Here is a 72,089-nt window from a genome sequence, read left to right as displayed (position 1 = left end):
GGGTTGTGTATATTGTAGTCTGGTGCTATGTATACTGGGTGTAGTATGGGGGGCTGTGTATATTGTAGTATGGTGCTATATATACTGGGTGTAGTATGGGGGGCTGTGTATATTGTAGTCTGGTGCTATGTATACTGGGTGTAGTATGGGGGTGGGGCTGTGTATATTGTAGTCTGGTGCTATGTATACCGGGTGTAGTATGGGAGGTCTGTGTATATTGTAGTATGGTGCTATGTATACTGGGTGTAGTATGGGGGAGTTGTGTATATTGTAGTCTGGTGCTATGTATACTGGTTGTAAAATTGGGGGGCTGAGTATATTGTAGTCTGGTGCTATGTATAATGGGTGTAGTATGGGGGGGGGGCTGTGTATATTGCAGTATGGTGCTATGTATACTGGGTGTAGTATGGGGGGGCTGTGTATAATGTAGTATGCTGCTATGTATACTGGGTGTAGTATGGGGGGCTGTGTATATTGCAGTATGGTGCTATGTATACTGGGTGTAATATGGGGGGGGGTGTATATTGTAGTATGGTGCTATGTATACCGGGTGTAGTATGGGGGGGCTGAGTATATTGTAGTCTGGTGCTATGTATACCGGGTGTAGTATGGGGGGGCTGTGTATATTGTAGTCTGGTGCTATGTATACTGGGTGTAGTATGGGGGGGCTGTGTATATTGTAGTCTGGTGCTATGTATACCGGGTGTAGTATGGGGGGTGGGGCTGTGTATATTTTAGTCTGGTGCTATGTATACCGGGTATAGTATGGGAGGTCTGTGTATATTGTAGTATGGTGCTATGTATACTGGGTGTAGTATGGGGGGGTTGTGTATATTGTAGTCTGGTGCTATGTATACTGGGTGTAGTATGGGGGGCTGTGTATATTGTAGTATGGTGCTATGTAAACTGGGTGTAGTATGGGGGGCTGTGTATATTGTAGTCTGGTGCTATGTATACTGGGTGTAGTATGGGGTTGGGGCTGTGTATATTGTAGTCTGGTGCTATGTATACCGGGTGTAGTATGGGAGGTCTGTGTATATTGTAGTATGGTGCTATATATACTGGGTGTAGTATGGGGGGCTGTGTATATTGTAGTCTGGTGCTATGTATACTGGGTGTAATATGGGGGGGGGGTTGTGTATATTGTAGTCTGGTGCTATGTATACTGGGTGTAGTATGGGGGGCTGTGTATATTGTAGTATGGTGCTATATATACTGGGTGTAGTATGGGGGGCTGTGTATATTGTAGTCTGGTGCTATGTATACTGGGTGTAGTATGGGGGTGGGGCTTTGTATATTGTAGTCTGGTGCTATGTATACCGGGTGTAGTATGGGAGGTCTGTGTATATTGTAGTATGGTGCTATGTATACTGGGTGTAGTATGGGGGGGCTGTGTATATTGTAGTCTGGTGCTATGTATACCGGGTGTAGTATGGGGGTGGGGCTGTGTATATTGTAGTCTGGTGCTATGTATACTGGGTATAGTATGGGAGGTCTGTGTATATTGTAGTATGGTGCTATGTTTACTGGGTGTAGTATGGGGGGGTTGTGTATATTGTAGTCTGGTGCTATGTATACTGGGTGTAGTATGGGGGGCTGTGTATATTGTAGTATGGTGCTATGTATACTGGGTGTAGTATGGGGGGCTGTGTATATTGTAGTCTGGTGCTATGTATACTGGGTGTAGTATGGGGTGGGGCAGTGTATATTGTAGTCTGGTGCTATGTATACCGGGTGTAGTATGGGAGGTCTGTGTATATTGTAGTATGGTGCTATGTATACTGGGTGTAATATGGGGGGGGGGGGGTGTGAATATTGTAGTATGGTGCTATGTATACTGGGTGTAGTATGGGGGCTGTGTATATTGTAGTATGGTGCTATGTATACCGGGTGTAGTATGGGGGTGGGGCTGAGTATATTGTAGTCTGGTGCTATGTATACTGGGTGTAGTATGGGGGGCTGTGTATATTATAGTAAGGTGCTAAGTATACTGGGTGTAGTATGGGGGTGGGACTGTGTATATTGTAGTGTAGTGCTATGTATACCGGGTGTAATATGGGAGGTCTGTGTATATTGTAGTATGGTGCCATGTATACTTGGTGTAGTATGGGGGGGTTGTGTATATTGTAGTCTGGTGCTATGTATACTGGGTGTAGTATGGGGGGCTGTGTATATTGTAGTATGGTGCTATGTATACTGGGTGTAGTATGGGGGTGGGGCTGTGTATATTGTAGTCTGGTGCTATGTATACCGGGTGTAGTATGGGAGGTCTGTGTATATTGTAGTATGGTGCTATGTATACTGGGTGTAATATGGGGGGGGGGTGTGAACATTGTAGTATGGTGCTATGTATACTGGGTGTAGTATGGGGGGCTGTGTATATTGTAGTCTGGTGCTATGTATACCGGGTGTAGTATAGGAGGTCTGTGTATATTGTAGTATGGTGCTATGTATACTGGGTGTAATATGGGGGGGGGGTGTGATTATTGTAGTATGGTGCTATGTATACTGGGTGTAGTATGGGGGGCTGTGTATATTGTAGTATGGTGCCATGTATACTGGGTGTAGTATGGGGGGGTTGTGTATATTGTAGTCTGGTGCTATGTATACTGGGTGTAGTATGGGGGGCTGTGTATATTGTAGTCTGGTGCTATGTATACTGGGTGTAGTATGGGGGTGGGGCTGTGTTTATTGTAGTCTGGTGCTATGTATACCGGGTGTAGTATGGGAGGTCTGTGTATATTGTAGTATGGTGCTATGTATACTGGGTGTAATATGGGGGGGGGTGTGTGAATATTGTAGTATGGTGCTATGTATACTGGGTGTAGTATGGGGGGCTGTGTATATTGTAGTATGGTGCTATGTATACTGGGTGTAGTATGGGGGTCTGTGTATATTGTAGTATGGTGCTATGTATACCGGGTGTAGTATGGGGGTGGGGCTGAGTATATTGTAGTATGGTGCTATGTATACTAGGTGTAGTATGGGGGGGTGTATATTGTAGTATGGTGCTATGTATACCGGGTGTAGTATGGAGAGCTGTGTATATTGTAGTCTGATGCTATGTATACCGGGTGTAGTATGGGGGGGCTGTGTATATTGTAGTCTGGTGCTATGTATACCGGATGTAGTATGGGGGTGGGGCTGAGTATATTGTAGTCTGGTGCTATGTATACTGGGTGTAATATTGGGGGGCTGAGTATATTGTAGTCTGGTGCTATGTATACCGGGTGTAGTATGGGGGGCTGTGTATATTGTAGTCTGATGCTATGTATACCGGGTGTAGTATGGGGTGGGGCTGTGTATATTGTAGTATGGTGCTATGTATACCGGGTGTAGTATGGGGGTGGGGCTGAGTATATTGTAGTCTGGTGCTATGTATACTGGGTGTAATATTGGGGGGCTGAGTATATTGTAGTCTGGTGCTATGTATACCGGGTGTAGTATGGGGGGGGGGGGGGCTGTGTATATTGCAGTATGGTGCTATGTATACTGGGTGTAGTATGGGGGGCTGTGTATAATGTAGTATGGTGCTATGTATACTGGGTGTAATATGGGGGAGGGCTGTGTATATTGCAGTATGGTGCTATGTATACTGGGTGTAATATGGGGGGGGGGTGTATATTGTAGTATGGTGCTATGTATACCGGGTGTAGTATGGGGGGGCTGAGTATATTGTAGTCTGGTGCTATGTATACCGGGTGTAGTATGGGGGGGCTGTGTATATTGTAGTATGGTGCTATGTATACCGGGGGTAGTATGGGGGGGCTGTGTATATTGTAGTCTGGTGCTATGTATACTGGGTGTGGTATGGGGGGGTTGTGTATATTGTAGTCTGGTGCTATGTATACTGGGTGTAGTATGGGGGGCTGTGTATATTGTAGTATGGTGCTATATATACTGGGTGTAGTACGGGGGGCTGTGTATATTGTAGTCTGGTGCTATGTATACTGGGTGTAGTATGGGGGTGGGGCTGTGTATATTGTAGTCTGGTGCTATGTATACCGGGTGTAGTATGGGAGGTCTGGGTATATTGTAGTATGGTGCTATGTATACTGGGTGTAGTATGGGGGGGCTGTGTATATTGTAGTCTGGTGCTATGTATACCGGGTGTAGTATGGGGGTGGGGCTGTGTATATTGTAGTCTGGTGCTATGTATACCGGGTATAGTATGGGAGGTCTGTGTATATTGTAGTATGGTGCTATGTATACTGGGTGTAGTATGGGGGGTTGTGCATATTGTAGTCTGGTGCTATGTATACTGGGTGTAGTATGGGGGGCTGTGTATATTGTAGTATGGTGCTATGTATACTGGGTGTAGTATGGGGGGCTGTGTATATTGTAGTCTGGTGCTATGTATACTGGGTGTAGTATGGGGGTGGGGCAGTCATACCACCCAACTTTTAACCTGAAGAAATAGGGACACTCGCGCGGCGAAGCCGTGCGAGCGTACGAAAAGGGGCGGGGCGTATGCAAATGAGGGCGCGGCTTATGCTAATTAGCCGCGACCTCATTTTCATACGAGAATAGACGCTGTGCGCATGCGCACAGCGTCTATTCTACTAGTTTGGGCGGTCTCCCAACTGCCACCCCCCGCAGCGGGACAATGCCTGCCGCGGGTGGGACAGCGGGACAGGACCCGAAAATCGGGACTGTCCCTCTAAAATCGTGACAGTTGGGAGGTATGCGGCAGTGTATATTGTAGTCTGGTGCTATGTATACCGGGTGTAGTATGGGAGGTCTGTGTATATTGTAGTATGGTGCTATGTATACTGGGTGTAATATGGGGGGGGGTGTGAATATTGTAGTATGGTGCTATGTATACTGGGTGTAGTATGGGGGGCTGTGTATATTGTAGTATGGTGCTATGTATACCGGGTGTAGTATGGGGGTGGGGCTGAGTATATTGTAGTCTGATGCTATGTATACCGGGGGTAGTATGGGGGGGCTGTGTATATTGTAGTCTGGTGCTATGTATACCGGGTATAGTATGGGGGTGGGGCTGAGTATAATGTAGTATGGTGCTATGTATACCGGGTGTAGTATGGGGGTGGGGCTGAATATATTGTAGTATGGTGCTATGTATACCGGGTGTAGTATGGGGGGGTTGTGTATAATGTAATATGGTGCTATGTATACTAGGTGTAGTATGGGGGGCTGTGTATATTGTAGTCTGGTGCTATGTATACTGGGTGTAATATGGGGGGGGGGGTGTATATTGTAGTATGGTGCTATGTATACTGGGTGTAATATGGGGGGGGTGTATATTGTAGTATGGTGCTATGTATACCGGGTGTAGTATAGGGGGGCTGAGTATATTGTAGTCTGGTGCTATGTATACCGGGTGTAGTATGGGGGGGCTGTGTATATTGTAGTATGGTGCTATGTATACTGGGTGTAGTATGGGGGGGCTGTGTATATTGTAGTCTGGTGCTATGTATACTGGGTGTAGTATGGGGGTGGGGCTGTGTATATTGTAGTCTGGTGCTATGTATACCGGGTGTAGTATGGGAGGTCTGTGTATATTGTAGTATGGTGCTATGTATACTGGGTGTAGTATGGGGGGGTTGTGTATATTGTAGTCTGGTGCTATGTATACTGGGTGTAGTATGGGGGGCTGTGTATATTGTAGTATGGTGCTATGTATACTGGGTGTAGTATGGGAGGTCTGTGTATATTGTAGTATGGTGCTATGTATACCGGGTGTAGTATGGGGGGGGGGGCTTTGTATATTGTAGTATGGTGCTATGTATACTAGGTGTAGTATGGGAGGTCTGTGCATATTGTAGTATGGTGCTATGTATACTGGGTGTAATATGGGGGGGCTGTGTATATTGTAGTATGGTGCTATGTATACTGGGTGTAGTATGGGAGGGGGGGGGCTGTGTATATTGTAGTATGGTGCTATGTATACCAGGTGTAGTATGGGAGGGCTGTGTATATTGTAGTATGGTGCTATGTATACCGGGTGTAGTATGGGGGTGGGGCTGTGTATATTGTAGTCTGGTGCTATGTATACCGGGTGTAGTATGGGAGGTCTGTGTATATTGCAGTATGGTGCTATGAATACTGGGTGTAGTATGGGGGGGCTGTGTATAATGTAGTATGGTGCTATGTATACTGGGTGTAGTATGGGGGGGGCTGTGTATATTGCAGTATGGTGCTATGTATACTGGGTGTAATATGGGGGGGTTGTATATTGTAGTATGGTGCTATGTATACCGGGTATAGTATGGGAGGTCTGTGTATATTGTAGTATGGTGCTATGTATACTGGGTGTGGTATGGGGGGGTTGTGTATATTGTAGTCTGGTGCTATGTATACCGGGTGTAGTATGGGAGGTCTGTGTATATTGTAGTATGGTGCTATGTATACTGGGTGTAATATGGGGGGGGGGTGTGAATATTGTAGTATGGTGCTATGTATACTGGGTGTAGTATGGGGGGCTGTGTATATTGTAGTATGGTGCTATGTATACTGGGTGTAGTATGGGGGTGGGGCTGAGTATATTGTAGTCTGATGCTATGTATACCGGGGGTAGTATGGGGGGGCTGTGTATATTGTAGTCTGGTGCTATGTATACCGGGTATAGTATGGGGGTGGGGCTGAGTATAATGTAGTATGGTGCTATGTATACCGGGTGTAGTATGGGGGTGGGGCTGAATATATTGTAGTATGGTGCTATGTATACCGGGTGTAGTATGGGGGGGTTGTGTATAATGTAGTATGGTGCTATGTATACTAGGTGTAGTATGGGGGGCTGTGTATATTGTAGTCTGGTGCTATGTATACTGGGTGTAATATGGGGGGGGGTGTATATTGTAGTATGGTGCTATGTATACTGGGTGTAATATGGGGGGGGTGTATATTGTAGTATGGTGCTATGTATACCGGGTGTAGTATGGGGGTGGGGCTGAGTATAATGTAGTATGGTGCTATGTATACCGGGTGTAGTATGGGGGTGGGGCTGAATATATTGTAGTATGGTGCTATGTATACCGGGTGTAGTATGGGGGGGTTGTGTATAATGTAGTATGGTGCTATGTATACTAGGTGTAGTATGGGGGGCTGTGTATATTGTAGTCTGGTGCTATGTATACTGGGTGTAATATGGGGGGGGGGTGTATATTGTAGTATGGTGCTATGTATACTGGGTGTAATATGGGGGGGGTGTATATTGTAGTATGGTGCTATGTATACCGGGTGTAGTATGGGGGGGCTGAGTATATTGTAGTCTGGTGCTATGTATACCGGGTGTAGTATGGGGGGGCTGTGTATATTGTAGTATGGTGCTATGTATACTGGGTGTAGTATGGGGGGGCTGTGTATATTGTAGTCTGGTGCTATGTATACTGGGTGTAGTATGGGGGTGGGGCTGTGTATATTGTAGTCTGGTGCTATGTATACCGGGTGTAGTATGGGAGGTCTGTGTATATTGTAGTATGGTGCTATGTATACTGGGTGTAGTATGGGGGGGTTGTGTATATTGTAGTCTGGTGCTATGTATACTGGGTGTAGTATGGGGGGCTGTGTATATTGTAGTATGGTGCTATGTATACTGGGTGTAGTATGGGAGGTCTGTGTATATTGTAGTATGGTGCTATGTATACCGGGTGTAGTATGGGGGGGGGGGGGCTTTGTATATTGTAGTATGGTGCTATGTATACTAGGTGTAGTATGGGAGGTCTGTGCATATTGTAGTATGGTGCTATGTATACTGGGTGTAATATGGGGGGGCTGTGTATATTGTAGTATGGTGCTATGTATACTGGGTGTAGTATGGGGGGGGGGCTGTGTATATTGTAGTATGGTGCTATGTATACCAGGTGTAGTATGGGAGGGCTGTGTATATTAGAGTATGGTGCTATGTATACCGGGTGTAGTATGGGGGTGGGGCTGTGTATATTGTAGTCTGGTGCTATGTATACCGGGTGTAGTATGGGAGGTCTGTGTATATTGTAGTATGGTGCTATGTATACTGGGTGTAATATGGGGGGGGGGGGTGTGAATATTGTAGTATGGTGCTATGTATCCTGGGTGTACGATGGGGGGCTGTGTATATTGTAGTATGGTGCTATGTATACCGGGTGTAGTATGGGGGTGGGGCTGAGTATATTGTAGTCTGACGCTATGTATACCAGGTGTAGTATGGGGGGGCTGTGTATATTGTAGTCTGGTGCTATGTATACCGGATGTAGTATGGGGTGGGGCTGTGTATATTGTAGTATGGTGCTATGTATACCGGGTGTAGTATGAGGATGGGGCTGAGTATATTGTAGTCTGGTGCTATGTATAATGGGTGTAGTATGGGGGGGGCTGTGTATATTGCAGTATGGTGCTATGAATACTGGGTGTAGTATGGGGGGGCTGTGTATAATGTAGTATGGTGCTATGTATACTGGGTGTAGTATGGGGGGGGCTGTGTATATTGCAGTATGGTGCTATGTATACTGGGTGTAATATGGGGGGGTTGTATATTGTAGTATGGTGCTATGTATACCGGGTGTAGTATGGGGGGGCTGAGTATATTGTAGTCTGGTGCTATGAATACCGGGTGTAGTATGGGGGGGCGGTGTATATTGTAGTATGGTGCTATGTATACTGGGTGTAGAATGGGGGGGCTGTGTATATTGTAGTCTGGTGCTATGTATACCGGGTGTAGTATGGGGGTGGGGCTGTGTATATTGTAGTCTGGTGCTATGTATACCGGGTATAGTATGGGAGGTCTGTGTATATTGTAGTATGGTGCTATGTATACTGGGTGTGGTATGGGGGGGTTGTGTATATTGTAGTCTGGTGCTATGTATACTGGGTGTAGTATGGGGGGGCTGAGTATATTGTAGTCTGGTGCTATGTATACTGGGTGTAGTATGGGGGGCTGTGTATATTGTAGTATGGTGCTATATATACTGGGTGTAGTATGGGGGGCTGTGTATATTGTAGTCTGGTGCTATGTATACTGGGTGTAGTATGGGGGTGGGGCTGTGTATATTGTAGTCTGGTGCTATGTATACCGGGTGTAGTATGGGAGGTCTGTGTATATTGTAGTATGGTGCTATGTATACTGGGTGTAGTATGGGGGGGTTGTGTATATTGTAGTCTGGTGCTATGTATACTGGGTGTAATATTCGGGGGCTGAGTATATTGTAGTCTGGTGCTATGTATAATGGGTGTAGTATGGGGGGGGGGGGCTGTGTATATTGCAGTATGGTGCTATGTATACTAGGTGTAGTATGGGGGGGGCTGTGTATAATGTAGTATGGTGCTATGTATACTGGGTGTAGTATGGGGGGGGCTGTGTATATTGCAGTATGGTGCTATGTATACTGGGTGTAGTATGGGGGGGCTGTGCATATTGTAGTATGGTGCTATATATACTGGGTGTAGTATGGGGGGCTGTGTATATTGTAGTCTGGTGCTATGTATACTGGGTGTAGTATGGGGGTGGGGCTGTGTATATTGTAGTCTGGTGCTATGTATACCGGGTGTAGTATGGGAGGTCTGTGTATATTGTAGTATGGTGCTATGTATACTGGGTGTAGTATGGGGGGGTTGTGTATATTGTAGTCTGGTGCTATGTATACTGGGTGTAGTATGGGGGGCTGTGTATATTGTAGTATGGTGCTATGTATACTGGGTGTAGTATGGGGGGCTGTGTATATTGTAGTCTGGTGCAATGTATACTGGGTGTAATATGGGGGGGGGTGAATATTGTAGTATGGTGCTATGTATACCGGATGTAGTATGGGGTGGGGCTGTGTATATTGTAGTATGGTGCTATGTATACCAGGTGTAGTATGGGGGTGGGGCTGAGTATATTGTAATCTGGTGCTATGTATACCGGGTGTAGTATGGGGGTGGGGCTGTGTATATTGTAGTCTGGTGCTATGTATACCGGGTGTAATATTGGGGGGCTGAGTATATTGTAGTCTGGTGCTATGTATACCGGGTGTAGTATGGGGGTGGGGCTGAGTATATTGTAATCTGGTGCTATGTATACCGGGTGTAGTATGGGGGTGGGGCTTTGTATATTGTAGTATGGTGCTATGTATACTGGGTGTAGTATGGGGGGCTGTGTATATTGTAGTATGGTGCTATGTATACTGGGTGTAGTATGGGGGGCTGTGTATAATGTAGTATGGTGCTATGTATACTGGGTGTAGTATGGGGGGGCTGTGTATATTTCAGTATGGTACTATGTATACTGGGTGTAGTATGGGGGGGCTGTGTATAGTGCAGTATGGTGCTATGTATACTGGGTGTAATATGGGGGGCTGTGTATATTGTAGTATGGTGCTATGTATACTGGGTGTAGTATGGGGGGCTGTGTAGATTGTAGTTTGGTGCTATGTATACTGGGTGTACTATGGGAGGGCTGTGTATATTGTAGTATGGTGCTATGTATATAGGGTGTAGTATGGGGGGGCTGTGTATATTGTAGTATGGTGCTATGTATACTGGGTGTAGTATGGGGGGGCTGTGTAGATTGTAGTATGGTACTATGTATACTGGGTGTAGTATGGGGGGGGCTGTGTATATTGTAGTATGGTGCTGTGTATATAGGGTGTAGTATGGGAGGGCTTTGTAGATTGTAGTATGGTGCTATGTATACTGGGTGTAATATGGGGGGGGGCTGTGTATATTGTAGTATGGTGCCATGTATACTGGGTGTAATATGGGGGGGCTGTGTATATTATAGTATGGTGCTATGTATACTAGTTGAAGTATGGGGGGGCTGTGTCTATTGTAGTATGGTGCTATGTATACTGGGTGTAATATGGGGGGGCTGTGTATATTGTAGTATGGTACTATGTATACTGGGTGTACTATGGGGGGGCTGTGTATATTGTAGTATGGTGCTATGTATATAGGGTGTAGTATGGGGGGGCTGTGTATATTGTAGTATGGTGCTATGTATACTGGGTGTAGTATGGGGGTGGGGCTGTGTATATTGTAGTCTGGTGCTATGTATACCGGGTGTAGTATGGGAGGTCTGTGTATATTGTAGTATGGTGCTATGTATACTGGGTGTAGTATGGGGGGGTTGTGTATATTGTAGTCTGGTGCTATGTATACTGGGTGTAGTATGGGGGGCTGTGTATATTGTAGTATGGTGCTATGTATACTGGGTGTAGTATGGGGGGCTGTGTATATTGTAGTCTGGTGCAATGTATACTGGGTGTAATATGGGGGGGGGTGAATATTGTAGTATGGTGCTATGTATACCGGATGTAGTATGGGGTGGGGCTGTGTATATTGTAGTATGGTGCTATGTATACCAGGTGTAGTATGGGGGTGGGGCTGAGTATATTGTAGTCTGGTGCTATGTATACTGGGTGTAATATTGGGGGGCTGAGTATATTGTAGTCTGGTGCTATGTATACCGGGTGTAGTATGGGGGTGGGGCTAAGTATATTGTAATCTGGTGCTATGTATACCGGGTGTAGTATGGGGGTGGGGCTGTGTATATTGTAGTATGGTGCTATGTATACTGGGTGTAGTATGGGGGGCTGTGTATATTGTAGTATGGTGCTATGTATACTGGGTGTAGTATGGGGGGCTGTGTATAATGTAGTATGGTGCTATGTATACTGGGTGTAGTATGGGGGGGCTGTGTATATTTCAGTATGGTACTATGTATACTGGGTGTAGTATGGGGGGGCTGTGTATAGTGCAGTATGGTGCTATGTATACTGGGTGTAATATGGGGGGCTGTGTATATTGTAGTATGGTGCTATGTATACTGGGTGTAGTATGGGGGGCTGTGTAGATTGCAGTTTGGTGCTATGTATACTGGGTGTACTATGGGAGGGCTGTGTATATTGTAGTATGGTGCTATGTATATAGGGTGTAGTATGGGGGGGCTGTGTATATTGTAGTATGGTGCTATGTATACTGGGTGTAGTATGGGGGGGCTGTGTAGATTGTAGTATGGTACTATGTATACTGGGTGTAGTATGGGGGGGCTGTGTATATTGTAGTATGGTGCTGTGTATATAGGGTGTAGTATGGGAGGGCTTTGTAGATTGTAGTATGGTGCTATGTATACTGGGTGTAATATGGGGGGGAGGCTGTGTATATTGTAGTATGGTGCCGTGTATACTGGGTGTAATATGGGGGGGGGGGCTGTGTATATTGTAGTATGGTGCTATGTATACTAGGTGAAGTATGGGGGGGCTGTGTCTATTGTAGTATGGTGCTATGTATACTGGGTGTAATATGGGGGGGGCTGTGTATATTGTAGTATGGTACTATGTATACTGGGTGTACTATGGGGGGGCTGTGTATATTGTAGTATGGTGCTATGTATATAGGGTGTAGTATGGGGGGGCTGTGTATATTGTAGTATGGTGCTATGTATACTGGGTGTAATATGTGGATGGGGGCTGTGTATATTGTAGTATGGTGCTATGTATACTAGGTGTAGTATGGGGGGGCTGTGTATATTGTAGTATGGTGCTATGTATACTGGGTGTAATATGGGGGGGCTGTGTATATTGTAGTATGGTGCTATGTATACTAGGTATAGTATGGGGGTCTGTGTATATTGTAGTATGGTGCTATGTATACTGGGTGTAATATGGGGGTCTGTGTATATTGTAGTATGGTGCTATGTATACTGGGTGTAATATGGGGGGGATGTGTAGATTGTAGTATGGTACTATGTATACCGGGTGTAGTATGGGGGTCTGTGTATATTGTAGTATGGTGCTATGTATACTGGGTGTAATATGGGGGGGCTGTGTATATTGTAGTATGGTGCTATGTATACTGGGTGTACTATGGGGGGGCTGTGTATATTGTAGTATGGTGCTGTGTATATAGGGTGTAGTATGGGGGGGCTGTGTATATTGTAGTATGGTGCTATGTATACCGGGTGTAGTATGGGGGGGCTGTGTATATTGTAGTAGGGTGCTATGTATACTGGGTGTAATATGTGGGAGGGGCTGTGAATATTGTAGTATGGTGCTATGTATACTGGGTGTAATATGTGGGAGGGGCTGTGTATATTGTAGTATGGTACTATGTATACTGGGTGTACTATGGGGGGGCTGTGTATATTGTAGTATGGTGCTGTGTATATAGGGTGTAGTATGGGGGGGGCTGTGTATATTGTAGTATGGTGCTATGTATACTGGGTGTAGTATGGGGGGGCTGTGTATAATGTAGTCTGGTGCTATGTATATAGGGTGTACTATGGGGGGGCTGTGTATAATGTAGTATGGTGCTATGTATATAGGGTGTAGTATGGGGGGGCTGTGTATATTGTAGTATGGTGCTATGTATCCTGGGTGTACTATGGGGGGCTGTGTATAATGTAGTATGGTGCTATGTATATAGGGTGTAGTATGGTGCTATGTATACTAGGTATAGTATGGGGTCTGTGTATATTGTAGTATGGTGCTATGTATACTGGGTGTAATATGGGGGTCTGTGTATATTGTAGTATGGTGCTATGTATACTGGGTGTAATATGGGGGGGCTGTGTAGATTGTAGTATGGTACTATGTATACCGGGTGTAGTATGGGGGTCTGTGTATATTGTAGTATGGTGCTATGTATACTGGGTGTAATATGGGGGGCTGTGTATATTGTAGTATGGTGCTATGTATACTGGGAGTACTATGGGGGGGCTGTGTATATTGTAGTATGGTGCTGTGTATATAGGGTGTAATATGTGGGAGGGGCTGTGTATATTGTAGTTTGGTGCTATGTATATAGGGTGTAATATGTGAGGGGGCTGTGTATATTGTAGTATGGTGCTATGTATACTGGGTGTAGTATGGGGGGGCTGTGTAGATTGTAGTATGGTACTATGTATACCGGGTGTAGTATGGGGGTCTGTGTATATTGTAGTATGGTGCTATGTATACTGGGTGTAATATGGGGGGGCTGTGTATATTGTAGTATGGTGCTATGTATACTGGGTGTACTATGGGGGGGCTGTGTATATTGTAGTATGGTGCTGTGTATATAGGGTGTAGTATGGGGGGGCTGTGTATATTGTAGTATGGTGCTATGTATACCGGGTGTAGTATGGGGGGGCTGTGTATATTGTAGTAGGGTGCTATGTATACTGGGTGTAATATGTGGGAGGGGCTGTGAATATTGTAGTATGGTGCTATGTATACTGGGTGTAATATGTGGGAGGGGCTGTGTATATTGTAGTATGGTACTATGTATACTGGGTGTACTATGGGGGGGCTGTGTATATTGTAGTATGGTGCTGTGTATATAGGGTGTAGTATGGGGGGGCTGTGTATATTGTAGTATGGTGCTATGTATACTGGGTGTAGTATGGGGGGGCTGTGTATAATGTAGTCTGGTGCTATGTATATAGGGTGTACTATGGGGGGGCTGTGTATAATGTAGTATGGTGCTATGTATATAGGGTGTAGTATGGGGGGGCTGTGTATATTGTAGTATGGTGCTATGTATCCTGGGTGTACTATGGGGGGCTGTGTATAATGTAGTATGGTGCTATGTATATAGGGTGTAGTATGGTGCTATGTATACTAGGTATAGTATGGGGTCTGTGTATATTGTAGTATGGTGCTATGTATACTGGGTGTAATATGGGGGTCTGTGTATATTGTAGTATGGTGCTATGTATACTGGGTGTAATATGGGGGGGCTGTGTAGATTGTAGTATGGTACTATGTATACCGGGTGTAGTATGGGGGTCTGTGTATATTGTAGTATGGTGCTATGTATACTGGGTGTAATATGGGGGGCTGTGTATATTGTAGTATGGTGCTATGTATACTGGGAGTACTATGGGGGGGCTGTGTATATTGTAGTATGGTGCTGTGTATATAGGGTGTAATATGTGGGAGGGGCTGTGTATATTGTAGTTTGGTGCTATGTATATAGGGTGTAATATGTGAGGGGGCTGTGTATATTGTAGTATGGTGCTATGTATACTGGGTGTAGTATGGGGGGGCTGTGTAGATTGTAGTATGGTACTATGTATACTGGGTGTAGTATGGGGGGGCTGTGTATATTGTAGTATGGTGCTGTGTATATAGGGTGTAGTATGGGAGGGCTTTGTAGATTGTAGTATGGTGCTATGTATACTGGGTGTAATATGGGGGGGGGCTGTGTATATTGTAGTATGGTGCCATGTATACTGGGTGTAATATGGGGGGGCTGTGTATATTATAGTATGGTGCTATGTATACTAGTTGAAGTATGGGGGGGCTGTGTCTATTGTAGTATGGTGCTATGTATACTGGGTGTAATATGGGGGGGCTGTGTATATTGTAGTATGGTACTATGTATACTGGGTGTACTATGGGGGGGCTGTGTATATTGTAGTATGGTGCTATGTATATAGGGTGTAGTATGGGGGGGCTGTGTATATTGTAGTATGGTGCTATGTATACTGGGTGTAGTATGGGGGTGGGGCTGTGTATATTGTAGTCTGGTGCTATGTATACCGGGTGTAGTATGGGAGGTCTGTGTATATTGTAGTATGGTGCTATGTATACTGGGTGTAGTATGGGGGGGTTGTGTATATTGTAGTCTGGTGCTATGTATACTGGGTGTAGTATGGGGGGCTGTGTATATTGTAGTATGGTGCTATGTATACTGGGTGTAGTATGGGGGGCTGTGTATATTGTAGTCTGGTGCAATGTATACTGGGTGTAATATGGGGGGGGGTGAATATTGTAGTATGGTGCTATGTATACCGGATGTAGTATGGGGTGGGGCTGTGTATATTGTAGTATGGTGCTATGTATACCAGGTGTAGTATGGGGGTGGGGCTGAGTATATTGTAGTCTGGTGCTATGTATACTGGGTGTAATATTGGGGGGCTGAGTATATTGTAGTCTGGTGCTATGTATACCGGGTGTAGTATGGGGGTGGGGCTAAGTATATTGTAATCTGGTGCTATGTATACCGGGTGTAGTATGGGGGTGGGGCTGTGTATATTGTAGTATGGTGCTATGTATACTGGGTGTAGTATGGGGGGCTGTGTATATTGTAGTATGGTGCTATGTATACTGGGTGTAGTATGGGGGGCTGTGTATAATGTAGTATGGTGCTATGTATACTGGGTGTAGTATGGGGGGGCTGTGTATATTTCAGTATGGTACTATGTATACTGGGTGTAGTATGGGGGGGCTGTGTATAGTGCAGTATGGTGCTATGTATACTGGGTGTAATATGGGGGGCTGTGTATATTGTAGTATGGTGCTATGTATACTGGGTGTAGTATGGGGGGCTGTGTAGATTGCAGTTTGGTGCTATGTATACTGGGTGTACTATGGGAGGGCTGTGTATATTGTAGTATGGTGCTATGTATATAGGGTGTAGTATGGGGGGGCTGTGTATATTGTAGTATGGTGCTATGTATACTGGGTGTAGTATGGGGGGGCTGTGTAGATTGTAGTATGGTACTATGTATACTGGGTGTAGTATGGGGGGGCTGTGTATATTGTAGTATGGTGCTGTGTATATAGGGTGTAGTATGGGAGGGCTTTGTAGATTGTAGTATGGTGCTATGTATACTGGGTGTAATATGGGGGGGAGGCTGTGTATATTGTAGTATGGTGCCGTGTATACTGGGTGTAATATGGGGGGGGGGGCTGTGTATATTGTAGTATGGTGCTATGTATACTAGGTGAAGTATGGGGGGGCTGTGTCTATTGTAGTATGGTGCTATGTATACTGGGTGTAATATGGGGGGGGCTGTGTATATTGTAGTATGGTACTATGTATACTGGGTGTACTATGGGGGGGCTGTGTATATTGTAGTATGGTGCTATGTATATAGGGTGTAGTATGGGGGGGCTGTGTATATTGTAGTATGGTGCTATGTATACTGGGTGTAATATGTGGATGGGGGCTGTGTATATTGTAGTATGGTGCTATGTATACTAGGTGTAGTATGGGGGGGCTGTGTATATTGTAGTATGGTGCTATGTATACTGGGTGTAATATGGGGGGGCTGTGTATATTGTAGTATGGTGCTATGTATACTAGGTATAGTATGGGGGTCTGTGTATATTGTAGTATGGTGCTATGTATACTGGGTGTAATATGGGGGTCTGTGTATATTGTAGTATGGTGCTATGTATACTGGGTGTAATATGGGGGGGATGTGTAGATTGTAGTATGGTACTATGTATACCGGGTGTAGTATGGGGGTCTGTGTATATTGTAGTATGGTGCTATGTATACTGGGTGTAATATGGGGGGGCTGTGTATATTGTAGTATGGTGCTATGTATACTGGGTGTACTATGGGGGGGCTGTGTATATTGTAGTATGGTGCTGTGTATATAGGGTGTAGTATGGGGGGGCTGTGTATATTGTAGTATGGTGCTATGTATACCGGGTGTAGTATGGGGGGGCTGTGTATATTGTAGTAGGGTGCTATGTATACTGGGTGTAATATGTGGGAGGGGCTGTGAATATTGTAGTATGGTGCTATGTATACTGGGTGTAATATGTGGGAGGGGCTGTGTATATTGTAGTATGGTACTATGTATACTGGGTGTACTATGGGGGGGCTGTGTATATTGTAGTATGGTGCTGTGTATATAGGGTGTAGTATGGGGGGGCTGTGTATATTGTAGTATGGTGCTATGTATACTGGGTGTAGTATGGGGGGGCTGTGTATAATGTAGTCTGGTGCTATGTATATAGGGTGTACTATGGGGGGGCTGTGTATAATGTAGTATGGTGCTATGTATATAGGGTGTAGTATGGGGGGGCTGTGTATATTGTAGTATGGTGCTATGTATCCTGGGTGTACTATGGGGGGCTGTGTATAATGTAGTATGGTGCTATGTATATAGGGTGTAGTATGGTGCTATGTATACTAGGTATAGTATGGGGTCTGTGTATATTGTAGTATGGTGCTATGTATACTGGGTGTAATATGGGGGTCTGTGTATATTGTAGTATGGTGCTATGTATACTGGGTGTAATATGGGGGGGCTGTGTAGATTGTAGTATGGTACTATGTATACCGGGTGTAGTATGGGGGTCTGTGTATATTGTAGTATGGTGCTATGTATACTGGGTGTAATATGGGGGGCTGTGTATATTGTAGTATGGTGCTATGTATACTGGGAGTACTATGGGGGGGCTGTGTATATTGTAGTATGGTGCTGTGTATATAGGGTGTAATATGTGGGAGGGGCTGTGTATATTGTAGTTTGGTGCTATGTATATAGGGTGTAATATGTGAGGGGGCTGTGTATATTGTAGTATGGTGCTATGTATACTGGGTGTAGTATGGGGGGGCTGTGTATATTGTAGTATGGTGCTATGTATACTGGGTGTAGTATGGGGGGGCTGTGTATATTGTAGTATGGTGCTATGTATACTGGGTGTAGTATGGGGGGGGCTGTGTATATTGTAGTATGGTGCTATGTATACTGGGTGTAGTATGGGGGGGGTTGTCTATATTGTAGTATGGTGCTATGTATACTGGGTGTAGTATGGGGGGGGGGCCGTGTATATTGTAGTATGGTGCTATGTATACTGGGTGTAATATGTGAGGGGGCTGTGTATATTGTAGTATGGTGCTATGTATACCGGGTGTAGTATGGGGGGGCTGTGTATATTGTAGTATGGTGCTATGTATACCGGGTGTAGTATGGGGGGGGGGGGGCTGTGTATATTGTAGTATGGTGCTATGTATACTGGGTGTAGTATGGGGGGGGGCTGTGTATATTGTAGTATTTTGCTGTGTATATAGGGTGTAATATGTGGGAGGGGGCTGTGTATATTGTAGTATGGTGCTGTGTATACTGGGTGTAGTATGGGGGAGGGGTCTGTGTATATTGTAGTATGGTGCTATGTATACTGGGTGTAATATGTGGGAGGGGGCTGTGTATATTGTAGTATGGTGCTATGTATACTGGGTGTAATATGTGGGAGGGGGCTGTGTATATTGTAGTATGGTGCTATGTACATAGGGCAGGGCTGGGCAATTGCGGCCCTCCAGATGTTGATGAACTACACATCCCAGGATGCTTTGCATTAGTTTTGCTATGTGACCATGCTGAAACTGATGCAAGGCATGCTGGGATCTGTAGTTCATCAACATCTGGAGGGCCGCAATTGCCCAGCCCTGACATAGGGTGTAGTATGGGGGTGCTGTGTATATTGTAGTATGGTGCTATGTATATACGGTGTAGTATGGGGGGGCTGTGTATATTGTAGTATGGTGCTATGTATACTGGGTGTAGTATGGGGGGGCTGTGTATATTGTAGTATGGTGCTGTTTACTGGGTGTAATATGTGGGAGGGGGCTGTGTATATGGTAGTATGGTGCTATGTATACTGGGTGTAGTATGGGGGGGCTGTGTATATTGTAGTATGGTGCTATGTACATAGGGTGTAGTATGGGGGGCTGTGTATATTGTAGTATGGTGCTATGTATACTAGGTGTAGTATGGGGGGGCTGTGTATACTGGGTGTAATATGTGGGAGGGGGCTGTGTATATTGTAGTATGGTGCTATGTATACTAGGTGTAGTATGGGGGGGCTGTGTATATTGTAGTATGGTGCTGTTTACTGGGTATAATATGAGAAACGGTGGCTATGTATAATGTATATGGGCTATGTATACTGGGTGTAATATGTGGGAGGGGGCTGTGTATATTGTAGTATGGTGCTATGTATACTGGGTGTAATATGTGGGAGGGGGCTGTGTATAATGTAGTATGGTGCTATGTACATAGGGTGTAGTATGGGGGGGCTGTGTATATTGTAGTATGGTGCTATGTATATAGGGTGTAGTATGGGGGGGCTGTGTATATTGTAGTATGGTGCTATGTATACTGGGTGTAGTATGGGGGGGGGGGCTGTGTATATTTTAGTATGGTGCTATGTATACTGGGTGTAGTATGGGGGGGCTGTGTATATTGTAGTATGGTGCTGTGTATATAGGGTGTAATATGTGGGAGGGGGCTGTGTATATTGTAGTATGGTGCTGTGTATACTGGGTGTAATATGTGGAAGGGGGCTGTGTATATTGTAGTATGGTGCTATGTATACTGGGTGTAATATGTGGGAGGGGGCTGTGTATAATGTAGTATGGTGCTATGTACATAGGGTGTAGTATGGGGGGGCTGTGTATATTGTAGTATGGTGCTATGTATACTGGGTGTAGTATGGGGGGCTGTGTATATTGTAGTATGGTGCTATGTATACTGGGTGTAGTATGGGGGGGCTGTGTATATTGTAGTATGGTGCTATGTATACTAGGTGTAGTATGGGGGGGCTGTGTATATTGTAGTATGGTGCTATGTATACTAGGTGTAGTATGGGGGGGCTGTGTATATTGTAGTATGGTGCTATGTATACTGGGTGTAGTATGGGGGGCTGTGTATATAGTAGTATGGTGCTATGTATACCGGGTGTAGTATGGGGGGGCTGTGTATATAGTAGTATGGTGCTATGTATACTGGGTGTAGTATGGGGGGGCTGTGTATATTGTAGTATGGTGCTATGTATACTGGGTGTAGTATGGGGGGCTGTATATATAATAGTATGGTGCTATGTATACTGGGTGTAGTATGGGGGGGCTGTGTATATTGCAGTATGGTGCTATGTATACTGGGTGTAGTATGGGGGGGCTGTGTATATTGTAGTATGGTGCTATGTATACTGGGTGTAGTATGGGGGGGCTGTGTATATTGTAGTATGGTGCTATGTATACTGGGTGTAATATGTGGGAGGGGGCTGTGTATATTGTAGTATGGTGCTATGTATACTGGGTGTAGTATGGGGGGCTGTGTATATTGTAGTATGGTGCTGTTTACTGGGTATAATATGAGAAACGGTGGCTATGTGTATGGGCTATGTTTACTGGGTGTAATATGTGGGAGGGGGCTGTGTATATGGTAGTATGGTGCTATGTATACTGGGTGTAGTATGGGGGGGCTGTGTATATTGTAGTATGGTGCTATGTACATAGGGTGTAGTATGGGGGGGCTGTGTATATTGTAGTATGGTGCTATGTATACTAGGTGTAGTATGGGGGGGCTGTGTATACTGGGTGTAATATGTGGGAGGGGGCTGTGTATATTGTAGTATGGTGCTATGTATACTAGGTGTAGTATGGGGGGGCTGTGTATATTGTAGTATGGTGCTGTTTACTGGGTATAATATGAGAAACGGTGGCTATGTATAATGTATATGGGCTATGTATACTGGGTGTAATATGTGGGAGGGGGCTGTGTATATTGTAGTATGGTGCTATGTATACTGGGTGTAATATGTGGGAGGCGGCTGTGTATAATGTAGTATGGTGCTATGTACATAGGGTGTAGTATGGGGGGGCTGTGTATATTGTAGTATGGTGCTATGTATATAGGGTGTAGTATGGGGGGGCTGTGTATATTGTAGTATGGTGCTATGTATACTGGGTGTAGTATGGGGGGGGGGGGGGCTGTGTATATTTTAGTATGGTGCTATGTATACTGGGTGTAGTATGGGGGGGCTGTGTATATTGTAGTATGGTGCTGTGTATATAGGGTGTAATATGTGGGAGGGGGCTGTGTATATTGTAGTATGGTGCTGTGTATACTGGGTGTAATATGTGGAAGGGGGCTGTGTATATTGTAGTATGGTGCTATGTATACTGGGTGTAATATGTGGGAGGGGGCTGTGTATAATGTAGTATGGTGCTATGTACATAGGGTGTAGTATGGGGGGGCTGTGTATATTGTAGTATGGTGCTATGTATACTGGGTGTAGTATGGGGGGCTGTGTATATTGTAGTATGGTGCTATGTATACTGGGTGTAGTATGGGGGGGCTGTGTATATTGTAGTATGGTGCTATGTATACTAGGTGTAGTATGGGGGGGCTGTGTATATTGTAGTATGGTGCTATGTATACTAGGTGTAGTATGGGGGGGCTGTGTATATTGTAGTATGGTGCTATGTATACTGGGTGTAATATGGGGGGGCTGTGTATATTGTAGTCTGGTGCTATGTATACTGGGTGTAGTATGGGGGGCTGTGTATATAGTAGTATGGTGCTATGTATACCGGGTGTAGTATGGGGGGGCTGTGTATATAGTAGTATGGTGCTATGTATACTGGGTGTAGTATGGGGGGGCTGTGTATATTGTAGTATGGTGCTATGTATACTGGGTGTAGTATGGGGGGCTGTGTATATAGTAGTATGGTGCTATGTATACTGGGTGTAGTATGGGGGGGCTGTGCATATTGCAGTATGGTGCTATGTATACTGGGTGTAGTATGGGGGGGCTGTGTATATTGTAGTATGGTGCTATGTATACTGGGTGTAGTATGGGGGGGCTGTGTATATTGTAGTATGGTGCTATGTATACTGGGTGTAATATGGGGGGGGGGGGCTGTGTATATTGTAGTATGGTGCTATGTATACTGGGTGTAGTATGGGGGGCTGTGTATATTGTAGTATGGTGCTATGTATACTGGGTGTAGTATGGGGGGGCTGTGTATATTGTAGTATGGTGCTATGTATACTAGGTGTAGTATGGGGGGGCTGTGTATATTGTAGTATGGTGCTATGTATACTAGGTGTAGTATGGGGGGGCTGTGTATATTGTAGTATGGTGCTATGTATACTGGGTGTAATATGGGGGGGCTGTGTATATTGTAGTCTGGTGCTATGTATACTGGGTGTAGTATGGGGGGCTGTGTATATAGTAGTATGGTGCTATGTATACCGGGTGTAGTATGGGGGGGCTGTGTATATAGTAGTATGGTGCTATGTATACTGGGTGTAGTATGGGGGGGCTGTGTATATTGTAGTATGGTGCTATGTATACTGGGTGTAGTATGGGGGGCTGTGTATATAGTAGTATGGTGCTATGTATACTGGGTGTAGTATGGGGGGGCTGTGTATATTGTAGTATGGTGCTATGTATACTGGGTGTAGTATGGGGGGGCTGTGTATATTGTAGTATGGTGCTATGTATACTGGGTGTAGTATGGGGGGCTGTGTATATAGTAGTATGGTGCTATGTACATAGGGTGTAGTATGGGGGGGCTGTGTATATTGTAGTATGGTGCTATGTATATAGGGTGTAGTATGGGGGGGCTGTGTATATTGTAGTATGGTGCTATGTATACTTAGTGTAATATGGGGGGGCTGTGTATATTGTAGTATGGTGCTATGTATACTGGGTGTAGTATGGGGGGGCTGTGTATATTGTAGTATGGTGCTATGTATATAGGGTGTAGTATGGGGGGGCTGTGTATATTGTAGTATGGTGCTATGTATACTGGGTGTAGTATGGGGGGGGCTGTGTATATTGTAGTATGGTGCTATGTATACTAGGTGTAGTATGGGGGGCCTGTGTATATTGTAGTATGGTGCTATGTATACTAGGTGTAGTATGGGGGGGCTGTGTATATTGTAGTATGGTGCTATGTATACTGGGTGTAGTATGGGGGGGCTGTGTATATTGTAGTATGGTGCTATGTATACTGGGTGTAATATGGGGGGGGGGCTGTGTATATTGTAGTATGGTGCTATGTATACTGGGTGTAGTATGGGGGGCTGTGTATATTGTAGTATGGTGCTATGTATACTGGGTGTAGTATGGGGGGGCTGTGTATATTGTAGTATGGTGCTATGTATACTAGGTGTAGTATGGGGGGGCTGTGTATATTGTAGTATGGTGCTATGTATACTAGGTGTAGTATGGGGGGGCTGTGTATATTGTAGTATGGTGCTATGTATACTGGGTGTAATATGGGGGGGCTGTGTATATTGTAGTCTGGTGCTATGTATACTGGGTGTAGTATGGGGGGCTGTGTATATAGTAGTATGGTGCTATGTATACCGGGTGTAGTATGGGGGGGCTGTGTATATAGTAGTATGGTGCTATGTATACTGGGTGTAGTATGGGGGGGCTGTGTATATTGTAGTATGGTGCTATGTATACTGGGTGTAGTATGGGGGGCTGTGTATATAGTAGTATGGTGCTATGTATACTGGGTGTAGTATGGGGGGGCTGTGTATATTGTAGTATGGTGCTATGTATACTGGGTGTAGTATGGGGGGGCTGTGTATATTGTAGTATGGTGCTATGTATACTGGGTGTAGTATGGGGGGCTGTGTATATAGTAGTATGGTGCTATGTACATAGGGTGTAGTATGGGGGGGCTGTGTATATTGTAGTATGGTGCTATGTATATAGGGTGTAGTATGGGGGGGGCTGTGTATATTGTAGTATGGTGCTATGTATACTTAGTGTAATATGGGGGGGCTGTGTATATTGTAGTATGGTGCTATGTATACTGGGTGTAGTATGGGGGGGCTGTGTATATTGTAGTATGGTGCTATGTATATAGGGTGTAGTATGGGGGGGCTGTGTATATTGTAGTATGGTGCTATGTATACTGGGTGTAGTATGGGGGGGGCTGTGTATATTGTAGTATGGTGCTATGTATACTAGGTGTAGTATGGGGGGGCTGTGTATATTGTAGTATGGTGCTATGTATACTAGGTGTAGTATGGGGGGGCTGTGTATATTGTAGTATGGTGCTATGTATACTTAGTGTAATATGGGGGGGCTGTGTATATTGTAGTATGGTGCTATGTATACTAGGTGTAGTATGGGGGGGCTGTGTATATTGTAGTATGGTGCTATGTATACTTAGTGTAATATGGGGGGGCTGTGTATATTGTAGTATGGTGCTATGTATACTAGGTGTAGTATGGGGGGGCTGTGTATATTGTAGTATGGTGCTATGTATACCGGGTGTAGTATGGGGGGGGCTGTGTATATTGTAGTATGGTGCTATGTATACTAGGTGTAGTATGGGGGGGCTGTGTATATTGTAGTATGGTGCTATGTATACTAGGTGTAGTATGGGGGGGCTGTGTATATTGTAGTATGGTGCTATGTATACTAGGTGTAGTATGGGGGGCTGTGTATATTGTAGTATGGTGCTATGTATACCGGGTGTAGTATGGGGGGGGCTGTGTATATTGTAGTATGGTGCTATGTATACTGGGTGTAGTATGGGGGGGCTGTGTATATTGTAGTATGGTGCTATGTATACTAGGTGTAGTATGGGGGGGCTGTGTATATTGTAGTATGGTGCTATGTATACTAGGTGTAGTATGGGGGGCTGTGTATATTGTAGTATGGTGCTATGTATACTAGGTGTAGTATGGGGGGCTGTGTATATTGTAGTATGGTGCTATGTATACTGGGTGTAGTATGGGGGTGGGGCAGTGTATATTGTAGTATGGTGCTATGTATACTAGGTGTAATATGGGGGGGGGCTGTGTATATTGTAGTATGGTGCTATGTATACTAGGTGTAGTATGGGGGGCTGTGTATATTGTAGTATGGTGCTATGTATACTTAGTGTAATATGGGGGGGCTGTGTATATTGTAGTATGGTGCTATGTATACTAGGTGTAGTATGGGGGGGCTGTGTATATTGTAGTATGGTGCTATGTATACTTAGTGTAATATGGGGGGGCTGTGTATATTGTAGTATGGTGCTATGTATACTAGGTGTAGTATGGGGGGGCTGTGTATATTGTAGTATGGTGCTATGTATACCGGGTGTAGTATGGGGGGGGCTGTGTATATTGTAGTATGGTGCTATGTATACTAGGTGTAGTATGGGGGGGCTGTGTATATTGTAGTATGGTGCTATGTATACTAGGTGTAGTATGGGGGGGCTGTGTATATTGTAGTATGGTGCTATGTATACTAGGTGTAGTATGGGGGGCTGTGTATATTGTAGTATGGTGCTATGTATACCGGGTGTAGTATGGGGGGGGCTGTGTATATTGTAGTATGGTGCTATGTATACTGGGTGTAGTATGGGGGGGCTGTGTATATTGTAGTATGGTGCTATGTATACTAGGTGTAGTATGGGGGGGCTGTGTATATTGTAGTATGGTGCTATGTATACTAGGTGTAGTATGGGGGGCTGTGTATATTGTAGTATGGTGCTATGTATACTAGGTGTAGTATGGGGGGCTGTGTATATTGTAGTATGGTGCTATGTATACTGGGTGTAGTATGGGGGTGGGGCAGTGTATATTGTAGTATGGTGCTATGTATACTAGGTGTAATATGGGGGGGGGCTGTGTATATTGTAGTATGGTGCTATGTATACTAGGTGTAGTATGGGGGGCTGTGTATATTGTAGTATGGTGCTATGTATACTGGGTGTAGTATGGGGGGGGGGGGCTGTGTATAATGCAATATGGGGCTGTGGGGGGAAGCTGTCAAAATCCCAGCTCTGTTATCCTGACCGGCAGCCGGGACACCAGGGCTGGAATCCAGTCCCCAGCAAAGAGACCGGGCCGGAATATCAACATCCAGTATCCTGATGGTAAGTGTCAGGGATGGCTGTGACATGGGGAAAGGGGGCTGTGTCTGGCAATCAGGGTTTAAAGCCTAATGAACCTGCTCCGGTGCCCCCATGGGGAAACTGACATGTAGCCAACAGCCCCCCCCCCCCCACCCCGAGTGGCAATAAAAAGGTGGAGCTAGACACGCCCTTTTGGCGGAGCTAGACACGCCCTTTTGGCGGAGCTAGACACCCCCGCTCAACTACACGCAGCACCTGGAATCTCCCTTCAATAGTAGGCAAGTATGGCCATATCGGAGAATGTCGCCTCAAAGAAAATGTGAAGAACCCATGTCGCCCTTCCCAATGTTGACCTAATACGTGTGTCGACCTTCAGTCGTTGACCTGATGCACGTGTACCGGTGAGAGGACCGCTGCCCCAGCCAACAAGCCCCTGACCAACATCACACCAGCACATTGTCCATAGACAGACGACGGACAGGTACGACCAGCTTTATTGTACACCACACAAAGGAACATACAGTAATCCTGTATAACACCTAATGGGCTGTGCGGGAACCGGGCTGGGGATCTGACCCCAACTGGCATCGCCCACCTTTTATCACAACTTTCTCTGCCCGCTCATTGTAGTAAAGGAAATGGGCCTAGTGCAGATTGTACACAATATACACAGAGACAGCAATAAATAAGTTCTGCTGGTAAAGATATTCCGGGGACCCAACACTTAGGGCCACTCTCAGAGGCAAATTCCTTCTCAAATGGATAAAACCATGTGCACTGCAGGTGGGGCAGATGTAACATGTGCAGAGAGAATTAGATTTGGGTGGGGTTTTACTTCAAAGTGAGATCTATATTGCAGTGTAAAAATAAAGCAGCCAGTATTTACCCTGCACAGAAACAAAATAAGTCACCCAAATCTAATTCTCTCTGCACATGTTACATCTGCCCCCCCTGCAGTGCACATGGTTTGCACCATTTGAGAAGGAATTTGCCTCTGAGAGTGAACCAGAATAAGGGCCTTAGACCACCTGGATGAATGATGTGAGGACATAATATCTATGGGGCAGTACAGATGCACAAGGAGGTGCCTTATTATCATATAAGGCTTATTCCATGATCACTGAGCTGAGAACATCGGGATCTCTGGGTACTATACACACCACCATCTCTTCTAATAATAATAGTGCTGAATTCTCAGGGAGATTACTGGCTCTGTGCACCGACCATAGGAAGCTACTTCTGGGCTACTTCTGGGCTTGCACATCCACAGAACCAGGACATGTGTATTATGGAACCTCGGACTGGATGGGAACTAACCACTGAAGTTTCAGAAGCCGAATACAGCCATACAGACCCCTTATTGAACCCTCCCTCTGGCCTTGTGGTTGTATGGGCTGCATCGGAGCTCATATTGTTAGGTGGACATACTGTAAGTCTTTGTGAGGTATTGCACATCGCATGTTTTGGAGAAAGAGGTTGTAAGACTGGGCCCAAAGTCCCAGAACCCTCAACGTCACTTCCCTACAGAATCAAATATAATGCGGTTCTGTTCAGCCTGTTGTTTCTGGTTCTGGGTCTTGGCGATCTCAATCATCTGCCTGAGTATGTGAAAAGTCAAGTCAATGGAGATAGGAGGGTCTTCCCGCTTTAGCCGGTCAGAGAAGACTTCTAGGAAGGCTTTGGATGGTTCTTCCGGCCTGTTCTCCTGAAACAGAGCTTGAAGGATGCTGAGGACGGAAGCGGTGTCCTGAAGGTCAGAGGGCAAGGTGCCCTTGGTGAGCCTCAGCTGCACTCGGGGATCACCTCCTTCTAAAACACTCTGGAATTGTTCCTTTAGAAAGTAAATTAGGGCACTCTCATCGCTTACAAGCCCATTTACAGTGAGTCTTGGTCCCTCAAAAATACTCCTGTCCATGGGCCGGGCCCCGACATGGGCCGTAAGAATCAGGTAACAGAAGAGTCTTGTCAGTGGCACGGCCTTCATGGTGCGATCTTCTCAGAGACCTATGGAAGTATGGATGACAGGAGAAGATTAGATTGTACAGCGCGTACATTGTCAACGATCAGCCATAATGTTCAATCACATCTAGAAATTCATTTTTATGGAATCTTCTAATGAAAGGTTTATTTGAAGCTGAATGAGTTGGAAACAATATTAATGAATGAGTCAATAGAGAAAAGCCAAATAACCAGTTTTACATGTAGGTCCTCAGCGCGTTTCTCCACTCGTAGAACTTTCCTCCCTCGGTTTTCTGTTCTTTAACTATATACCATCCACCCTTTCCATGCTCATAGTTATTTATTATATGTCGGGAAATGTTGGGCTGCGGGAATTACAGTTATTGTGTTGTTGCCCCAGGACTCACAGAAAAGCGATTCCAAGAGGTGGGACATTTGTAGCCCCTCAGCTCCTTCCGGGACTGTTCATCCAATCCCTATTACTAAGACCTGCCTTACGGGGCACATAGCTGTGTCGATGATGAAGATGATACGTGTGCATCTGCCTTGGGGTAAATGGCTGTCTCTATCTCTATGCAAGAGAAAGTCTGTGTGTTCCATCAATATAGTTATAACTTTGGAATATTCCCAGAACAGGCGGTCTCCTGCGGGGACTTTCTGTAGTTGTATAATGCCACCATCGCACCTTGTTCAATGGTAAGTGCAAATAATACAGTACAACACCCAGCTCCTATATATAATACAGTACAACACCCAGCACCTATATATAATACAGTATCCCACCAAACTCCTATATATAATACAGTACAACACCCAGCACCTATATATAATACCGTACAACACCCAGCACCTATATATATATATAATACAGTACAACACCCAGCACCTATATATAATACAGTACAACACCCAGCACATATATATGATACAGTACGACACCCAGCACCTATATATATATATATATATATATATATAAAATACAGTACAACACCCAGCACCTATATATAATACAGTACAACACCCAGCACATATATATGATACAGTACGACACCCAGCACCTATATATATATATATATATATAAAATACAGTACAACACCCAGCTCCTATATATATAATACAGTACAACACCCAGCTCCTATATATAATACAGTACAACACCCAGCTCCTATATATAATACAGTACAACACCCAGCACCTATATATAATACAGTACAACACCCAGCTCCTATATATAATACAGTACAACACCCAGCTCCTATATGTAATACAGTACAACACCCAGCACCTATATATAAAACAGTACAACACCCAGCTCCTATATATAATACAGTACAACACCCAGCACCTATATATAATACAGTACAACACCCAGCACCTATATATAATACAGTACAACACCCAGCACCTATATATAATACAGTACAACACCCAGCTCCTATATATAATACAGTACAACACCCAGCACCTATATATAATACAGTACAACACCCAGCTCCTGTATATAATACAGTACAACACCCAGCTCCTATATATAATACAGTACAACACCCAGCTCCTGTATATAATACAGTACAACACCCAGCTCCTATATATAATACAGTACAACACCCAGCACCTATATATAATACAGTACAACACCCAGCTCCTGTATATAATACAGTACAACACCCAGCTCCTATATATAATACAGTACAACACCCAGCACCTATATATAATACAGTACAACACCCAGCACCTATATATAATACAGTACAACACCCAGCTCCTATATATAATACAGTACAACACCCAGCACCTATATATAATACAGTACAACACCCAGCACCTATATATAATACAGTACAACACCCAGCTCCTATATATAATACAGTACAACACCCAGCACCTATATATAATACAGTACAACACCCAGCTCCTGTATATAATACAGTACAACACCCAGCTCCTATATATAATACAGTACAACACCCAGCACCTATATATAATACAGTACAACAACTATATATAATACAGTATAACACCCAGCACCTATATATAATACAGTACAACACCCAGCACCTTATATATAATACAGTACAACACCCAGCACCTATATATAAAACAGTACAACACCCAGCACCTATATATAATACAGTACAACACCCAGCACCTATATATAATACAGTACAACACCCAGCTCCTATATATAATACAGTACAACACCCAGCACCTATATATAATACAGTACAACACCCAGCACCTATATATAATACAGTACAACACCCAGCTCCTATAATACAGTACAACACCCAGCACCTATATATAATACAGTACAACAACTATATATAATACAGTACAACACCCAGCACCTATATATAATACAGTACAACACCCAGCACCTATATATAATACAGTACAACAACTATATATAATACAGTATAACACCCAGCACCTATATATAATACAGTACAACACCCAGCACCTATATATAATACAGTACAACACCCAGCACCTATATATAATACAGTACAACACCCAGCTCCTATATATAATACAGTACAACACCCAGCACCTATATATAATACAGTACAACACCCAGCTCCTATATATTATACAGTACAACACCCAGCTCCTATATATAATACAGTACAACACCAGCACCTATATATAATACAGTACAACACCTATATATAATACAGTACAACACCCAGCACCTATATATAATACAGTACAACACCCAGCACCTATATATAATACAGTACAACACCCAGCACCTATATATAATACAGTACAACACCCAGCACCTATATATAATACAGTACAACACCCAGCACCAATATATAATACAGTACAACACCCAGCACCTATATATAATACAGTACAACACCCAGCACCTATATATAATACAGTACAACACCCAGCACCTATATATAATACAGTACAACACCCAGCACCTATATATAATACAGTACAACACCCAGCACCAATATATAATACAGTACAACACCCAGCACCTATATATAATACAGTACAACACCCAGCACCTATATATAATACAGTACAACACCTATATATAATACAGTACAACACCCAGCACCTATATATAATACAGTACAACACCCAGCACCTATATATAATACAGTACAACACCCAGCACCTATATATAATACAGTACAACACCCAGCACCAATATATAATACAGTACAACACCCAGCACCTATATATAATACAGTACAACACCCAGCACCTATATATAATACAGTACAACACCCAGCACCTATATATAATACAGTACAACACCTATATATAATACAGTACAACACCCAGCACCTATAAATAATACAGTACAACACCCAGCACCTATATATAATACAGTACAACACCCAGCACCTATATATAATACAGTACAACACCCAGCACCTATATATAATATAGTACAACACCCAGCACCTATATATAATACAGTACAACACCCAGCACCTATATATAATACAGTATCCCACCCAACCCCTATATATAATATAGTATAACACCCAGCACCTATATATAATACAGTACAACACCCAACCCCTATATATAATACAGTACAACACCCAGCACCTATATATAATACAGTACAACACCCAGCACCTATATATAATACAGTACAACACCCAGCACCTATATATGATACAGTACAACACCCAGCACCTATATATATATATATATATATATATATATATATATATATATTACAGTACAACACCCAGCTCCTATATATAATACAGTACAACACCCAGCTCCTATATATATAATACAGTACAACACCAAACCCCTATATATAATACAGTACAACACCCAGCTCCTATATATAATACAGTACAACACCCAGCTCCTATATATAATACAGTACAACACCCAGCACCTATATATAATACAGTACAACACCCAGCACCTATATATAATACAGTACAACACCCAGCTACTATATATAATACAGTACAACACCCAGCACCTATATATAATACAGTACAACCAGGGCTGGCAACAGAAATCTTGGGGCCCGGAAAACTGATATCTCGGGGGGCCCCCCAACGCAGATTCTTATTATATTGCATATTGAATATATATTTTTTATTATTAGAAGTAAATAGATAATTAATATTTACAATGCAATATAATATGGAAGAGCAGAGATTGGAGGGCACAGCATTGTGCGTTGTGTGGTTTAGTGTGTTGCGTGATGTCACTAAACTCATTAGTACAGGTAGCCAGATAAGTGATTAGGCAGCCATGCTTTCAGACCCCGAGTCCCTCAAAGTCTTGGGGCCCCTCAACTGGTCGGGGCCCGGTACAAGTGTCCCCTTTGACCCCCCCTGTCGCCTGCCCTGAGTACAACACCCAGCACCTATATATAATACAGTACAACACCTAGCACCTATATATAATACAGTACAACACCCAGCTACTATATATAATACAGTACAACACTCAGCTCCTATATATAATACAGTACAACACCCAGCACCTATATATAATACAGTACAACACCCAGCTCCTATATATAATACAGTACAACACCCAGCTCCTATATATAATACAGTACAACACCCAGCTCCTATATATAATACAGTACAACACCCAGCTCCTATAGATAATACAGTACAACACCCAGCACCTATATATAATACAGTACAACACCCAGCACCTATATATAATACAGTACAACACCCAGCACCTATATATAATACAGTACAACACCCAGCTCCTATATATAATACAGTACAACACCCAGCACCTATATATAATACAGTACAACACCCAGCACCTATATATAATACAGTACATCACCCAGCCCCTATATATAATACAGTACAACACCCAGCTCCTATATATAATACAGTACAACACCCAGCACCTATATATAATACAGTACAACACCCAGCGCCTATATATAATACAGTACAACACCCAGCGCCTATATATAATACAGTACAACACCCAGAGCCCATATATAATACAGTACAACACCCAGCTACTATATATAATACAGTACAACACCCAGCACCTATATATAATACAGTACAACACCCAGCTCCTATATATAATACAGTACAACACCCAGCACCTATATATAATACAGTACAACACCCAGCACCTATATATAATACAGTACATCACCCAGCCCCTATATATAATACAGTACAACACCCAGCTCCTATATATAATACAGTACAACACCCAGCGCCTATATATAATACAGTACAACACCCAGCGCCTATATATAATACAGTACAACACCCAGAGCCCATATATAATACAGTACAACACCCAGCTACTATATATAATACAGTACAACACCCAGCACCTATATATAATACAGTACAACACCCAGCACCTATATATAATACAGTACAACACCCAGCTCCTATATATAATACAGTACAACACCCAGCACCTATATATAATACAGTACAACACCCAGCTCCTGTATATAATACAGTACAACACCCAGCTCCTATATATAATACAGTACAACACCCAGCACCTATATATAATACAGTACAACAACTATATATAATACAGTATAACACCCAGCACCTATATATAATACAGTACAACACCCAGCACCTTATATATAATACAGTACAACACCCAGCACCTATATATAAAACAGTACAACACCCAGCACCTATATATAATACAGTACAACACCCAGCACCTATATATAATACAGTACAACACCCAGCTCCTATATATAATACAGTACAACACCCAGCACCTATATATAATACAGTACAACACCCAGCACCTATATATAATACAGTACAACACCCAGCTCCTATAATACAGTACAACACCCAGCACCTATATATAATACAGTACAACAACTATATATAATACAGTACAACACCCAGCACCTATATATAATACAGTACAACACCCAGCACCTATATATAATACAGTACAACAACTATATATAATACAGTATAACACCCAGCACCTATATATAATACAGTACAACACCCAGCACCTATATATAATACAGTACAACACCCAGCACCTATATATAATACAGTACAACACCCAGCTCCTATATATAATACAGTACAACACCCAGCACCTATATATAATACAGTACAACACCCAGCTCCTATATATTATACAGTACAACACCCAGCTCCTATATATAATACAGTACAACACCAGCACCTATATATAATACAGTACAACACCTATATATAATACAGTACAACACCCAGCACCTATATATAATACAGTACAACACCCAGCACCTATATATAATACAGTACAACACCCAGCACCTATATATAATACAGTACAACACCCAGCACCTATATATAATACAGTACAACACTCAGCACCAATATATAATACAGTACAACACCCAGCACCTATATATAATACAGTACAACACCCAGCACCTATATATAATACAGTACAACACCCAGCACCTATATATAATACAGTACAACACCCAGCACCTATATATAATACAGTACAACACCCAGCACCAATATATAATACAGTACAACAGCCAGCACCTATATATAATACAGTACAACACCCAGCACCTATATATAATACAGTACAACACCTATATATAATACAGTACAACACCCAGCACCTATATATAATACAGTACAACACCCAGCACCTATATATAATACAGTACAACACCCAGCACCTATATATAATACAGTACAACACCCAGCACCAATATATAATACAGTACAACACCCAGCACCTATATATAATACAGTACAACACCCAGCACCTATATATAATACAGTACAACACCCAGCACCTATATATAATACAGTACAACACCTATATATAATACAGTACAACACCCAGCACCTATAAATAATACAGTACAACACCCAGCACCTATATATAATACAGTACAACACCCAGCACCTATATATAATACAGTACAACACCCAGCACCTATATATAATATAGTACAACACCCAGCACCTATATATAATACAGTACAACACCCAGCACCTATATATAATACAGTATCCCACCCAACCCCTATATATAATATAGTATAACACCCAGCACCTATATATAATACAGTACAACACCCAACCCCTATATATAATACAGTACAACACCCAGCACCTATATATAATACAGTACAACACCCAGCACCTATATATAATACAGTACAACACCCAGCACCTATATATGATACAGTACAACACCCAGCACCTATATATATATATATATATATATATATATATATTACAGTACAACACCCAGCTCCTATATATAATACAGTACAACACCCAGCTCCTATATATATAATACAGTACAACACCAAACCCCTATATATAATACAGTACAACACCCAGCTCCTATATATAATACAGTACAACACCCAGCTCCTATATATAATACAGTACAACACCCAGCACCTATATATAATACAGTACAACACCCAGCACCTATATATAATACAGTACAACACCCAGCTACTATATATAATACAGTACAACACCCAGCACCTATATATAATACAGTACAACCAGGGCTGGCAACAGAAATCTTGGGGCCCGGAAAACTGATATCTCGGGGGGCCCCCCAACGCAGATTCTTATTATATTGCATATTGAATATATATTTTTTATTATTAGAAGTAAATAGATAATTAATATTTACAATGCAATATAATATGGAAGAGCAGAGATTGGAGGGCACAGCATTGTGCGTTGTGTGGTTTAGTGTGTTGCGTGATGTCACTAAACTCATTAGTACAGGTAGCCAGATAAGTGATTAGGCAGCCATGCTTTCAGACCCCGAGTCCCTCAAAGTCTTGGGGCCCCTCAACTGGTCGGGGCCCGGTACAAGTGTCCCCTTTGACCCCCCCTGTCGCCTGCCCTGAGTACAACACCCAGCACCTATATATAATACAGTACAACACCTAGCACCTATATATAATACAGTACAACACCCAGCTACTATATATAATACAGTACAACACTCAGCTCCTATATATAATACAGTACAACACCCAGCACCTATATATAATACAGTACAACACCCAGCTCCTATATATAATACAGTACAACACCCAGCTCCTATATATAATACAGTACAACACCCAGCTCCTATATATAATACAGTACAACACCCAGCTCCTATAGATAATACAGTACAACACCCAGCACCTATATATAATACAGTACAACACCCAGCACCTATATATAATACAGTACAACACCCAGCACCTATATATAATACAGTACAACACCCAGCTCCTATATATAATACAGTACAACACCCAGCACCTATATATAATACAGTACAACACCCAGCACCTATATATAATACAGTACATCACCCAGCCCCTATATATAATACAGTACAACACCCAGCTCCTATATATAATACAGTACAACACCCAGCACCTATATATAATACAGTACAACACCCAGCGCCTATATATAATACAGTACAACACCCAGCGCCTATATATAATACAGTACAACACCCAGAGCCCATATATAATACAGTACAACACCCAGCTACTATATATAATACAGTACAACACCCAGCACCTATATATAATACAGTACAACACCCAGCTCCTATATATAATACAGTACAACACCCAGCACCTATATATAATACAGTACAACACCCAGCACCTATATATAATACAGTACATCACCCAGCCCCTATATATAATACAGTACAACACCCAGCTCCTATATATAATACAGTACAACACCCAGCGCCTATATATAATACAGTACAACACCCAGCGCCTATATATAATACAGTACAACACCCAGAGCCCATATATAATACAGTACAACACCCAGCTACTATATATAATACAGTACAACACCCAGCACCTATATATAATACAGTACAACACCCAGCACCTATATATAATACAGTACAACACCCAGCGCCTATATATAATACAGTACAACACCCAGCTCCTATATACAATACAGTACAACACATAGCACCTATATATAACACAGTATAACACCCAGACCCTGTATAACAGCACCTCCTATGTACTACATACAGTATACCAGCCAGCCCCTGTATAACAGCACCCTCCTATGTACTACATACAGTATACCAGCCAGCCCCTGTATAACAGCACAGCACCCTCCTATGTACTACATACAGTATACCAGCCAGCCCCTGTATAACAGCACCCTCCTATGTACTACATACAGTATACCAGCCAGCCCCTGTATAACAGCACAGCACCCTCCTATGTACTACATACAGTATACCAGCCAGCCCCTGTATAACAGCACCTCCTATGTACTACATACAGTACACCAGCCAGCCCCTGTATAACAGCACCTCCTATGTACTACATACAGTGTAACAGCCAGCCCCTGTATAACAGCACCTCCTATGTACTACATACAGTATACCAGCCAGCCCCTGTATAACAGCACCTCCTATGTACTATATACAGTATACCAGCCCCTGTATAACAGCACCTCCTATGTACTACATACAGTATACCAGCCAGCCCCTGTATAACAGCACCTCCTATGTACTACATACAGTATACCAGCCAGCCCCTGTATAACAGCACCTCCTATGTACTACATACAGTATACCAGCCAGGCCCTGTATAACAGCACCTCCTATGTATTACATACAGTATACCAGCCAGCCCCTGTATAACAGCACCTCCCATGTATTACATACAGTATAGCAGCGAGCCCCTGTATAACAGCACCTCCTATGTACTACATACAGTACACCAGCCAGCCCCCGTATAACAGCACCTCCTATGTATTACATACAGTATACCAGCCAGCCCCTGTATAACAGCACCTCCTATGTACTACATACAGTACACCAGCCAGCCCCTGTATAACAGCACCTCCTATGTACTACATACAGTATACCACCAGCCCCTGTATAACAGCACCTCCTATGTACTACATACAGTATACCAGCCAGCCCCTGTATAACAGCACCTCCTATGTACTACATACAGTATACCAGCCAGCCCCTGTATAACAGCACCTCCTATGTACTACATACAGTATACCAGCCAGCCCCTGTATAACAGCGCCTCCTATGTACTACATACAGTATACCAGCCAGCCCCTGTATAACAGCACCTCCTATGTATTACATACAGTATACCAGCCAGCCCCTGTATAACAGCACCTCCTATGTACTACATACAGTATACCAGCCAGCCCCTGTATAACAGCACCTCCTATGTACTACATACAGTACACCAGCCAGCCCCTGTATAACAGCACCTCCTATGTATTACATACAGTATACCAGCCAGCCCCTGTATAACAGCACCTCCTATGTACTACATACAGTATACCAGCCAGCCCCTGTATAACAGCACCCTCCTATGTACTACATACAGTATACCAGCCAGCCCCTGTATAACATCACCTCCTATGTACTATATACAGTACACCAGCCAGCCCCTGTATAACAGCACCTCCTATGTACTACATACAGTACACCAGCCAGCCCCTGTATAACAGCACCTCCTATATACTACATACAGTGTACCAGCCAGCCCCTGTATAACAGCACCTCCTATGTACTACATACAGTGTAACAGCCAGCCCCTGTATAACAGCACCTCCTATGTATTACATACAGTATACCAGCCAGCCCCTGTATAACAGCACCTCCTATGTATTACATAAAGTATACCAGCCAGCCCCTGTATAACAGCACCTCCCATGTATTACATACAGTATACCAGCCAGCCCCTGTATAACAGCACCTCCCATGTATTACATACAGTATACCAGCCAGCCCCTGTATAACAGCACCTCCTATGTACTACATACAGTATACCAGCCAGCCCCTGTATAACAGCACCTCCTATGTACTACATACAGTATACCAGCCAGCCCCTGTATAACAGCATCTCCTATGTACTACATACAGTATACCAGCCAGCCCCTGTATAACAGCACCTCCTATGTACTACATACATTATACCAGCCAGCCCCTGTATAACAGCACCTCCTATGTACTACATACAGTATACCAGCCCCTGTATAACAGCACCTCCTATGTACTACATACAGTATACCAGCCAGCCCCTGTATAACAGCACCTCCTATGTACTACATACAGTATACCAGCCAGCCCCTGTATAACAGCACCTCCTATTTACTACATACAGTATACCAGCCCCTGTATAACAGCACCTCCTATGTACTACATACAGTATACCAGCCAGCCCCTGTATAACAGCACCTCCTAAGTACTACATACAGTATAACAGCCAGCCCCTGTATAACAGCACCTCCTATGTATTACATACAGTATACCAGCCAGCCCCTGTATAACAGCACCTCCTATGTACTACATACAGTATACCAGCCAGCCCCTGTATAACAGCACCTCCTATGTATTACATACAGTACACCAGCCAGCCCCTGTATAACAGCACCTCCTATGTACTACATACAGTATACCAGCCAGCCCCTGTATAACAGCACCTCCCATGTATTACATACAGTATACCAGCCAGCCCCTGTATAACAGCACCTCCTATGTACTACATACAGTATACCAGCCAGCCCCTGTATAACAGCACCTCCTATGTACTACATACAGTACACCAGCCAGCCCCTGTATAACAGCACCTCCTATGTATTACATACAGTATACCAGCCAGCCCCTGTATAACAGCACCTCCTATGTACTACATACAGTATACCAGCCAGCCCCTGTATAACAGCACCCTCCTATGTACTACATACAGTATACCAGCCAGCCCCTGTATAACATCACCTCCTATGTACTATATACAGTACACCAGCCAGCCCCTGTATAACAGCACCTCCTATGTACTACATACAGTACACCAGCCAGCCCCTGTATAACAGCACCTCCTATATACTACATACAGTGTACCAGCCAGCCCCTGTATAACAGCACCTCCTATGTACTACATACAGTGTAACAGCCAGCCCCTGTATAACAGCACCTCCTATGTATTACATACAGTATACCAGCCAGCCCCTGTATAACAGCACCTCCTATGTATTACATAAAGTATACCAGCCAGCCCCTGTATAACAGCACCTCCCATGTATTACATACAGTATACCAGCCAGCCCCTGTATAACAGCACCTCCCATGTATTACATACAGTATACCAGCCAGCCCCTGTATAACAGCACCTCCTATGTACTACATACAGTATACCAGCCCCTGTATAACAGCACCTCCTATGTACTACATACAGTATACCAGCCAGCCCCTGTATAACAGCACCTCCTATGTACTACATACAGTATACCAGCCAGCCCCTGTATAACAGCACCTCCTATTTACTACATACAGTATACCAGCCCCTGTATAACAGCACCTCCTATGTACTACATACAGTATACCAGCCAGCCCCTGTATAACAGCACCTCCTAAGTACTACATACAGTATAACAGCCAGCCCCTGTATAACAGCACCTCCTATGTATTACATACAGTATACCAGCCAGCCCCTGTATAACAGCACCTCCTATGTACTACATACAGTATACCAGCCAGCCCCTGTATAACAGCACCCTCCTATGTACTACATACAGTATACCAGCCAGCCCCTGTATAACAGCACCTCCTATGTACTACATACAGTGTACCAGCCAGCCCCTGTATAACAGCACCTCCTATGTACTACATACAGTGTACCAGCCAGCCCCTGTATAACAGCACCCTCCTATGTACTACATACAGTATACCAGCCAGCCCCTGTATAACAGCACCTCCTATGTACTACATACAGTATACCAGCCAGCCCCTGTATAACAGCACCTCCTATGTACTACATACAGTATACCAGCCAGCCCCTGTATAACAGCACCCTCCTATGTATTACATACAGTACACCAGCCAGCCCCTGTATAACAGCACCTCCTATGTATTACATACAGTGTACCAGCCAGCCCCTGTATAACAGCACCTCCTATGTACTACATACAGTACACCAGCCAGCCCCTGTATAACAGCACCTCCTATGTACTACATACAGTGTACCAGCCAGCCCCTGTATAACAGCACCTCCTATGTACTACATACAGTATAGCAGCCAGCCCCTGTATAACAGCACCTCCTATGTACTACATACAGTATACCAGCCAGCCCCTGTATAACAGCACCTCCCATGTATTACATACAGTATACCAGCCAGCCCCTGTATAACAGCACCTCCTATGTACTACATACAGTATACCAGCCAGCCCCTGTATAACAGCACCTCCTATGTACTACATACAGTGTAACAGCCAGCCCTTGTATAACAGCACCTCCTATGTATTACATACAGTATACCAGCCAGCCCCTGTATAACAGCACCTCCTATGTATTACATACAGTATACCAGCCAGCCCCTGTATAACAGCACCCTCCTATGTACTACATACAGTATACCAGCCAGCCCCTGTATAACAGCACCTCCTATGTACTACATACAGTATACCAGCCAGCCCCTGTATAACAGCACCTCCTATGTATTACATACAGTATACCAGCCAGCCCCTGTATAACAGCACCTCCTATGTACTACATACAGTATACCAGCCAGCCCCTGTATAACAGCACCTCCTATGTACTACATACAGTATACCAGCCAGCCCCTGTATAACAGCACCTCCTATGTACTACATACAGTATACCAGCCAGCCCCTGTATAACAGTACCTCCTATGTACTACATACAGTATACCAGCCAGCCCCTGTATAACAGCACCTCCTATGTATTACATACAGTATAACAGCCAGCCCCTGTATAACAGCACCTCCTATGTATTACATACAGTACACCAGCCAGCCCCTGTATAACAGCACCCTCCTATGTACTACATACAGTATAACAGCCAGCCCCTGTATAACAGCACCTCCTATGTATTACATACAGTATAGCAGCCAGCCCCTGTATAACAGCACCTCCTATGTATTACATACAGTATACCAGCCAGCCCCCGTATAACAGTACCTCCCATGTATTACATACAGTATACCAGCCAGCCCCTGTATAACAGCACCTCCTATGTATTACATACAGTATACCAGCCAGCCCCTGTATAACAGCACCTCCTATGTACTACATACAGTATACCAGCCAGCCCCTGTATAACAGCACCTCCTATGTACTACATACAGTATACCAGCCAGCCCCTGTATAACAGCACCTCCTATGTATTACATACAGTATACCAGCCAGCCCCTGTATAACAGCACCTCCTATGTACTACATACAGTATACCAGCCAGTCCCTGTATAACAGCACAGCACCCTCCTATGTACTACATACAGTATACCAGCCAGCCCCTGTATAACAGCACCTCCTATGTACTACATACAGTATACCAGCCAGCCCCTGTATAACAGCACCTCCTATGTACTACATACAGTATACCAGCCAGCCCCTGTATAACAGCACAGCACCCTCCTATGTACTACATACAGTATACCAGCCAGCCCCTGTATAACAGCACCTCCTATGTACTACATACAGTATACCAGCCAGCCCCTGTATAACAGCACCCTCCTATGTACTACATACAGTATACCAGCCAGCCCCTGTATAACAGCACCTCCTATGTACTACATACAGTATACCAGCCAGCCCCTGTATAACAGCACCTCCTATGTACTACATACAGTATACCAGCCCCTGTATAACAGCACCTCCTATGTACTACATACAGTATACCAGCCAGCCCCTGTATAACAGCTCCTCCTATGTACTACATACAGTACACCAGCCAGCCCCTGTATAACAGCACCTCCTATGTACTACATACAGTATACCAGCCAGCCCCTGTATAACAGCACCTCCTATGTATTACATACAGTATACCAGCCCCTGTATAACAGCACCTCCTATGTACTACATACAGTATACCAGCCAGCCCCTGTATAACAGCACCTCCTATGTACTACATACAGTATACCAGCCAGCCCCTGTATAACAGCGCCTCCTATGTATTACATACAGTATACCAGCCAGCCCCTGTATAACAGCACCCTCCTATGTACTACATACAGTATAACAGCCAGCCCCTGTATAACAGCACCTCCTATGTATTACATACAGTATACCAGCCAGCCCCTGTATAACAGCACCTCCCATGTATTACATACAGTACACCAGCCAGCCCCTGTATAACAGCACCTCCTATGTATTACATACAGTATACCAGCCAGCCCCTGTATAACAGCACCCTCCTATGTACTACATACAGTATACCAGCCAGCCCCTGTATAACAGCACCTCCTATGTACTACATACAGTGTACCAGCCAGCCCCTGTATAACAGCACCTCCTTAGTACTACATACAGTATACCAGCCAGCCCCTGTATAACAGCACCTCCTATGTACTACATACAGTATACCAGCCAGCCCCTGTATAACAGCACCTCCTATGTACTACATACAGTATACCAGCCAGCCCCTGTATAACAGCACCTCCTATGTACTACATACAGTACACCAGCCAGCCCCTGTATAACAGCACAGCACCCTCCTATGTACTACATACAGTATACCAGCCAGCCCCTGTATAACAGCACCTCCTATGTACTACATACAGTATACCAGCCAGCCCCTGTATAACAGCACCCTCCTATGTACTACATACAGTATACCAGCCAGCCCCTGTATAACAGCACCTCCTATGTACTACATACAGTATAACAGCCAGCCCCTGTATAACAGCACCTCCTATGTATTACATACAGTATACCAGCCAGCCCCTGTATAACAGCACCTCCTATGTATTACATACAGTATACCAGCCAGCCCCTGTATAACAGCACCTCCTATGTACTACATACAGTATACCAGCCAGCCCCTGTATAACAGCACCTCCTATGTACTACATACAGTATACCAGCCAGCCCCTGTATAACAGCACCTCCTATGTACTACATACAGTGTACCAGCCAGCCCCTGTATAACAGCACCTCCTATGTACTACATACAGTGTAACAGCCAGCCCTTGTATAACAGCACCTCCTATGTATTACATACAGTATACCAGCCAGCCCCTGTATAACAGCACCTCCTATATATTACATACAGTATACCAGCCAGCCCCTGTATAACAGCACCTCCCATGTATGACATACAGTATACCAGCCAGCCCCTGTATAACAGCACCTCCCATGTATTACATACAGTATACCAGCCAGCCCCTGTATAACAGCACCTCCTATATATTACATACAGTATACCAGCCAGCCCCTGTATAACAGCACCTCCTATGTATTACATACAGTATACCAGCCAGCCCCTGTATAACAGCACCTCCTATGTACTACATACAGTATACCAGCCAGCCCCTGTATAACAGCACCTCCTATGTACTACATACAGTATACCAGCCAGCCCCTGTATAACAGCACCCTCCTATGTACTACATACAGTATACCAGCCAGCCCCTGTATAACAGCACCTCCTATGTACTACATACAGTATACCAGCCAGCCCCTGTATAACAGCACCCTCCTATGTACTACATACAGTATACCAGCCAGCCCCTGTATAACAGCACCTCCTATGTATTACATACAGTATACCAGCCAGCCCCTGTATAACAGCACCCTCCTATGTACTACATACAGTATACCAGCCAGCCCCTGTATAACAGCACCTCCTATGTACTACATACAGTATACCAGCCCCTGTATAACAGCACCTCCTATGTACTACATACAGTATAACAGCCAGCCCCTGTAAAACAGCACCTCCTATGTACTACATACAGTATACCAGCCAGCCCCTGTATAACAGCACCTCCTATGTACTACATACAGTATACCAGCCAGCCCCTGTATAACAGCACCTCCTATGTATTACATACAGTATACCAGCCAGCCCCTGTATAACAGCACCTCCCATGTATTACATACAGTATACCAGCCAGCCCCTGTATAACAGCACCTCCTATGTACTACATACAGTATACCAGCCAGCCCCTGTATAACAGCACCTCCCATGTATTACATACAGTATACCAGCCAGCCCCTGTATAACAGCACCTCCCATGTATTACATACAGTATACCAGCCAGCCCCTGTATAACAGCACCTCCTATGTACTACATACAGTATACCAGCCCCTGTATAACAGCACCTCCTATGTACTACATACAGTATACCAGCCAGCCCCTGTATAACAGCACCTCCTATGTACTACATACAGTATACCAGCCCCTGTATAACAGCACCTCCTATGTACTACATACAGTATACCAGCCAGCCCCTGTATAACAGCACCTCCTATGTACTACATACAGTACACCAGCCAGCCCCTGTATAACAGCACCTCCTATGTACTACATACAGTATACCAGCCAGCCCCTGTATAACAGCACCTCCTATGTACTACATACAGTGTACCAGCCAGCCCCTGTATAACAGCACCTCCTATGTATTACATACAGTATACCAGCCCCTGTATAACAGCACCTCCTATGTATTACATACAGTATACCAGCCAGCCCCTGTATAACAGCACCTCCTATGTACTACATACAGTATACCAGCCCCTGTATAACAGCACCTCCTATGTACTACATACAGTATACCAGCCAGCCCCTGTATAACAGCACCCTCCTATGTATTACATACAGTATACCAGCCAGCCCCTGTATAACAGCACCTCCTATGTATTACATACAGTATACCAGCCAGCCCCTGTATAACAGCACCTCCTATGTATTACATACAGTATACCAGCCAGCCCCTGTATAACAGCACCTCCTATGTATTACATACAGTATACCAGCCAGCCCCTGTATAACAGCACCTCCTATGTATTACATACAGTATACCAGCCAGCCCCTGTATAACAGCACCTCCTATGTACTACATACAGTATACCAGCCAGCCCCTGTATAACAGCACCTCCTATGTACTACATACAGTATACCAGCCAGCCCCTGTATAACAGCACCCTCCTATGTACTACATACAGTGTACCAGCCAGCCCCTGTATAACAGCACCCTCCTATGTACTACATACAGTATACCAGCCAGCCCCTGTATAACAGCACCTCCTATGTACTACATACAGTATACCAGCCAGCCCCTGTATAACAGCACCTCCTATGTATTACATACAGTATACCAGCCAGCCCCTGTATAACAGCACCCTCCTATGTACTACATACAGTATACCAGCCAGCCCCTGTATAACAGCACCTCCTATGTACTACATACAGTGTACCAGCCAGCCCCTGTATAACAGCACCTCCTATGTACTACATACAGTGTACCAGCCAGCCCCTGTATAACAGCACCTCCTAAGTACTACATACAGTATAACAGCCAGCCCCTGTATAACAGCACCTCCTATGTACTACATACAGTATACCAGCCAGCCCCTGTATAACAGCACCTCCTAAGTACTACATACAGTATAACAGCCAGCCCCTGTATAACAGCACCTCCTATGTATTACATACAGTATACCAGCCAGCCCCTGTATAACAGCACCTCCTATGTACTACATACAGTATACCAGCCAGCCCCTGTATAACAGCACCTCCTATGTACTACATACAGTATACCAGCCAGCCCCTGTATAACAGCACCTCCTATGTACTACATACAGTATACCAGCCAGCCCCTGTATAACAGCACCTCCCATGTACTACATACAGTATACCAGCCAGCCACTGTATAACAGCACCTCCTATGTATTACATACAGTATACCAGCCAGCCCCTGTATAACAGCACCTTCTATGTATTACATACAGTATACCAGCCAGCCCCTGTATAACAGCACCTCCTATGTACTACATACAGTATACCAGCCAGCCCCTGTATAACAGCACCTCCTATGTACTACATACAGTATACCAGCCAGCCCCTGTATAACAGCACCTCCTATGTATTACATACAGTATACCAGCCAGCCCCTGTATAACAGCACCCTCCTATGTATTACATACAGTATACCAGCCAGCCCCTGTATAACAGCACCTCCTATGTATTACATACAGTATACCAGCCAGCCCCTGTATAACAGCACCTCCTATGTATTACATACAGTATACCAGCCAGCCCCTGTATAACAGCACCCTCCTATGTACTACATACAGTGTACCAGCCAGCCCCTGTATAACAGCACCTCCTATGTACTACATACAGTGTACCAGCCAGCCCCTGTATAACAGCACCTCCTATGTACTACATACAGTGTACCAGCCAGCCCCTGTATAACAGCACCTCCTATGTACTACATACAGTATACCAGCCAGCCCCTGTATAACAGCACCCTCCTATGTATTACATACAGTACACCAGCCAGCCCCTGTATAACAGCACCTCCTATGTATTACATACAGTATACCAGCCAGCCCCTGTATAACAGCACCTCCTATGTACTACATACAGTATACCAGCCAGCCCCTGTATAACAGCACCTCCTATGTATTACATACAGTATACCAGCCAGCCCCTGTATAACAGCACCTCCTATGTACTACATACAGTACACCAGCCCCTGTATAACAGCACCTCCTATGTACTACATACAGTACACCAGCCAGCCCCTGTATAACAGCACCCTCCTATGTACTACATACAGTATACCAGCCAGCCCCTGTATAACAGCACCCTCCTATGTATTACATACAGTACACCAGCCAGCCCCTGTATAACAGCACCTCCTATGTATTACATACAGTATACCAGCCAGCCCCTGTATAACAGCACCTCCTATGTACTACATACAGTATACCAGCCAGCCCCTGTATAACAGCACCTCCTATGTACTACATACAGTATACCAGCCAGCCCCTGTATAACAGCACCTCCTATGTACTACATACAGTACACCAGCCAGCCCCTGTATAACAGCACCTCCTATGTACTACATACAGTGTACCAGCCAGCCCCTGTATAACAGCACCTCCTATGTATTACATACAGTATACCAGCCAGCCCCTGTATAACAGCACCTCCTATGTATTACATACAGTGTACCAGCCAGCCCCTGTATAACAGCACCTCCTATGTATTACATACAGTATACCAGCCCCTGTATAACAGCACCTCCTATGTATTACATACAGTATACCAGCCAGCCCCTGTATAACAGCACCTCCTATGTACTACATACAGTATACCAGCCCCTGTATAACAGCACCTCCTATGTACTACATACAGTATACCAGCCAGCCCCTGTATAACAGCACCCTCCTATGTATTACATACAGTATACCAGCCAGCCCCTGTATAACAGCACCTCCTATGTATTACATACAGTATACCAGCCAGCCCCTGTATAACAGCACCTCCTATGTATTACATACAGTATACCAGCCAGCCCCTGTATAACAGCACCTCCTATGTATTACATACAGTATACCAGCCAGCCCCTGTATAACAGCACCTCCTATGTATTACATACAGTATACCAGCCAGCCCCTGTATAACAGCACCTCCTATGTACTACATACAGTATACCAGCCAGCCCCTGTATAACAGCACCTCCTATGTACTACATACAGTGTACCAGCCAGCCCCTGTATAACAGCACCCTCCTATGTACTACATACAGTGTACCAGCCAGCCCCTGTATAACAGCACCCTCCTATGTACTACATACAGTATACCAGCCAGCCCCTGTATAACAGCACCTCCTATGTACTACATACAGTATACCAGCCAGCCCCTGTATAACAGCACCTCCTATGTATTACATACAGTATACCAGCCAGCCCCTGTATAACAGCACCCTCCTATGTACTACATACAGTGTACCAGCCAGCCCCTGTATAACAGCACCTCCTATGTACTACATACAGTGTACCAGCCAGCCCCTGTATAACAGCACCTCCTATGTACTACATACAGTGTACCAGCCAGCCCCTGTATAACAGCACCTCCTAAGTACTACATACAGTATACCAGCCAGCCCCTGTATAACAGCACCTCCTATGTACTACATACAGTATACCAGCCAGCCCCTGTATAACAGCACCTCCTAAGTACTACATACAGTATAACAGCCAGCCCCTGTATAACAGCACCTCCTATGTATTACATACAGTATACCAGCCAGCCCCTGTATAACAGCACCTCCTATGTACTACATACAGTATACCAGCCAGCCCCTGTATAACAGCACCTCCTATGTACTACATACAGTATACCAGCCAGCCCCTGTATAACAGCACCTCCTATGTACTACATACAGTATACCAGCCAGCCCCTGTATAACAGCACCTCCCATGTACTACATACAGTATACCAGCCAGCCACTGTATAACAGCACCTCCTATGTATTACATACAGTATACCAGCCAGCCCCTGTATAACAGCACCTCCTATGTATTACATACAGTATACCAGCCAGCCCCTGTATAACAGCACCTCCTATGTACTACATACAGTATACCAGCCAGCCCCTGTATAACAGCACCTCCTATGTACTACATACAGTATACCAGCCAGCCCCTGTATAACAGCACCTCCTATGTATTACATACAGTATACCAGCCAGCCCCTGTATAACAGCACCCTCCTATGTATTACATACAGTATACCAGCCAGCCCCTGTATAACAGCACCTCCTATGTATTACATACAGTATACCAGCCAGCCCCTGTATAACAGCACCCTCCTATGTACTACATACAGTGTACCAGCCAGCCCCTGTATAACAGCACCTCCTATGTACTACATACAGTGTACCAGCCAGCCCCTGTATAACAGCACCTCCTATGTACTACATACAGTGTACCAGCCAGCCCCTGTATAACAGCACCTCCTATGTACTACATACAGTATACCAGCCAGCCCCTGTATAACAGCACCCTCCTATGTATTACATACAGTACACCAGCCAGCCCCTGTATAACAGCACCTCCTATGTATTACATACAGTATACCAGCCAGCCCCTGTATAACAGCACCTCCTATGTACTACATACAGTATACCAGCCAGCCCCTGTATAACAGCACCTCCTATGTATTACATACAGTATACCAGCCAGCCCCTGTATAACAGCACCTCCTATGTACTACATACAGTACACCAGCCCCTGTATAACAGCACCTCCTATGTACTACATACAGTACACCAGCCAGCCCCTGTATAACAGCACCCTCCTATGTACTACATACAGTATACCAGCCAGCCCCTGTATAACAGCACCTCCTATGTACTACATACAGTATACCAGCCAGCCCCTGTATAACAGCACCCTCCTATGTATTACATACAGTACACCAGCCAGCCCCTGTATAACAGCACCTCCTATGTATTACATACAGTATACCAGCCAGCCCCTGTATAACAGCACCCTCCTATGTATTACATACAGTACACCAGCCAGCCCCTGTATAACAGCACCTCCTATGTATTACATACAGTATACCAGCCAGCCCCTGTATAACAGCACCTCCTATGTACTACATACAGTATACCAGCCAGCCCCTGTATAACAGCACCTCCTATGTATTACATACAGTATACCAGCCAGCCCCTGTATAACAGCACCTCCTATGTATTACATACAGTATACCAGCCAGCCCCTGTATAACAGCACCTCCTATGTACTACATACAGTATACCAGCCAGCCCCTGTATAACAGCACCTCCTATGTATTACATACAGTATACCAGCCAGCCCCTGTATAACAGCACCCTCCTATGTACTACATACAGTATACCAGCCAGCCCCTGTATAACAGCACCTCCTATGTACTACATACAGTATACCAGCCAGCCCCTGTATAACAGCACCTCCTATGTACTACATACAGTATACCAGCCAGCCCCTGTATAACAGCACCTCCTATGTATTACATACAGTATACCAGCCAGCCCCCGTATAGCAGCACCTCCTATGTATTACATACAGTATACCAGCCAGCCCCTGTATAACAGCACCTCCTATGTATTACATACAGTGTAACAGCCAGCCCCTGTATAACAGCACCCTCATATGTACTACATACAGTATAACAGCCAGCCCCTGTATAACAGCACCTCCTATGTACTACATACAGTATACCAGCCAGCCCCTGTATAACAGCACCTCCTATGTACTACATACAGTATACCAGCCAGCCCCTGTATAACAGCACCTCCTATGTATTACATACAGTATACCAGCCCCTGTATAACAGCACCTCCTATGTACTACATACAGTGTAACAGCCAGCCCCTGTATAACAGCACCTCCTATGTATTACATACAGTATACCAGCCAGCCCCTGTATAACAGCACCTCCCATGTATTACATACAGTATACCAGCCAGCCCCTGTATAACAGCACCTCCTATGTACTACATACAGTATACCAGCCAGCCCCTGTATAACAGCACCTCCTATGTATTACATACAGTATACCAGCCAGCCCCTGTATAACAGCACCTCCTATGTATTACATACAGTATACCAGCCAGCCCCTGTATAACAGCACCTCCTATGTACTACATACAGTATACCAGCCAGTCCCTGTATAACAGCACCTCCTATGTACTACATACAGTATACCAGCCAGCCCCTGTATAACAGCACCTCCTATGTATTACATACAGTATACCAGCCAGCCCCTGTATAACAGCACCTCCTATGTATTACATACAGTATACCAGCCAGCCCCTGTATAACAGCACCTCCCATGTATTACATACAGTATACCAGCCAGCCCCTGTATAACAGCACCTCCTATGTATTACATACAGTATACCAGCCAGCCCCTGTATAACAGCACCTCCTATGTACTACATACAGTACACCAGCCAGCCCCTGTATAACAGCACCTCCTATATACTACATACAGTGTACCAGCCAGCCCCTGTATAACAGCACCTCCTATGTATTACATACAGTATACCAGCCAGCCCCTGTATAACAGCACCTCCTATGTACTACATACAGTATACCAGCCAGTCCCTGTATAACAGCACCTCCTATGTACTACATACAGTATACCAGCCAGTCCCTGTATAACAGCACCTCCTATGTACTACATACAGTATACCAGCCAGCCCCTGTATAACAGCACCTCCTATGTACTACATACAGTATACCAGCCAGTCCCTGTATAACAGCACCTCCTATGTACTACATACAGTATACCAGCCAGCCCCTGTATAACAGCACCTCCTATGTACTACATACAGTATACCAGCCAGTCCCTGTATAACAGCACCTCCTATGTACTACATACAGTATACCAGCCAGCCCCTGTATAACAGCACCTCCTATGTACTACATACAGTATACCAGCCAGTCCCTGTATAACAGCACCTCCTATGTACTACATACAGTATACCAGCCAGCCCCTGTATAACAGCACCTCCTATGTACTACATACAGTATACCAGCCAGTCCCCTGTATAACAGCACCTCCTATGTACTACATACAGTGTACCAGCCAGCCCCTGTATAACAGCACCTCCTATGTACTACATACAGTGTAACAGCCAGCCCCTGTATAACAGCACCTCCTATGTACTACATACAGTATACCAGCCAGCCCCTGTATAACAGCACCTCCTATGTACTACATACAGTGTACCAGCCAGCCCCTGTATAACAGCACCTCCTATGTATTACATACAGTATACCAGCCAGCCCCCGTATAACAGCACCTCCTATACACAGGACTGAGCTGTGTCTGTCCCCTGCACTCACCGTGTGCCGGCTCCTGTGCTGAGTATGAAGCACTGACAGCTCCGTCCCTTCCTTATATACAGCTGGGAACCCTCTGTATGGTCACAGGCAGGGGGGCTATGATGTCACTCAGTACACTGGTGACATCATGCATTGGATGCAGAGATACCCATCCCAGAGTCACTGCCTCTTCCCAATATGATCTGCCTGACCTCAAATACGTGTGTACGTGTGTGTGTGCATACATTATATCAGACACACACACACGCGTACACACACACACACACGCTCAGTCAGTATATTGATATCAGTCAGGTGCTTGGAAGGAATTCCGGGTGACCATCCGATGCTCAGTATATTGACATCGGGATCCGGACTGACAGATCCGCTCGCCCCCTGTCGGAGTTCCAGCAGTCGCTATACTGATCATCAGTCACCCATACCACACCCTTCATAGGCAGAGGTAATAATACGGAAGGGAAGAACACAGTGGTTCCCAAGCTGTGTGCCCCGGCTCTCTGGGGCGCCTCGGGATACTTGCAGGGGTGCCCCGGGTTGGTGGTCCTGGACCAATTCAAATTATTTATGGACAAGACCAGTGCTGTGGCTGCCAATTAGAACATATGCACAAACAGAAGCAAATCCTGCCCGTTACCACATAACTGAACCTAAGGATCACATATAAACACAATCTAATTATTTAAATACATTTTTATTCTACATTTTGTTTGGGCCTAGGGGTGCCGCAAAAACAAAACAAAAAATTCTGATACTCTAGGGTGCCGCGATTTAAAACCGATTGGGAACTCCTGGAATAACACATTGTTCCCCAGTACACTGGCTGATACCAGTAACGCTACAGGATAGAACTCAGAGATGGTTATGTGTCTGCAGATATAGGAATAACCCCCAAGCCGACATATTACACTATAACACAATCGCATCACCTTTATATCACTCTCTGTACGTAGCTCCGGCTCCGTGACACTGCTCTGCACGTAGCTCCGGCTCAGTGACACTGCTCTGCACGTAGCTCCGGCTCAGTGACACTTCTCTGCACGTAGCTCCGGCTCAGTGACACTTCTCTGTACGTAGCTCCGGCTCCGTGACACTGCTCTGCACGTAGCTCCGGCTCAGTGACACTGCTCTGCACGTAGCTCCGACTCAGTGACACTTCTCTGTACGTAGCTCCGGCTCAGTGACACTTCTCTGTACGTAGCTCCGGCTCAGTGACACTTCTCTGTACGTAGCTCCGGCTCAGTGACACTTCTCTGTACGTAGCTCCGGCTCAGTGACACTGCTCTGCACGTAGCTCCGGCTCAGTGACACTTCTCTGTACGTCGCTCCGGCTCAGTGACACTGCTCTGTACGTAGCTCCGGCTCAGTGACCCTGCTCTGTACGTAGCTCCGGCTCAGTGACACTTCTCTGCACGTAGCTCCGGCTCAGTGACCCTGCTCTGCACGTAGCTCCGGCTCCGTGACACTGCTCTGCACGTAGCTCCTGCTCAGTGACACTGCTCTGTACGTAGCTCCGGCTCAGTGACACTGCTCTGCACGTAGCTCCGGCTCAGTGACCCTGCTCTGCACGTAGCTCCGGCTCAGTGACCCTGCTCTGTACGTAGCTCCGGCTCAGTGACACTTCTCTGCACGTAGCTCCGGCTCAGTGACACTGCTCTGTACGTAGCTCCGGCTCAGTGACACTGCTCTGCACGTAGCTCCGGCTCAGTGACACTTCTCTGTACGTCGCTCCGGCTCAGTGACACTGCTCTGTACGTAGCTCCGGCTCAGTGACCCTGCTCTGTACGTAGCTCCGGCTCAGTGACACTTCTCTGCACGCAGCTCCGGCTCAGTGACACTGCTCTGCACGCAGCTCCGGCTCAGTGACACTGCTCTGCACGCAGCTCCGGCTCAGTGACACTGCTCTGCACGTAGCTCCGGCTCAGTGACACTGCTCTGCACATAGCTCCGGCTCAGTGACACTTCTCTGGACGTAGCTCCGGCTCAGTGACACTGCTCTGTACGTAGCTCCGGCTCAGTGACACTGCTCTGCACGTAGCTCCGGCTCAGTGACACTGCTCTGGACGTAGCTCCGGCTCAGTGACACTTCTCTGTACGCAGCTCCGGCTCAGTGACACTTCTCTGTACGCAGCTCCGGCTCAGTGACACTGCTCTGGACGTAGCTCCGGCTCAGTGACACTGCTCTGTACGTAGCTCCGGCTCAGTGACACTGCTCTGTACGTAGCTCCGGCTCAGTGACACTTCTCTGCACGTAGCTCCGGCTCAGTGACACTTCTCTCTACGTAGCTCCGGCTCAGTGACACTGCTCTGCACGTAGCTCCGGCTCAGTGACACTTCTCTGCACGTAGCTCCGGCTCAGTGACACTTCTCTGTACGTAGCCCCGGCTCAGTGACACTTCTCTGTACGTAGCTCCGGCTCAGTGACACTGCTCTGTACGTAGCTCCGGCTCAGTGACACTGCTCTGTACGTAGCTCCGGCTCAGTGACACTTCTCTGTACGTAGCTCCGGCTCAGTGACACTTCTCTGTACGTAGCTCCGGCTCAGTGACACTTCTCTGCACGTAGCTCCGGCTCAGTGACACTTCTCTGCACGTAGCTCCGGCTCAGTGACACTTCTCTGTACGTCGCTCCGGCTCAGTGACACTTCTGTGTACGTAGCTCCGGCTCAGTGACACTTCTCTGCACGTAGCTCCGGCTCAGTGACACTGCTCTGCACGTAGCTCCGGCTCAGTGACACTGCTCTGCACGTAGCTCCGGCTCAGTGACACTTCTCTGTACGTAGCTCCGGCTCAGTGACACTTCTCTGTACGTAGCTCCGGCTCAGTGACACTTCTCTGTACGTAGCTCCGGCTCAGTGACACTGCTCTGCACGTAGCTCCGGCTCAGTGACACTTCTCTGTACGTCGCTCCGGCTCAGTGACACTGCTCTGTACGTAGCTCCGGCTCAGTGACCCTGCTCTGTACGTAGCTCCGGCTCAGTGACACTTCTCTGCACGTAGCTCCGGCTCAGTGACCCTGCTCTGCACGTAGCTCCGGCTCCGTGACACTGCTCTGCACGTAGCTCCTGCTCAGTGACACTGCTCTGTACGTAGCTCCGGCTCAGTGACACTGCTCTGCACGTAGCTCCGGCTCAGTGACCCTGCTCTGCACGTAGCTCCGGCTCAGTGACCCTGCTCTGTACGTAGCTCCGGCTCAGTGACACTTCTCTGCACGTAGCTCCGGCTCAGTGACACTGCTCTGTACGTAGCTCCGGCTCAGTGACACTGCTCTGCACGTAGCTCCGGCTCAGTGACACTTCTCTGTACGTCGCTCCGGCTCAGTGACACTGCTCTGTACGTAGCTCCGGCTCAGTGACCCTGCTCTGTACGTAGCTCCGGCTCAGTGACACTTCTCTGCACGTAGCTCCGGCTCAGTGACACTGCTCTGCACGCAGCTCCGGCTCAGTGACACTGCTCTGCACGCAGCTCCGGCTCAGTGACACTGCTCTGCACGTAGCTCCGGCTCAGTGACACTGCTCTGCACATAGCTCCGGCTCAGTGACACTTCTCTGGACGTAGCTCCGGCTCAGTGACACTGCTCTGTACGTAGCTCCGGCTCAGTGACACTGCTCTGCACGTAGCTCCGGCTCAGTGACACTGCTCTGGACGTAGCTCCGGCTCAGTGACACTTCTCTGTACGCAGCTCCGGCTCAGTGACACTTCTCTGTACGCAGCTCCGGCTCAGTGACACTGCTCTGGACGTAGCTCCGGCTCAGTGACACTGCTCTGTACGTAGCTCCGGCTCAGTGACACTGCTCTGTACGTAGCTCCGGCTCAGTGACACTTCTCTGCACGTAGCTCCGGCTCAGTGACACTTCTCTCTACGTAGCTCCGGCTCAGTGACACTGCTCTGCACGTAGCTCCGGCTCAGTGACACTTCTCTGCACGTAGCTCCGGCTCAGTGACACTTCTCTGTACGTAGCCCCGGCTCAGTGACACTTCTCTGTACGTAGCTCCGGCTCAGTGACACTGCTCTGTACGTAGCTCCGGCTCAGTGACACTGCTCTGTACGTAGCTCCGGCTCAGTGACACTTCTCTGTACGTAGCTCCGGCTCAGTGACACTTCTCTGTACGTAGCTCCGGCTCAGTGACACTTCTCTGCACGTAGCTCCGGCTCAGTGACACTTCTCTGCACGTAGCTCCGGCTCAGTGACACTTCTCTGTACGTCGCTCCGGCTCAGTGACACTTCTGTGTACGTAGCTCCGGCTCAGTGACACTTCTCTGCACGTAGCTCCGGCTCAGTGACACTGCTCTGCACGTAGCTCCGGCTCAGTGACACTGCTCTGCACGTAGCTCCGGCTCAGTGACACTTCTCTGTACGTAGCTCCGGCTCTGTGACACTGCTCTGTACATAGCTCCGGCTCAGTGACACTTCTCTCACTAACACTGTCACTGTAGTACGGCCATTCCCTCCATCACCTTTATATCACTGAGGCTGAGACACACATAGAGGCTGAGATCCCCCCTGAATCCACCACTGTACAGAACAGATAGATGGAGCACACGCTGGGGCAACCAGAACTCTTCCATCTCCCACACGGATAGCCACAGTAATCCAGGATCATCAGATGGTGTAATACATGGTGCAACAATGTGCAGGATGCAGCAATGACATTCTAATATTATACACAGGTGCAACAATGCGCAGGATGGAATAATGACCCTCCAATATTATACACAGGTGCAACAATGTGCAGGATGGAATAATGACCCTCCAATATTATACACAGGTGCAACAATGTGCAGAATGGAGTAATGATCCTCTAATATTATACACAGGTGCAACAATGTGCAGGATGGAATAATGACCCTCCAATATATACACAGGGGTAACACTGCACCGGATGGAGTAATGACACTCCAATATTATACATAGGTGCAACAATGCGCAGGATGGAATAACCACCCTCCAATATTATACACAGGTGCAACAATGCGCAGGATGGAATAATGACCCTCTAATATTATACACAGGTGCAACAATGCGCAGGATGGAATAATGACCCTCCAATATTATACATAGGTGCAACAATGCGCAGGATAGAATAATGACCCTCTAATATTATACACAGGTGCAACAATGTGCATGATGGAATAATGACCCTCTAATATTATACTCAAGCGCAACAGTGCAGGATGGAATAATGACCTCTAATGATATGCACAAGCGCAGGATAAAATAATGACCCTCTAATGATATGCACAGGTATAAAAATGTGCAGGATGGAATAATGACCCTCTAATGGTATGTATAAGTGCAACAATACACTGCAATACAGAGAAACTCTTGCAGTACGCACAGGTGAAACAATACACAGGCTGCAATACAGAGACAATCTTGCAATATGCACAAATGCTATAGTACACAAGATGGAAAAATCTAGAAACTTAGCTTACACTGATAGCCAGGAACACAGGAATGGGACACAGACTGGAAAGGCTCAACCCCCCATGGAAGCATCTCTGACCATCTCTGGTCGCTGATGAAAAGGAGAAACTGAGCAATATATCTCCCCGTGTGTACGGGCTTAACTCCCAATGAGAACCACCAGAAAGAAAAAAGCAGCCTAGTCACCGCAGCTGGACAGCCAGACACACAGGCAGAGTGCTGATGGCCTAATTATGCGACAGGTGAGTGGATACACAGCTGCAGCTTAACACCTGACATGTAGAGGTAATGGGCTGAGACTGCACAAAGAACACATACAGGTATCAGGCTGCAGTAACCCAGACTTGTAACTCCATTATGTCTGTCCCGTCTCTATTACCGGTCTGTCGTCTCTCTATTACCTGTCTGTCGTCTCTCTATTACCTGTCTATCATCTCTCTATTACCTGTCTGTCATCTCTCTATTACCTGTCTGTCGTCTCGTTATTATCTTTCTGTCCTCTATTATCGGACAGAAAGATAATAACAAGACGACAGACAGGTAATAGAGAGACGACAGACAGGTAATAGAGAGACGACAGACAGGTAATAGAGAGACGACAGACAGGTAATAGAGAGACGACAGTCGTCTCTCTATTACCTGTCTGTCGTCTCTCTATTACGACAATGGGGAACGCTGCCTGTTCCTGGCATCCCTGTAGCCAGGCAACCAGCCACCCCAAGCGCCTGATATAAGCCTGTTGATAGGCACTGGGAGGAGACCAGCAGAACCTGCCTGTTGCTCGGCGCCAGGCGGGGATCAGGAGGCTTTGCGTCTGGCATCCTCCTATTACCAGGCACCTGGCAGGGAGCAGTAGGTGTGGCGTCCCTGTTCCGAGGTAACAACCGGGACACGCACATCACACTCCCAGTTTAAAGAACCGGTTAATTGCAGTGATGTCATAGCGTTGTTTCTGCAATTGTTCAGCCCTTTCCATGTGCTCATTCAGGAATGGTGCAATTTGCCTTGGACGGCCATATAACTGGGCCACAAACTGAATGATGCTCAAAAGGACTAAACCCTGTAGAGCAGTGGTTCCCAAAATGTGTGCCGTGGCACCCTAAGGTGCCCTAAAGGACTTGCAGGGGTGCCTTGGATTAGTGGTCCATGACCAATTAGAATTATTTATGACCAATGGAATAGGAAAATAGTGGCCAAGCAGAAGTGAAACCTGCCCATTATGACATAACTGACCCCAAGAATTACATAGAAATACAGTTTACTTTATATTTTATTTGTTTACTTTCTCAGTGAGAAACTCTTGGCGTAGGGGTGCCATGAAAAAAATGAAACTCTGAGGTTCTGTGATTCAAAATAGATTGGGAACCACTGCTGTAGAGGATTGGGGTACCTCCCTGACCGCAAACATCAAATAAGGTAGGAGCAGATCACAATCTCATTTTTCCTGTGACACCACCCTCTTTATCTTTTGCTTAAGGGTCTGATTAAACCTTTCTACCAGGCCATCTGTTTGCGGGTGGTACACTGAGGTCAGTGGCGTAGCTACTTATTATGCGCCCCCCGCCGCTAAAAAAAATCCCCCCCCCCCATGCCCATACCTGCCCACCCGCTGCTGTCTGTGGTACATGCCTGCCGTGCCATCACGGTCCCGTAGCGCTGGCTCCTGCTGCTAATAATGAAACGTGACTGCAGTATGGGGGCAGCAATTTTCTAAGTGTCCGTTTTCATTATAGAAGCAGGAGCCAGTGCTAGGAGAGACGGGACTGTGACGGCAGTCACGGCACGGCAGGCAGGTACCGCAGACAGCAGCGGGTAACTATAGCCCCGCAGACCCCCGGCGCCCAAACTTGCTTTGCGCCTCCCCGCCACCGCGGGGGCTGCGGAGCTATAGTTACGCCACTGACTGAGGTGGTAATCCTGTCTACCTTTAAAAATCACCATAAATCTTGTATAAGATTTGTACCCGTGTACAAACAGGTTTCCATGGTCGATTAGGACCTCCTTCATTATTCCCAAGTGGGTATACATTGTTAGTAGCTCTCTCGCAATGGGGCCAGATTTCATATTACGCAGGGGTATAGCTTCTGGGTACCTGGTGACATAATCACCACTAGTATGTATTGGTGCCCTTAAGAGACCTTTCCACTGGCCGTATCAGATCCATACCAATCTGCACAAAAGGCACAGAAATAATAGGGAGGGGTACCAGTAGAGCCCTACACTCTGGCTGTGGGGCGGTCCTCTGTCATACTGGGCATTCCTGACAATACCTCTTAATGGAGGCATAGATGCTGGGCTAAAAGAACCTTAGCTGGATGCGTTGAAATGTTTTCGCCGTCCCCAGATGGCCACCTCACAAATATGTATGTGCAGCTTCTAATACCAACCACACCAGTTCTCAAGGAACTAAGAGCTGATCTACTCTCTTCCCCTCTAATGCAGCAATACGATATAGCAAATCATTCGGTACTTGTGGAGAATCACGGCTCCCACGATGTTGATCTTAAGCCATCGTATTGCATCGCATGCCATGCATGTTACGCCATGCGATGGCATGCGATGCGATGGCTTACCACTTTTTGTCGTACATCTTAACCCAACGCATCGCATCGCATGCCGTCAATGTTCCGGCATGCGTTGGCATGCGATGAGACGCGATGGGTTATTACTTTGTGTCGTACAGCATGTCGTCGCATCGCATCGCATGGCATTTTTAAGCATGCGATGCGATATTTGCCTAGTAACATTAATTTATTTGCATTGCATTTTCAAGCATGGTATGCGATGTGTGTTTGAGCAATGGGTGCATTGCTGAAACACCCATAACATGTACTTGGTTTGTATTTGCAAACAACCCCCACCCCCCAAAAAGAAACAATAATGGGAAGAAAAAAAACATTGCATCACACAGCATCGCATGCCATCGCATACCATATGTAATGGCATGCGATGGCATGCGATGCGTTGGTATGCGAGGGCGTACGTTATACGCTTAGAACATCGCATCGCATGCCATGTTTTGTAACGTATGCGATGCCATGCGTTTTCCCGATCGTATCACGGCTCCCATCGCATCGCATGCCATCACATATGGCATGCGATGGGAGCCGTGATACTCCACAAGTACCAATCATTCTTTAGCACAAAATATGGCACACCCTCTGATGGTATGACATCAATCACCCTACCATTAACCACTTTTACAGTCTCAAAGGTGTGTACTAGATTGCTGTCATCGTGTTTGTCACGACCAAAGTCCTGCAGTGATATCTTCTCACCAACAGGGTTCCATTGGACCTCAGATTTGGTTTCCTGGGATAGTTCAGGACTGCAGAAGCTCTTTCAGATGCCAAGCTTTGGTAGTCTCTGGCCCCTGAGTTGCCTCAGCGGCTGCCATTTTGTTAGAGTCATGCCTGATAACCAGCTCCTGCAGCCATGGGAAGTCCTGGCCCAGGATCAAAGTATAAGGTGGTGTGGAGGTCACAGTTCTGGGCTTTGGTACTGGCACGTATCCTGACCTGGCTTTATTACATTTTCCCAGGGTCAGGTGCCACTCAATCACTACTCTTCAAATGACTGGAGTCAGCCTGAAGGGCTTGCTGCTGCACCGAGTGGTCTAACACTTACACAGCCTGGTCCAGTGCGAATATCTCCACAATCTGCACTGCAGGGTTTTTATCCGGCTGCAACTAGGCCCTTGCCAGCCAAACTAGTTTGGTCAGCTGAATCCGGGGAGGCGCAGAACCCTCCAGACGCCAGTCATGGAATTTTGGGGCTTTTCTGGGGCCCTGTGGTGACACCTTTCTTATCAGTTACCCCGCTCCCCACAGGTGCTGGCAATCCTACATTATCCATACCTCCCAGCATGCCCCTCTCCAGGAGGACACAATGCTCTGTTCCTGGGCTTCCCTGGTAATGTAGGATTGCCATCACCTGTGGTGACACCTTTCTTATCAGTTACCCAGCTCCCCACAGGTGATGGCAATCCTACATTATCCATACCTCCCAGCATGCCTCTCTCCAGGAGGACACAATGCTATGTTCCTGGGCTTCCCTGGCAATGTAGGATTGTCATCACCTGTGGTGACACCTTTCTTATCAATGACCTAGCTCCCCACAGGTGCTGGCAATCATACATTATCCATACCTCCCAGCATGCCCCTCTCCAGGAGGACACAATTCTCTGCTCCTGGGCTTCCCTGGTAATGTAGGATTGCCAGCACCTGTGGTGACACCTTTCTTATCAGTTACCTTGCTCCCCACAGGTGATGGCAATCCTACATTATCCATACCTCCCAGCATGCCTCTCTCCAGGAGGACACAATGCTCTGTTCCTGGGCTTCCCTTGTAATGTATGATTGCCAGCACCTGTGGTGACACCTTTCTTATCAGTTACCCAGCTCCCCACAGGTGCTGGCAATCCTACATTATCCATACCTCCCAGCATGCCCCTCTCCAGGAGGACACCATGCTCTGTTCCTGGGCTTCCCTGGTAATGTAGGATTGCCAGCACCTGTGGTGACACCTTTCTTATCAGTTACCTAGCTCCCCACAGGTGCTGGCAATCCTACATTATCCATACCTCCCAGCATGCCCCTCTCCAGGAGGACACAATGCTCTGCTCCTGGGCTTCCCTGGTAATGAAGGATTGCCAGCACCTGTGGTGACACCTTCCTTATCAGTTACCTAGCTCCCCACAGGTGCTGGTAATCATACATTAGCCATACCTCCCAGCATGCCCCTCTCCAGGAGGACACAATGCTCTGTTCCTGGACTTCCCAGGCAATGTAGGATTGCCATCACCTGTGGTGACACCTCTCTTATCAATGACCTAGCTCCCCACAGGTGATGGCAATCATACATTACCAGGGAAGTCCAGGAACAGAGCATTTTCTCCCTGATGGAGAGGGGCAGGTAGACAATCCTTTTCTAATCTTCTCTGACGTGTTTGGATGGACAGATGATGCATGCATGGTCCAATAATCGCTCAGATTGCAAATTTGCAGCCCAGTGAATGGGTCTGAATCGGGCCCCGTGTGGGCACAATTACTCTAGGCCTAATGGGGACCACAGGTGTATTATATGATATTTCTCCCCCTACTGTCCACACAGAGAAGTCACACCCTAAGCCGGTGACCTGGCCTATAGGAGAGCAGTAGGTGGGGGTATAATGAGTCGCTGGTCCTGTGTTTGCTGAGGCATTAAATATTCCATTACTGGGCCACAGCCTGTGTACTGTGTGTGAGGAAATATTGACTGTCTGAATCCCAAGAACATCTCACATACGGTACACAGATAGAACGGTCCTCTCCCAGACTATAAATGTGTTTCTGCATCCCCCGAGTATTAAAGACGTCACCGGCCCATGTCCCAGCGTCTCGTCAGTTACCAGGAGACACAATGGCGGCCTGACATAGACTTGAACATAGTAACTCACCTTAAAAACAGGGAAGAAATGGCACCCTTACATAATGTAGTATGCTGACTTGGGGGCGTCCGCGCGCAGCACGCACAGACGGGGGGCGTCCGCGTGGCGCAGCACGCACAGACAGGGGGCGTCCACGCAGCACGCACAGACGGGGGGCGTCTGCGCGGCGCAGCACGCACAGACAGGGGGCACCAGCGCAGCACGCACAGACAGGGGGCCGTCCGCGCGGCGCAGCACGCTGACGGGGGGCCGTCCACGCGGCGCAGCACACTGACGGGGGCCGTCCGCGCGGCGCAGCATGCACAGACGGGGGGCGTCTGCGCACAGCACGCACAGACGGGGGGCGTCCGCATGCAGCACGCACAGACGGGGGTGTCCACGCACAGACGGGGGTGTCCGCGCGCAGCATGCACAGACGGGGTGTCCGCACGCACAGATGGGGCACATCCGCGCGCAGCATGCACAGACTGCGTGCATACAATGCAGAACCAGGGTTATCCGCGTGTGTGGTATGCAGAGCCGGGGGTGTCCGTGTTATGCAGAGCTGGGGGTGTCCGTGTGCGCAGCATGGAGAGCTAGGGGTGTCCGCGTGCGCAGCATACAGAGCTGGGGCAAGCGTAACAAAGAGGATATGTGGACAGGGAGAATGACAGCAGGGATGTGAAGAACGACAGTGGGGGCAGGTAGAGTGACAGCAGAGAGAGTGACAGCGGCAGACAGGAAGAGTGACAGCGGGGACATAGGGGCACTGAAGAAAGTGACAGCAGGAGATATTAAGAGTGACAGCGGGGACAGGGAGAGTGAAAGCATGGACACGGGGAGAGTGACAGCGGGAGCACGCGGAGAGTGACAGCGGGGGCACGCGGAGAGTGACAGCGGGGGCACGCGGAGAGTGATAGCGGGAGACATAAGAGACACCAATGGGGGCCCCCTACCACCTGTTTCTCTGTCCCCTTTTCTTCTGTGTCCATGTGTCCCCTGTGTCTCTGTTCTCCTGTGCCCCCTATCTCCTGTGTCTCTGTCCTCCTGTGCCCCCTATCTCCTGTGTCTCTGTCCTCCTGTGCCCCCTATCTCCTGTGCCCCCTATCTCCTGTGTCTCTGTCCTCCTGTGCCCCCTATCTCCTGTGCCTCTGTTCTCCTGTGCCCCCTATCTCCTGTGTCTCTGTCCTCCTGTGCCCCCTATCTCCTGTGTCTCTGTCCTCCTGTGCCCCTATCTCCTGTGTCTCTGTCCTCCTGTGCCCCCTATCTCCTGTGCCTCTGTTCTCCTGTGCCCCCTATCTCCTGTGTCTCTGTCCTCCTGTGCCCCCTATCTCCTGTGTCTCTGTCCTCCTGTGCCCCCTATCTCCTGTGCCTCTGTCCTCCTGTGCCCCCTATCTCCTGTGTCTCTGTCCTTATGTGCCCCTTACATCCTGCAGTATCCGGACTGATCATAGACAGTCATATGGTCCACCACTAATGGTCGGCAGTCAAAAAAGTCGACAGGCAATTTTTTTACTACATTACCAGCCGACGTGCTATTTCATGCCCTGCCAACCATTAGGACATGGAGGGAGAACAAAATAGTGTGCCGTGCCCGAAGCATGGCGAGCGCAGCGGTACACTTAGATAGTGTCTATGTTGACCTATGTCAGCATAGACACCCTAAAGACATTAAAAACTCATGTCAACCTTTAGACCCTGTCGACCTTGTGACCGACTGATCATAGACAGTCTAATGGTCGACAGTCTGTGATTTATTCCATAACCAGATCCTGCACCTCTGTCCCTCCTTCCTCCTGTGTCTCTGTCCCCCCTGTGCCATCTTCCTCCTGTGTCTCTGTCCCCCTGTGCCATCTTCCCCCTGTGTCTCTGTCCCCCTGTGCCATCTTCCCCCTGTGTCTCTGTCCCCCTGTGCCATCTTCCCCCTGTGTCTCTGTCCCCCTGTGCCATCTTCCTCCTGTGTCTCTGTCCCCCTGTGCCATCTTCCTCCTGTGTCTCTGTCCCCCTGTGCCATCTTCCTCCTGTGTCTCTGTCCCCCTGTGCCATCTTCCTCCTGTGTCTCTGTCCCCCTGTGCCATCTTCCTCCTGTGTCTCTGTCCCCCTGTGCCATCTTCCTCCTGTGTCTCTGTCCCCCTGTGCCATCTTCCTCCTGTGTCTCTGTCCCCCTGTGCCATCTTCCTCCTGTGTCTCTGTCCCCCTGTGCCATCTTCCTCCTGTGTCTCTGTCCCCCTGTGCCATCTTCCTCCTGTGTCTCTGTCCCCCTGTGCCATCTTCCTCCTTTGTCTCTGTCCCCCTGTGCCATCTTCCTCCTGTCTGTCCCCCCTACATCCTGCACCTCTGTCCCCCTGTGCCTCCTTCCTCCTGTGTCTCTGTCCCCCCTGCATCCTGCACATCTGTCCTTCCGCCTGTGTCTCTATCCCCCTGTAGCCCCTACATCCTGCACCTCTGTCCCCCTGTACCCCCTACATTCTGCACATCTGTCCCCCTGTGCCTCCTTCCTCCTGTCCCCCCCTACCTCCTGCACCTCTGTCCCCCTGTGCCATCTTCCCCCTGTCTCTGTCCCTGTGTCTCTGTCCCCCCTGCACCTCTGTCCCCCTGAGCCATCTTCCCCCCTGTGTCTCTGTCCCCCTACACCTCTGTCCTCCTGTGTCTCTGTCCCCCTGTGTCTCTGCCCCCCCTACCTCCTGCACCGCTGTCCTCCTGTGCCATCTTCCCCATCTCTGTCCCCCTGTGCCATCTTCCCCGTGTCTCTGTCCCCCCTACCTCCTGCACCTCTGTCCCCCTGTGCCATCTTCCCCTTGTGTCTCTGTCCCCCTGTGCCATCTTCCCCTTGTGTCTGTCCCCCTGTGCCATCTTCCCCTTGTGTCTGTCCCCCCTACCTCCTGTACCCCTGTCATACTACACTTGTAATGCATTATGCCCACTGAGTGGCAGACGGATCTCTGACATGAAGAAGATCCCACAGACACCAGTATGCAGATAACACCATGTATGTGGACAATGCTGGATCCTGTCATATGGAATGAGTCTGCCTGCCCACGGCACTGCCACCCACAGTTCTCGCCTCCGCAGTACTTGGTGACAGACCCTTCGTCATGTGTCATGCTAATCTCCATGCTCAGGCAAACGTGTGACTTTGTACATACAGCTGTCAGCACACATGGGAAACATGGGACCATCAGAAAGACAGGCATGTACCCAACATCTTACCCCTAGGACCAGAGCTGACAATACTCCAGGCTCATTTATCTCTGACGTTGGGCTTTCTGGACAGGACACCGCTGGTGGCATCGGGAGCTGCTGATTCTATTATAGATGTAATGTGTCACCTAAACTGGGAATGCTGATGGCAAACATGAAACATTAACTGGATATAGTCCTGGCAGAGAGGCTCCATGTGTCATAGTCCTCGTAGTATTATCCGAGCCAACCAGGGACACATAGCGCTGGTGACATCACAGGTGTAGGTGGGTTAATAGCGCTGGTGACATCACAGGTGCAGGCGGGATAATCGCGCTGGTGACATCACAGGTGCAGGTGGGATAATAGCGCTGGTGACATCACAGGTGCAGGCGGGATAATAGCGCTAGTGACATCACAGGTGTAGGTGGGATAATAGCGCTGGTTAGATCACAGGTGCAGGTGGGATAATAGCGCTGGTGACATCACAGGTGGGATAATAGCGCTGGTGACATCACAGGTGTAGGTGGGATAATAGCGCTGGTGACAACACAGGTGTAGGTGGGATAATAGCGCTGGTGACATCACAGGTGTAGGTGGGATAATAGCGCTGGTGACATCACAGGTGTAGGTGGGATAATAGCGCTGGTGACATCACAGGTGTAGGTGGGATAACAGCACAGGTGACATCACAGCTGTAGGTGGGATAATAGCGCAGGTGAAATCGCAGGTGTAGGTGGGATAATAGCGCTGGTGACATCACAGGTGTAGGTGGGATAACAGCACAGGTGCAGGTGAGATCACAGGTGCAGGTGGGATAACAGCACAAGTGAAATCACAGGTGTAGGTGGGATAACAGCGCAGGTGAGATCAAGGTGTAGGTGAGATAACAGCACAGGTGAGATCACAGGTGCAGGTGGGATAACATCACAGGTGCAGGTGGGATAACAGCACAAGTGAGATCACAGGTGTAGGTGGGATAACAGCACAGGTGAGATCACAGGTGCAGGTGGGATAACAGCACAGGTGAGATCACAGGTGCAGGTGAGATCACAGGTGTAGGTGAGATAACAGCACAGGTGAGATCACAGGTGGAGGTGAGATAATAGTGCAGGTGACATCGCAGGAGTAGGTGGGATAACAGCACAGGTGGGATAACAGCACAGGTGAGATCACAGGTGCAGGTGGGATAACAGCACAGGTGAGATCACAGGTGCAGGTGGGATAACAGCACAGGTGAGATCACAGGTGCAGGTGGGATAACAGCACAGGTGAGATCACAGGTGCACGTGGGATAACAGCACAGGTGAGATCACAGGTGTAGGTGAGATAACAGCACAGGTGAGATCACAGGTGGAGGTGAGATAATAGTGCAGGTGACATCGCAGGAGTAGGTGGGATAACAGCACAGGTGAGATCACAGGAGTAGGTGGGATAACAGCGCAGGTGAGATCACAGGAGTAGGTGGGATAATAGCGCAGGTGGGATAATAGTGCAGGTGAAATCACAGGTGTAGGTGGGATAATAGCGCAGGTGACATCACAGGTGTAGGTGGGATAACAGCACAAGTGAGATCAAGGTGTAGGTGAGATAACAGCACAGGTGAGATCACAGGTGCAGGTGGGATAACATCACAGGTGCAGGTGGGATAACAGCACAAGTGAGATCACAGGAGTAGGTGAGATAACAGCACAGGTGTAGGTGAGATAACAGCACAGGTGAGATCACAGGTGGAGGTGGGATAATAGTGCAAGTGACATCACAGGTGCAGGTGAGATCGCAGGTGGGATAACAGCACAAGTGAGATCACAGGAGTAGGTGGGATAATAGTGCAGGTGAGATCACAGGTGCAGGTGGGATAATAGTGCAGGTGAGATCACAGGTGCAGGTGGGATAACAGCACAGGTGAGATCACAGGTGCAGGTGGGATAACAGCACAAGTGAGATCACAGGTGCAGGTGAGATCACAGGTGGAGGTGGGATAACAGCACAGGTGAGATCACAGGTGTAGGTGGGATAACAGCACAGGTGAGATCACAGGTGCAGGTGGGATAACAGCGCAGGTGAGATCACAGGTGCAGGTGGGATAATAGTGCAGGTGAGATCACAGGTGCAGGTGGGATAACAGCACAGGTGAGATCACAGGTATAGGTGGGATAACAGCACAGGTGCAGGTGGGATAATAGCGCTGGTGACATCACAGGTGTAGGTGGGATAATAGCGCTAGTGACATCACAGGTGTAGGTGGGATAATAGCGCTGGTGACATCACAGGTGGAGGTGGGATAATAGCGCCGGTGACATCACAGGTGCAGGTGGGATAACAGCGCTGGTGACATCACAGGTGCAGGTGGGATAATAGCGCTGGTGACATCACAGGTGTAGATGGGATAATAGCGCTGGTGAGATCACAGGTGTAGGTGGGATAATAGCACAGGTGAGATCACAGGTGCAGGTGGGATAACAGCACAGGTGAGATCACAGGTGCAGGTGGGATAACAGCACAGGTGAGATCACAGGTGCAGGTGGGATAACAGCACAGGTGAGATCACAGGTGTAGGTGGGATAATAGCACAGGTAAGATCACAGGTGGAGGTGGGATAATACTTCTATCTATTTAGGTACGATCGACATGGTCTGATTGTTGACTCTGCACTTTCAGGAGATAGTGGCACTCACATTAAAGCCGACAGTGGGAATGTGACATTGTGAAAGCCAATGAGATACATATATATATACACACACACACACACACACACACACACTCACTCCACAGCGGTTCAGGCCTAATGCACTAATTGCCACCATAAGATGGATGACAGAGCGCTGTCTCTGCGCATTAGTGGCTGTGGCCCTCGGAGCTGTCAGTCTGTGGTTTGCAGTAATTGCTTCTCTCTGGGGATGAGTCCGGAGATCTGCTGGTCACACACATACACCCCCACTGGGAGGACGGGAAGGGCAGTCAGAGGGGACTCTGCCGAGTGACAGGAAGATGGAGCCCAGCCAGGAGACAGACGATGACCGCACAGTGACAGGAAAGGCACCTTACAGCGACCTCCATGTGGTGGCATCAGCAGAGGACAGAGGTGGACAGATGGACAGTATATTCACATTTAATGGTTGGTTTGGGTTCCCAATTCTTCTTTAGATGGCAATAGATTATCAGACAGAACCCAGCAGGAGACGATGGATCACCACAGGACATAGCGGGACACCACATATCACCGTGGGAGACCAAGGGACACAATGGGAGACCACGGGACACAGCAGGTCACCACAGTACACCGTGGATCACCACAGGACACCATGGATGACCACAGGACACCACAGATGTATGCAAACCAGTACAGGAGCCTGACCATCGGAGATGTATGGAAGTAGATGTCTCAACATGGTAGCACCTTCCATTATGTAGAGTTAGGGTATATAACGTGACAGCACATACATATCATAATGGGCATTTATCATCCAATATAAGGAGACAGATCTGGTCTTTCACCGTCATTGGCCAATCCTATAAAATGATCCTGTAATAAATCTAATACCAGAAAAATGGTCTTTCATCTATAAAGGCCCCATCTAGTAAGCAGCACAGAAGATTAAAGATCCAACAACAGAAGTCGAGGTTTCCATCATTGTGGTATGCGCATTATCTGCAGAAGTACGAGAGGGACCACAACAAGATGGTAAAACTGATCAAATCAACTATTTTATAACCTGTGACTCGAAAAATATCAGCAGCAGAGCGGGGACCCAGCGATGTTCAGTGTGACAGGTGCAGCAGTACGGGGACACAGCGATGTTCAGTGTGACAGGTGCAGCAGTACGGGGACCCAGCGATTTTCAGTGTGACAGGTGCAGCAGTGCGGGGACCCAGCGATGTTCAGTGACAGGCGCAGCAGTGCGGAGACCCGGCGATGTGCAGTTAGACAGGTAAAGCAGTGCGGAGACCCAGTGATGTGCAGTGTGACAGGCGCAGCAGTGCGGGGACCCAGCGATGTGCAGTGGGACAGGCGCAGTAGTGCGGGGACCTAGCGATGTTCCGTGTGACAAGTGCAGCAGTGCGGGGACCCAGCGATGTGAAGTGACAGGTGCAGCAGTGCGGAGAACCGGCGATGTGCAGTGTGACAGGTGCAGCAGTGCGGGGACCCAGCGATGTTCAGTGTGAAAGGTGCAGCAGTGCGGGGACCCAGCGATGTGAAGTGACAGGCGCAGCAGTGCGGAGACCCGGCGATGTGCAGTTAGACAGGTAAAGCAGTGCAGAGACCCAGTGATGTGCAGTGTGACAGGCGCAGCAGTGCGGGGACCCAGCGATGTAGAGTGTGACAGGTGCAGCAGTGCTAGGACCCAGCGATGTGCAGTGTGACAGGTGCAGCAGTGTGGGGACCCGGCGATGTGCAGTGTGACAGGTGCAGCAGTGCTGGGACCCGGCCATGAGCAGTGTGACAGGCGCAGCAGTGCGGGGACCCAGCGATGTGCAGTTTGACAGGTGCAGCAGTGCGGGGATCCGGCAATGTGCAGTGTGACAGGCGCAGAAGTGCGGGGACCCAGTAATGTACAATGTGACAGGTGCAGCAGTGCGGGGACCATGCGATGTGCAGTGTGACAGGTGCAGCAGTGCAGGGACCCAGCAATGTACAGTGTGACAGGTGCAGCAGTGCAGGGACCCAGCAATGTACAGTGTGACAGGTGCAGCAGTGCAGGGACCATGCTATGTGCAGTGTGACAGGTGCAGCAGTGCGAAGAGCCGGGGATGTACAATGTGACAGGTGCAGCCGTGCTGGGACCCAGCAATGTACAGTGTGACAGGTGCAGCAGTGCAGGGACCATGCAATGTGCAGTGTGACAGGTGCAGCAGTGCGAAGAGCTGGGGATGTGCAATGTGACAGGTGCAGCACTGCTGGGACCCAGCGATGTGCAGTTTGACAGGTGCAGCAGTGCGGGGATCCGGCAATGTGCAGTGTGACAGGCGCAGAAGTGCGGGGACCCAGTAATGTGCAATGTGACAGGTGCAGCAGTGCTGTGACCCAGCGATGTGCAGTGTGACAGGTGCAGCAGTGTGGGGACCCGGCGATGTGCAGTGTGACAGGTGCAGCAGTGCTGGGACCTGGCCATGAGCAGTGTGACAGGCACAGCAGTGCGGGGACCCAGCAATGTACAGTGTGACAGGTGCAGCA

The 72,089-nt window shown here is 46.7% G+C and overlaps 1 protein-coding gene across 2 annotated transcripts; it reads right to left on the bottom strand.

Moving 5' to 3' along the window:
- Positions 1-26,780: 26,780 nt before the first annotated feature.
- Positions 26,781-58,464, bottom strand: UCN (urocortin). 2 transcript variants are annotated; one of them, XM_083174839.1, is made up of 2 exons: positions 58,335-58,464; positions 26,781-28,308 (listed from the first exon to the last, which is right to left on the bottom strand). In XM_083174839.1, exon 2 carries the CDS (start codon positions 28,286-28,288, stop codon positions 27,818-27,820), a length of 471 nt encoding a protein of 156 aa, XP_083030965.1. In that variant the 5' UTR covers positions 28,289-28,308; positions 58,335-58,464; the 3' UTR covers positions 26,781-27,817. The 2 variants fall into 2 exon arrangements, with proteins under 2 accessions (XP_083030965.1, XP_083030964.1); XM_083174838.1 differs by lacking the exon at positions 58,335-58,464 and adding an exon at positions 52,902-52,917.
- Positions 58,465-72,089: the final 13,625 nt, after the last annotated feature.

Source organism: Crinia signifera, chromosome 3 (assembly GCF_055691185.1).
Source record: "Crinia signifera chromosome 3, ASM5569118v1, whole genome shotgun sequence".
NCBI lineage: Eukaryota > Metazoa > Chordata > Amphibia > Anura > Myobatrachidae > Crinia > Crinia signifera.
The sequence above is the reverse complement of the archived record's forward strand: the minus strand, read 5'-3'. Positions and strand labels throughout refer to the sequence as shown.

Bases quoted from the DNA above. Each gene is read 5' to 3' on its own strand.
- UCN (XM_083174839.1), bottom strand. From the start codon at position 28,288: ATGAAGGCCGTGCCACTGACAAGACTCTTCTGTTACCTGATTCTTACG.